The sequence below is a fragment of the Papaver somniferum genome, chromosome 1 (genome assembly GCF_003573695.1).
Source record: "Papaver somniferum cultivar HN1 chromosome 1, ASM357369v1, whole genome shotgun sequence".
Lineage (NCBI taxonomy): Eukaryota > Viridiplantae > Streptophyta > Magnoliopsida > Ranunculales > Papaveraceae > Papaver > Papaver somniferum.
The window spans coordinates 225,043,325-225,115,413 of NC_039358.1; the positions used below are offsets into that span (position 1 = coordinate 225,043,325).

The following is a 72,089-nucleotide window of genomic DNA, read 5'->3' on the forward strand; positions in this document are numbered from 1 at the left end:
CCAAAGGTGAGTTTCATGTTGTGGGATGCTTGTCACAATTCTTTGCCTACTTTTGATATGCTAGCTTACTATTGGGAATATATATTTAAAACATAAATTAAATTCCCAATAAAAATGTTTTTAATAGCAATTAAGTTTTTCATAAAAGAAAAATTAGTTTTTCAACATTAATTTTGACCGTTACAGATTTGTGGTTTTTTATGGTGTTAACTCCACCATAATAACATTTTTAGTAACTTTTAAATGTTTTGAAACTCTCGGCTATAAATCAGAATTTTGGTTGGAAAAACAAAATGAGAGATGAATGTTCTTTAATGTTTTAGTTTTTTGGTGAAAAGAATTGGGAGAGTTGTAGAAGCCTTTTTCTTATGTGAGACCTTTCTATTATGTCTCTTGAGTTTATTAAAAAATGAATTTTTGTGAGAAAGAAAAACAAGTGTCTGATCATCCTTAGTTTTTCTAAAGATTTTATGAGCAAGAATGAAGTGTAGAAGTTTCACATCCTCTCACCGTGAAAAAGTGATTGTGTAAGAGATTGATCTCGGCTGTTTTATCCTGGGACGACGCGCCATTGAAAAACTGCTTGCACAATCTTGGGCAGAGCCGCGAAACGTCTTAAAGAAAGCGACCTAGTCCGCGACTCAGCCATAACGTTATTTGTTTCGTGTTTGATTTTATTTATTGTGCAGGCGTAATTCAACAATTGTTCCAACAATTTTAAGACCTTATATTCTGCCATGGATATCAAAAAGAAAACAATTGCTTAAACGCGATAAGTATCATTGTTTTATTTCGTTTTATAGAATTATAATAAGTATAATTTTTCCTTGACAAATGATGATTCATATTTAGGTAACATGATACCTAAATTTAATTTTATGTTATGGTCTAGGATTGTAAAAAGGTTGATTTTTTAGCATAGAAAAATATTGCTGAACATATAAGAACGTTTCTTGACATGTTATAGAGTTTTATGTCCATGTCTTGAAATAAAATGAATAGGGTCTTTAAATTTTAACCGAGTATATTAGATATCATGAGGATCATCCCTGTAAAATTTCAGAATTTTTGGAATCTGAAAAGCATTTTTAAAGCATTTTAGAAAACTGCACAATGTATCTAAAAATTTCTGACGAGCAAAAATTCAGTCCTTGTTGAATTCATTTTTATGATCTTTGTTTTGATATTTGATTCTTGTATAACACGAAACTTGTAGATCAGGAACTTATCTTCAAAACCCATTTTGAAATTTCCTATTTGGATATTTAATTTGAGAGATTTGGTAATTTCAGAATCCTTGTGTATGTTTGTCCAAAATATGAGACTTGATACTTGAGATTAAAGATTAGAGATGTAAGAAATTACTTTAAAGATCATGTTTTGATTCTACTACTTCGTACTCTCTTTTTGGTAATGAAAAGGAAGTTTATTGTTAGCAATCAAACTAGTGCTCCACATATGTCTGATAAAATGCTTGATAGAGAGTTATGAATATACGATGTTATAACTATATAACTTTGAATCTTTGTTTGGGAATTAAGAGAAACTTGGAGTATTATATTAGTTGATTTTCAAGTAATTATGTAAGTGCATACCTTACTTATTTTTTGGTTTCAAATGCTCACACGTACGTGATTGTGACAGATGAAAATTCACTTACTTGAGCAAGTTTTTATTTTCCAATGAAATAAAAATTACGGGAGATTAATCGATGTGAGGAGCAATGGGGTTGCTGATTTCTTTGTTGGTGTGCAAATAATGGACAATGGTTTATAAGCAATTGAGCTTTAAAAGCAGTTGATGTATGATTGATGAACTATTTGTAGTTATTGCAGTGATCAAATAATGGTATTCTAAATTGAATAAGTTGATTGTTCAATCATAGAATAAATTTTACGGAAACAAGATATTGAGAATTATTGTGTATGACAATAAACATGTGACTCATATAAGTTTTGAACTTATGAGATGGAATTTTATACGAACCCAAAACCGAAATAATTTGAAACCTAGTCAAAACAAATGTGAATATCAACTCTCACCAAAAAATGAACATAATATTGATTATGAGATTATTTGCTATTCTTGCACGGCATTGCAAGGATATCAAATGTTATTAACAACGCTTTTCAATCTTAGTTAATGTGAACTATGGATACGGTGAGAGGCTGATATATAATTGGTGTTTTACACCATATTTATTTTGATAGGTTATGGTTCAAAAGTTGAACCAAATCGGTTTGAAAGAAAGTGGTGTTGATATATACTCACATCACTAGGACTTTTGGTATTGGTATAGCCTAAAAGTTTACTTTGGGTAGAACAATCTTGTTAAAGATGTATCTAGTTTCCAAGATGTTCATATCTTGCTATAAACAAGAGTGAGATAAGGAATTTTTTGAATTTGATCATTGCACTACTACAAATGATATGTTATGGATAAAATGTTTGAATATAATATTGCAATTTTATCATCACATGAAATGAAATTTGAATGCTTGGGACATGATACCTTGTCATGATTTAATGAAGTTGATAAGTTAGGGATGAGTATGAGCATGTTATGTTTTCCTCTAAACTTGGTGAATTTTTTAAATAACATGTTGTAATCTTACGCAACTTGCAATGATATTGAATGAAATAAAATGTTGGAGAATTTTCTAAATACCTGTTTGATGCTTCTAGTAGCTTATCTTGATAGCGAATATGATCATTTGAGTCGTGAATTAGGCGATATTGACTTTACGAAAATTGTATGAATTTTTATTCTCTATATTGTGCAAAACATTTTGGGTTTAAACCATTAGTTCATTAGTTTTTCACAATTTTTGGAGTCTTTTGATATTGTTTTGAAATTCTTGTTTGAGTTAAAAAAATAGTGGGGGTTCCATACCCTATGTTTTACTAACTTTGATTTAAATTAGAGGAACTTGAAAAATGAAGGTGACAAGTAATTCACTAAGAATGAACCTAGAAATGCATAACTACAGTGAGACTAAAAGTTAGTCATGAATATTTTGTTGCTTATAATTTGAAAGATAACTTCTCATAAAAAGTAACTTTGTTCTTCAAAAAGTTAATCTTTGGAAAAATAAATTCATGAGCCTATTGTCTTTAGACAAGCAAACATAAAATCGTTGATACTTGCATTCATGTCGCTAATTTACATGCTTGTTTTATTGATGTTGTTTCTACGATGTATGATTTGTTATAGTCATATTATAATATGTAAGTTAAAGATGAGAATCTATGTAAACCAAGAATAGAAAACTGTGTAGTTTTTACAATAAAAGAAAGCATATAAGTTAGATATAAGTTATCATTTATATTCTGAAAACAACTTTAAAACAATTTAAAAAAAATTTGTTTAATTGATTCATTCGAATGATTTCTGAATTGATGAAAGTGAAATGCACAATACTCTTTGTTTTGTATGCATAAGTGATTTGCTGAATTTTTATTCTGACTTATAGGATGAAAATGAAATGGAAAACATGAAAGATTTGAGTGAAGATGGTGTATATTTTTTGAAATGAATTTTTTCTTTCTTTGGATCAACTTTCATTTCAATGAAAATAGAATTTTTAAAAGAGACAGAAATATATATAGTCTGACTGTAAACAAGTTTTCACTCATTTGGTTTAGTGCAAATGCTTTTGAGATTGCGTGTGATTGCACTACACATGAGTATGGTAGCTCAGTATGTTTCTACGTGATTGACTATATATAAGTATTTTTTGTATAGTGGGGGTTTAACATATTACTTTCTTAGTAGGGGTTTTATATTCAGATTTACCAATCCTAGTATGTAAAATTGGTAAATTTTGAGAAGGTTATGAGGTGTTTCAAACACACCTTATACCTAAAAATACACTATCTAAGTAGTTACCGCAATCCTTTAAGGATATTGTGAAGCTGATTGGACACCTTTCAGATGAATCCTTTAAGGGATGGAGCGATTCGATCCTCTAATAGATAGAGGAGCATACATATTAATCCAATGTGATAGTACCGCGGCTATTGCATGAATTGAGAACGTAACGACAACTATAAGAGTTGATTTTATGAGAATATGGATTATATAATGTCTGAAAAGAGTATTCATTAATTCTTTGACAAAAGGATTAATAAGAAGGTGTGAATGGATGAGGTTGATGCCCATTGAGATTGAGTCACTTATAATGGATACCCAACCTAGAAATAGGTTCAAAGGGACTAGACGAAGTCATAGATGATATGGAGATGCGAGAATCATGCTTTTGAAGAATTCATCCCATGGCATGACATCCTGAAACGAGTAAAGGTTGAGTTTAATTTTTTATTTTAAAATTTTAAACTCTTAATGATGTTTATATCTCTATTTAGAGTGGGGTACTTTCAGGAGTACTCTTGATAAACTCACCTATATGAATGTGAAAGTGTGGCCGCTTTCTATGAGAATATGGGCAGTTCTCTAAATCATTCATTAAACTGGGATACAAGCGCAGGACCTTAATGTGCTGGCTTTAGACTTTACACTAGTATAGTTGTGTGTGTTGAGTAATCTTTTTATCTCCTAGAGTTCAAGACTTATGTTCACTCTATGGTCATATTTTAAGAGAGCTTATTAACACTACGTAAAGGTTCAATTCGCCAGACACCTTTGCTTATGCACAACTCTGTACGTTCTTGCTCAATGTTTTAAAAATATAAGTGGGGGATTGTTGGGAATATATATTGAAAACATAAATTAAATTCCCAATAAAAATGTTTTTAATAGCAATTAAGTTTTTTATAAAAGAAAAATTAATTTTGTCAACATTAATTTTGACCGTTACAGATTTGTAGTTTTTAATGGTGTTAACTCCACCATAATAACATTTTTAGTAACTTTTAAATGTTTGAAATTCTTGATTATAAATCAGAATTTTGGTTGGAAAAACAAAATGAGAGATGAATGTTCTTTAATGTTTTAGTTTTTTGGTGAAAAGAATTGGGAGAGTTGTAGAAGCCTTTTTCCTATGTGAGACCTTTCTATTATGTCTCTTGAGTGTCTGATCATCCTTAGTTTTTCTAAAGAGTTTCTGAGCAAGAATGAAGTGTAGAAGTTTCACATCCTCTCACCGTGCAGGAGTGATTGTGTAAGAGATTGATCTCGGCTGTTTTATCTTGAGGACGACGCGCCATTGAATAACTGCTTGCACAATCTTGGGCAAAGCCGCGAAACGTCTTAAAGAAAGCGACCTAGTTCGCGACTCAGCCATAATGTTATTTATTTCGTGTTTGATTTTAGTTATTGTTCAGGCGTAATTCAATAATTGTTCCAACACTTACAGAGGTGTTGATATTCAAGATGTTAAGTGCCCTTTTTGTAAGACTGAAGAGGAAACAATGGATCCCATCTTTGGTGATTGTTCTTATGCTTATGAAGTTTGGTCTTACTTTATTAGGTCATTTGGAGGCTCTTGGGTGTGGCAAGACTATGTGAAGAAGAATTTTGAAGCTTGGTGCTGGTTTTCAAATAGTGATTGTAGTAGTAGTGGTAAAAAGGGGTCTTTTCAGACTTGTGAAGAAAACAATTTTTTTTTAGATTTAAATTAAACACACAAATAAATAAAATAGTTCAAACCTTTAGAGAAAAACACCAAGACTTGGATTCCACCATTGACCCATTATTTGATAAATTTTAATAATTAATATTCATGCAATTTTTCTTTTAGAGTGATTCTAATATTATGCCTTTTGTAGATTTTTGAAGTAATAAATGTAAACACCAAGCATGAAACATCAAGAGTCTTAAACTAAGCATGCTCCATCAAAATGAATCACAATTATTCAATAAAAATCAATTTTTCAATTAAAATTCCATGCAAATAATCATGTAATAATATTGCAAATAAATAATAAAGTTAGAATTATACCATAAATAAGGACCAATGGCTTCCTCCGTCGCCTTGGCTAATGGGTTTAGCTCCTCATCCCAAAAACATGATCATAAGATGTATTCATGGCTTAATAATGTGTTTTTATTGATGAAAATGGTGTAAAAAGAAGTTTGCAACGCTGTATAAATGTTACAGCGTCACTGTTACAAAGTGGAAGGGTCTTAAAAACAACGATAGTAGCACTAACTGCTGTAAAACAACGACAGTTGGTTTTGAAATAAGACTGCTGAAGAACGACGGACTCTGCGAGTCTGTTCTTCGTGTTCTTCAGGTTCTTCAATGGCAGCAGCAGCAGCAGCACCAATTCTCTGTAACTTCCTCTACTCGTATCTAAACTCCTCCTAACTCTCTCCTAAGGGTTTCTAACCCTTCTATGACTTGAACCCTCTCTTATATAGTCTTTTAATCCCCAAAAATCTCTACTGAATCCGACTTTTTCTTTTCTTTTTCTTCTCGGCGCTGTTGAGAGAATAATCACCTCTTCAGTGTTTGTACGCGTCTGTTAGCTATAAAATAGGTACCAAACTCTTCTTAAGACGTGAAAAAGACTAAATACATTAATTTCCAGCGTCAAACTCTCCCAAATATCTCTCACAAATCTTTGAAACTTGAACAGAAAGTACGTGTCCTGTTTGAACTTTGATTACTTCTCCCGGCCATTCCAGCCCAATTCGATCAGCCCAATTACTTGCATAGGGTCTGTTTAGGTCTAACAGGATTATCCCAACTGATTTCCGGTGTTTAATCGCATTAAAACTCCTCCAATAATCGAACCAAAATCTGCCAGACGCTGCATGCATTTTCCCGCCAAAATTTGCTTTTAAATTTGAGAAGTTGACCTCCCCTTATCTGTGGCTGGTCTCCCTTTAGCAGATGCCTGGAAATGGGTCACCCCTTAGTAATTAGGTTACCCCTTATCCAAAATCAAGGGTCCGTATAGCAAGTGTCCTCTGGGGCATTTTCCGCACTTTTTTCGGGGTTCCTCCGGGGTTTTTCTGGGATACTTCCGGTACACTTCTGAGGCGCTTCCGGTACGTTATCAACGGAGGTCCAAATGCCACATTTTTAGCCAAATTCGCCGCAAGAGATTATTTTCCAAAAACACCTACAAATACATAAAATAACCAAATAAGTACAATATCGAGTACTAACAATATATACAAATGAGCTATATTAGACACATAAATGCGTCTATCAAATACCCCCAAACTTATTATTTGCTAGTCCCGAGCAAATCAAAACTACGAAATAAAATCCTAACTCACTGTCGCAGGCATCGTCGATTGCATTTAGCGTATGCAATAAGCCTTTAAACCCCTAGGTGGCCCTAGTGGCCGAGTTATAGTCTCGGGAGGGCTTACCAGAGATATACCCACAAAACCTGTACTCCAGACCTTAGCTATCTACGCAGAACCTTGGAAGGCACTAAAGAATCTCCTTGGTTGGCATACTTATTGACTACAGGAAGAAGTACCCTGATGCGAAATTCCAATTGCTGTACACGAGTTTGCACTCAAGCATACTAAAATTCATATAAAGTGACAGAGCTCTACTCAGATAGTTGCACTATGGACATCATATTCGGAGTCAAAACTAATCACATGGATAGATCAAGAAGATGGATATAGAAAACATAGATGGTTTTGATGTTTACTAAGTGAACGACGTTTCCCATATCTGTCTGAAGGCCTCCGCCAAAATGAACCTATCCTAATGGATTGAGATACTAGTCTGACTAATATCAACACATTGGCATATACAAGGGTACCAGTGGTCGATAACCTAACTCTAGGTCAACACAACTGGCATATACAAGGGTACCAGTGGTCGACTTTATTGAATTTATTCCTTTTGGTCAAATGGTCTGGTCTCAATTTCTTTCTTCTTTTTTTTTTTTTTTTTTTTTTTTTTTTTTTTTTTTTTTTTTGAAGGTATCTCAATCACTCTAATTCACCCTAGCATTGGTAACAACTTGAATCGTGGGCCCCACCTATTACTTAGAGAAACATAGTTTAAAAACAAATAAAAAAATAGAAGTGAAAAGGACTCAACGAGATATGGTGAAACTATCATGTTATTTCTAACACCTGAGCTCTGTGCTTTTATGAATAGACTCTTTAGATGTTTCCATCTAATCAGATTGGTTCCTCAAACTCCTACAATCAAAATGCTTCCATCCACTTAGATTAGTTAGTGCAATCCTCAATAGGCATAAATTTCTAGGCTCTGGAGTTTATTTATTGCAAAAAGGTGACAAAAAGTGTTTCTTCCCCACCCCCAAACTTAAATCTTACATTGTCCTCAATGTTCTAAAGATGAAATTAAAAGCATGAACAAGGAGAAACTATTACCACTGGAGGGAAAAGAAATAAGGAAGGATATTACCGTATCACATGAACGCGGGAGCCTCCCAGTAAATGCTAAATTTATAGTCATTAGCTAGACATCAAATACCTCAAAAAGAATTTTCACCTTCCAAAGTCGTATACCAATAGTCGAAACAATTGTGGGTCCATAAGACCAAATAGAACTGCCACGAATAGGAGACAAATGCTCAAGATTAGAAAAATGAGCAGATAGAGCACAACCTGATCTAAAGTTTCTCGCAAGACAACTGGATTTATCTCGGGTGACCACTTGGGCTTCATATGAGTGTCTCGGCAAACAGCTTCATCCGAAAAACGGGTCTCTAATATATGGATTTTTTCCTGGACATTATCAGGAGGATCGGGTTGTGGAGTCTGAATAGACTCATGGAATACCTCACTAGGCTCGAGTCCCAAGTTAGGGACTTCTAATGGGGATAATTGACGATCACAAGAATCATTACTAGCCCCAAACTTAGGGTTTTCACTACTCTCACACAAACCTCTCATTATTGCTTGAATTTCCGGATCTTCCCAGTCCTTAAAATACTCAAGAGATTCTTCTAGTTCTCTACCCCCAAACTTAGAATTTTGGGTGCCTCTACAATGACTAGTCACAATGTTCCTAATTTCTAGACCATCGGGTTCTTGAAAAAGGTCAATTGCTTTCTCTAAGTCATAATCAGGTGGTTCATCCTCAGCTTGCTTCATATCTTCTATGGTCCACTCTAAGGCTTCCTTATTTTCTTGAAGCACGGTCTCTGGCCTACTTTCCTGATCACTATCCAAATCGGAAGCTATAATCACAGGGAAAGACTCGGGTGGGCCTAAAAATGTATAATTAGACTCCAACTCAGGAGGCTCTTTTAAATAAGGTATTAAGATAGACTCAGAAGCTAGTAATGGTTCGAACCTATTTTTCCATATATCAATATCTAACATAGGAACAGAATCCAACAGAGCATTAACTTGTTCAATGTTACTATTATCGTCGAAATCCAGGCTAAAATGGGATAAACAACTCTCCAATGTATTTTCCGATACGATGTTTGGTAATGACTCCTGAACTAAGGTTCCTATCATGTTCACCTCTTCAATACATGTGCTATCTAGCTCAGAATGTAGCTTGTTTACATTAAAAATATTCAGCTCAATAGTCATATTACCAAAAGAAGATTCATGATACCATTTCGACAGTTTATGATCGCATTAGACGTAGCTAAGAATGGGCGACCTAAAATCACAGGTATTTGGTTCTCTGGGTCGGGGACAGGTTGGGTATCTAGGACCACGAAATCCACTGGATAAATAAACTTGTCGACCTCAATAAGAACATCCTCGATCACACCACGAGGGATTTTAACGGACCTATCAGCTAACTGGAGTGTTATCTGGGTAGGTTTCATCTCACCAAGTCCTAGCTTAAGGTACACATGGTATGGCAGTAAGTTCACACTGGCTCCTAAGTCAAGCAACGCTTTCTCAACACGGTACTTACCTATTGTACAAGCAATGGTAGGGGACCCTGGGTCTTTATACTTAGGAGTAGTGGTATTCTGAATAATAGAACTCACATGACTAGCTATGAAGGCTTTCTTCTGGACACTGAGCTTACGCTTTCGCGTACACAAGTCCTTAAGGAACTTGGCATAAGAGGGAATCTGCCTAATTGCATCTAATAATGGAAGGTTGATATTAACCTGCTTAAAAACCTCCAATATATCATTAAAGTTGGACTCCCTCTTAGTCGGAACTAGCAGCTGGGGAAACGGGGCTCTGGGAACAAAGTGAGGCTCAACAGGACCCTCATTGGTCTCTTTGGAGACTCTATCAGTCTCCTCATTTTCTGGCTCAGCAGGGTGAACTACAGCATGTTCACTATCAGGCATGGCGACCTTGTTGTCAACTTTCTTTCCACTTCTTAGGGTTGTGACAGCATTCACATGATTGTACGATTTCTCTCCTTTGGGTTAGGATCAGTATGACTAGGGAACCTTCCATTTTCTCTCTCACTTATAAACTTAGCTATTTGTCCTACTTGAAGTTCTAATTGGCAAGACTCTGGGAATTATTCTTCAATTTGCCTAGTTTCTTGTTGAAAGCTCATGTGGTTCTTTGATAGCATGTCATGGTTACTTACTAACATAGTGATAGCTTCCTCTAAGGTAGAGATCTTTTTCTCGGAAGTGTTCTGAAACTGGGTTTGACCTGAAGAGTTCTTAAAACCAAAACCTGGGGGAGGCTGAGAATTGCTAGACTGGCCTTGACTCTGGCCCTTAGACCAAGAGAAATTAGGATGGTTTCTCCAACCAGGGTTGTAGGTTTCTGAGTATGGGTCAAACTTCTGACGGTTCTCAAACCTAGCATTGTTATAGACAGCATGGGCTTGCTCTTCACTAACCTGACCTTCCCAAAATGAATTATCGGGCTCTATTCCACAACTAGAGACTTGAGAGGCTCTATTAGGTTCAACAAGGGACCTATTTTTAGACTGACCCATTTCCAAAGCTTCTAACCTTCTGGATAAAGCAGCAAACTTAGCATCTGACGCAAAACTCGTATCTACCATATTGGTGCTACTTCTATTGACCAAGAGTCTTTTAGGGGGTTCAACACAAGATTCCCACTGTTGGGATTTTTCAGCGATAGCTCCTAAGAAGGTAAAAGCATCATCAGCATTTTTACTAGTGAACTCACCAGCGCACATAGACTCAACCATGGCTTTGGTCGAATAGTCTAAACCATCATAAATAATCTGTACAAGTTTCATATTATCAAATCCATGGTGAGGACACTGAGATAGGAGATCATTGAATCGCTCTAAAAACCTATAAAGAGACTCTCCCTCTTGTTGCACACTAGCACTAATTTTCTGCCTAACAGCTGCAGTTTTATGCTTAGGGTAGAATTTCATATAGAAGGCAGCGATAAGTTCCTGCCATGTTTCTATGGATTCAGACGGTAGTTGTTAAGCCAGGTCTTGGCTTTGTCTCTCAAAGAAAAGGGAAACATCTTAAGTTTCAAGACTTCATCGGTAAGGTCCTTTATCCTAATTGTCCCACAGATTTCCTCAAAGTCCCTAATATGAAAATAAGGGTTCTCATCATCTTTTCCTAAGAATATAGGGATCATTGAAGAATACTAGGTTTTATCTCGAAATTAGCCGTAGTGGCTGGCAATTTAATGCATGAAGCTCGGTTGGTCCTAGTTGGGAACATGTAATCTTTCAAAGTTGCCATCGTGGCACAACAGAAGTACTAGGGGTACTTCACTCAGAGACAATTCTCAAAACTGAAGTTTCCAAAAACAGGGCTCTCAAAGAAGAGTCTTCGAGCTCCCTGCTTAAATCAGAAGAACTACTAGGTTTTTCGCTAATCAATCGACCTAGAGTATCTCTTTTCCAAGCCCTAAACAAAATCGGGCATACACTAAAAAGAATTCAAAAAGAAATAAAAATCCTAACAGGAAGGTTCTAGCAACACACAGCAGGCTGACTCGACTTTACCACAGCAAACTAAAGATTTCTAGCAAACAACAAGCATGATGGCTCCACTTAGATTGTTTCTAGACCAGCTTCTAATCCTTCGAAAGGGAATTCGTTACAATTTGAGCAAACCCCTCTGGAATCAATCCGAGTTAAAGCAAGTTGAATCGAGGCGAGGGAAGCTCAGTGGAGCTTTGATACCCAAAACCTCACCGATCCAATGCGGCGCAGTCACGCATTCAACTCGCAGTAACCGTCAAGAACTTCAGGTGTGCTTAAAAGAGTAACCAATATTTTTCGAATGATTGTCCTGTTAAGCTCGATACCCTATAGGTCTCTTTCTAGTCCAAATTTTAGGCTTAGGTTCGCTTTAGGTTTCGTTTTCCTAAGGCGGGCAAGAAGGGAGCGGTGATGAAATCCGAACCCTTATCTTATATGGTCCAGTCCTTGCCCTTTACTAGGAATTTAAAAACAGTCCATATTCAAGTCCTCAGCATATATTCACCTTAAGGAGTCCAGTAACCCGCTTGCAGGAGATTCGCGGGTGTTTAGAATTTTACCTCCCGTACCAGACGGGCGAAGAACCGCTGAAGTCGACTCGGGCCACGACTCCTATGCCGTGTGCGAACCCGAGGGGCCGAGACGATATCGTAATCGTCGTCCTTCCCTGCAAACAGTTTATTTAAGGGTACCCTTCCGTAGGGTTTAAAAATAAAAATAAAAATGTCCCAAAATTAATGTCCAAAGTCCATAAAAAAAAAATACAAAAGAAAAGAAAGTCTAAAAAAAAAATTACAAAAAAAATGTCTCTCTTTTTTTTTTCTCTTTTTACAAAATAAAAAAATCTTCTTCTTTCGCTCCTTTAGCTTTGCTTTTCGCTCCCAAACTTTAAGTAAATCACCACAAGCTTTGGCAAAATTGTCTTTCGCTCCAACTTTCAAAAATCTGCAAGGAAACAAAAAAAAACCAAAAACGTAAAGAAGAACAAAAATAATAAAAATAATAAAAATCTAAAAAAAATGCTAACTAAACACAGGTCCGCGTCGGCGGCGCCAAAAATTTGCTGGTTTTCAAATAGTGATTGTAGTAGTAGTGGTAAAAAGGGGTCTTTTCAGACTTGTGAAGAAAACAATTTTTTTTTAGATTTAAATTAAACACACAAATAAATAAAATAGTTCAAACCTTTAGAGAAAAACACCAAGACTTGGATTCCACCATTGACCCATTATTTGATAAATTTTAATAATTAATATTCATGCAATTTTTCTTTTAGAGTGATTCTAATATTATGCCTTTTGTAGATTTTTGAAGTAATAAATGTAAACACCAAGCATGAAACATCAAGAGTCTTAAACTAAGCATGCTCCATCAAAATGAATCACAATTATTCAATAAAAATCAATTTTTCAATTAAAATTCCATGCAAATAATCATGTAATAATATTGCAAATAAATAATAAAGTTAGAATTATACCATAAATAAGGACCAATGGCTTCCTCCGTCGCCTTGGCTAATGGGTTTAGCTCCTCATCCCAAAAACATGATCATAAGATGTATTCATGGCTTAATAATGTGTTTTTATTGATGAAAATGGTGTAAAAAGAAGTTTGCAACGCTGTATAAATGTTACAGCGTCACTGTTACAAAGTGGAAGGGTCTTAAAAACAACGATAGTAGCACTAACTGCTGTAAAACAACGACAGTTGGTTTTGAAATAAGACTGCTGAAGAACGACGGACTCTGCGAGTCTGTTCTTCGTGTTCTTCAGGTTCTTCAATGGCAGCAGCAGCAGCAGCACCAATTCTCTGTAACTTCCTCTACTCGTATCTAAACTCCTCCTAACTCTCTCCTAAGGGTTTCTAACCCTTCTATGACTTGAACCCTCTCTTATATAGTCTTTTAATCCCCAAAAATCTCTACTGAATCCGACTTTTTCTTTTCTTTTTCTTCTCGGCGCTGTTGAGAGAATAATCACCTCTTCAGTGTTTGTACGCGTCTGTTAGCTATAAAATAGGTACCAAACTCTTCTTAAGACGTGAAAAAGACTAAATACATTAATTTCCAGCGTCAAACTCTCCCAAATATCTCTCACAAATCTTTGAAACTTGAACAGAAAGTACGTGTCCTGTTTGAACTTTGATTACTTCTCCCGGCCATTCCAGCCCAATTCGATCAGCCCAATTACTTGCATAGGGTCTGTTTAGGTCTAACAGGATTATCCCAACTGATTTCCGGTGTTTAATCGCATTAAAACTCCTCCAATAATCGAACCAAAATCTGCCAGACGCTGCATGCATTTTCCCGCCAAAATTTGCTTTTAAATTTGAGAAGTTGACCTCCCCTTATCTGTGGCTGGTCTCCCTTTAGCAGATGCCTGGAAATGGGTCACCCCTTAGTAATTAGGTTACCCCTTATCCAAAATCAAGGGTCCGTATAGCAAGTGTCCTCTGGGGCATTTTCCGCACTTTTTTCGGGATTCCTCCGGGGTTTTTCTGGGATACTTCCGGTACACTTCTGAGGCGCTTCCGGTACGTTATCAACGGAGGTCCAAATGCCACATTTTTAGCCAAATTCGCCGCAAGAGATTATTTTCCAAAAACACCTACAAATACATAAAATAACCAAATAAGTACAATATCGAGTACTAACAATATATACAAATGAGCTATATTAGACACATAAATGCGTCTATCACTTGGCAGTTGAATAACTTAACTGACAGAAGTAGGGAGGTGTGGTGGAAAGTAATTTATGCAGTTCATTGGCATTTGTGGAAGGAAAGATGGAACAAGGTGTTTCGGGGGAGACCAATGACAGCTGAAGAGGTGATTATGCTGGTTAAACAGACCATTGTGTTGTGGTTTATTGAAAGGGATGTTTTTAAAAACTATTATGTGAATCAGGTCTTATTTCAATGGGATCCAATTCTGCAATGATGTAGTTTAATTGGTCCTAGATCATTTGTAAATATTTTTCTTTTAATATAACATTCCTTTCTAAAAAAAAGTGAAAGAAGATTAATTAAAATATCACAGTCAATTTCTTAATAATAATAGTAATAATAATAAAAAAAAAAAAATTAAACTGAGTGGAGCATTATGCGAGGACCGCATTTGTTCCCAATCTGCCAAATCTACTAGGCAAATGTAATCATGCAGATACACTATCACTCTGCCGTGTCCTTGGGTTTATAGACAAAAGAAAATTGACCCTAAAAGCTTTTTTAGTTTTGTGCAGAGCTATGTTAATATGAAGGTGATGTAAAATAAACATACCGCGTTAAAATTTTGTTCATGTATTTAACGGTGACCGAAATTCTCTTCATAAGTGATGGATAAGCATTATCATGTCCGATTCTGATTGATTAGGTTATTGAATTGTTCTTTCTCATTAGTTTAGATGGGATTCCTCGAAGACAGGTCAATTATATAATTACGTAATTTCTATCAGGATAAAATATCTTAGACACTGCGATTTTAAGTTATACAAGTCCCACAAAACAATGAAAATTTTGTTATTTTTGCCATGTTAGTATAAGGGGTAATTTGCGTTACTTCTCCCGTAAAGATTGGTAATTTGCATTATCTTCTCTACAAAATTTAAATTAGCAAAACCTTTTCTCGTCAATAATTCCGTTTATTCCAAGTTAGCTGACTCAGCACTAACTTATATGTGGTTTATTTTGTTTTAGAGTAATCTGTGTTACCTTCCCTATAAAGATTGGTAATTTGCATTATCTTCCCTGTGAAGATTAGTAATTTGCATTACCTTCCCTATAAAAAACCACGTGTAAGTTTATGTTGAGTCAGCTAACTTGAAATAGACGGAATTATTGAGGATAGGAGGTTTTGCTAATTTTATTTTTGTAGGGGAGATAATACAAATTATCAATCTTTACAAGGAAGATAACGCAAATTACCGCTTAGTATAATGACTAAAACCTAATATGTTCTTCTATCGGAGATGGTTAATGAGCCACCATCAGATAATAATCGGAAACTATTAATTAGTCACTCAGGAAGACCCCCCCATCATAGTGTAAATTACATCTAGAACAATTTCATATAGTGAAAGATCATAGAGGAAATGACCCACCACCACCCATCTTATTTCCATGCTAGTAATTATTAATGGAACACAAAATTTGACAGAAAAGAAATGGCAAAAACAAAAACCGAGAACTTCCAACTGAGTACTAAATCTATAAATACCACTCTCGAAACAAATACTCACTACTCAGTTACTTTCTTCTCCATCCATATCAAAATGGTGGTGGCCCTTGGCTATATAAACTTCTTTTCAGTAATTGCAATTCTTGCCGGATTTTTGACCCAGTCAATTGTAGTAGGTCAGAATTGCGGCTGTGCAGCAAAATTATGTTGCAGTCAGTTTGGTTATTGTGGTACTGGTACTCCCTACTGTGGTGAGGGGTGCCAATCAGGTCCATGCACTAGAACTCCGATTAACGGGGCTTCTGTTGCTAAAATTGTAAGCCCCGCATTCTTTAACGGGATAATTAGTCGAGCTAGTTCACGATGTCCGGGAAAGAGGTTCTATACACGTAATGCTTTTCTTGCAGCCGCCAAATCATACCCTAGATTCGGTAAAACTGGGAGTCTTGATGATTCTAAACGTGAAATCGCTGCATTCTTCGCTCATGTTGCACATGGAACTGGACGTAAATTTCTAACTCATAATCCTTTCATTTAATTTACGTCAGCGCGCTTGTTTTTCGTCGTTCTGTATGTTCACGTATTTAAACATCACTTCTATTCATGTTTCATAAATGTTGTATCCTAGAAGCTTGATGATCGCCATACTATGTATTTCTTTCTGGATTGCAGATTTTTGTTACAAAGAAGAACTAAATGGAGCAAGAAAAGACTATTGTGACGAGACAAACAAACAATATCCATGTGTTCCTGGCAAAAAATATCATGGTCGAGGACCCATACAAATAGCATGGAACTACAATTACGGCCCAGCTGGTAAAAGTATTGGCTTTGATGGTTTAAAAGCTCCAGAAACTGTGTCTAGTAATGCAGTCATCTCGTTTAAGACAGGATTTTGGTTTTGGATGAACAATGTACACTCCATCATAACTTCGAATAAAGGTTTTGGTGCTACGATTCGTGCAATCAATAGTTTGGAATGCAAAGGTGGAAACCCTCGTGCAGTTCAAGCCAGAATTAGATATTTCTTGGGTTACTGTAAGCAACTTGGTGTATCACCAGGGAAGAACCTTTCTTGCTAGAAACTCGTGTTTCTATTTATCATTTTTAAGTATGTAATCGTTTTACTTATCAGCTCAGTCAAGAGTTAAATAAAGAGCAGATCTGAATATCAATGGGCCAATGGCAAGTTGAGACCCTGGCTAGATTGAGGCTACCCAAATAAAGATAAAAGAGGGGTTATTTTGAAAACTCCATATCCAACTACTTTTTTTTTTTTTTTTGATGGGTTAAGTAAAAATTCATTGGAAAAGAGGCACTTAAAAGGAGTATCTCAACCCAATGATTACAACCGAATCAAAACAAGGGGAACCGAAAGGGAATACGGCTACCCAAGGAAAGAAACAGAAATATTTATTGAAGCCGAAAGGAATAATTTGCAGAGTCATCCTAGTAAAATGGTTGAGGTTTACAGTCTACCCTTAAACTCTTCGAGATTTGTTTATTTCTTTGGAAGCGCGATGTTCATCTTCCATCTACGGTCACCACTATGTCACTGTGGCCACAACCATTGGCCGTCGGTAGATTTGAAGAATGAAAAAAATATGGTATAATATTTATCCCATGTTTCGGACAATGTTAAGGATGTAAAATAAATTTCCGGTGTCTTTTTGAGGATACGACTGTTTTAAACGTATGGGGTGTCTGAGTCTGATTGATTGAGGAAAAACTGTAATTCAACTGGCCGACTAAGGAAATGGACCCAGGCATGCAGGGTAATTAGGGACCAGAACACATTCAGTCTCCCATCCACACACTAAAGACAATAAACGTAGATACACTGATTCCGGTCTGCCGTGTGCTTGGCTTCATTGACTAAAACTTCCAAGTCTTTTTTGTAGAGAAATTTCATTTAGGAATTCTTTTTTTGTTTACTTTCACAGTGATGATTTCTCATTCTCTAGTGAAGTTTGCTTTTGAATTTAATATTTCGCATAATTGAATGGGTCGTAGCTTGTAGGACTTCGGGGTTACTTTTTATAATTTTCCAAAAGTAAACTGATACTGAAAATTGGTTAAAAAGACCAGAATCAATAATTCATGAGTGAAATGGACAGTTAGATTTTGATACTGTTTAAATGGACAAAAATGTAAAAATAGGCAGGATGTAACCAGTTTCATCCTTACTATTTTTTAAATTTAAGCTAGGATGAAACCACTTTCATCCTTACTATTTTTTTTGGCCATTTCACTCAAACTATTTTTTACTCGTCCATTTGAACCGTGATTTAAAAATATTTGGATAAATGACCCATTTTCCGAAAATGATAATAACTAGAACGTATTTGCTCGACGGGTTCATTCTCTAGTGAAGATCCCAAAAGAATTTAGTTTGCATAATTGAATGGATTGTTTCCCACCTTGTTTACCTTTCACTATTTTCTCAAAGTAACAACACAAAAAATCAAGCCTGTGAGAGTAATCAACTCAAATGCATGGAAATATAAGAAACACATGCTATATGTTAATCAAAGGCAGACGGTGCCAGAAATTGCATTCAGCTAAACTTCACAGTCAAAATGAACAAAAAAGTACAGAGCGACTATTCCTCGAACAAAAAAACAGCTCATTAGGTTACCCAATCTTAATTCTCAATCTAGGACTGATGAATTCTTTTATGAATGTTGAGTCTCATAAGAAAACAATGTACAACCAGTTACCAAAGGGTGACTGACTTAATACAAATATAAAACCGGAAAGGGGTCATTTGTCAAAATATTTTTAAAACATGATTCTAATGGAGGAGTAAAAATTAATATGTGTGAAATGAACACCAAAAAAATAGCAAGAATGAAACTGGATTCATCCTGACTTAAACTTAAAAAAGAGCGAGGATGAAACTGGATGCATCCTGATGTAAATTAAAAATAAGAAAAAGTATTTGAAAATGGTTAGGATGAAACTGTTTACATCCTGGCTGTAGGGGTTAAATATCGCAAACGTAGATATCACGCGAAGCGGTACTATTGTAAGGGGACGAAAGTACTCGCACGTAGCATATTCTGGATGACGAAGCTGATGACGTCATAAGGTGACGAATAATGTGTGGAATCTGTACGAAGTTAAAGAATACGTGCGAGAAGACTCAATATTCAGGTGCGAAGACATCGCACGCCAGATCCGAAAATCGGGGCTTTATAGCTGTCCTCCACTATGTAAAATTCATATATATAGGACCAAACACCCTTGTGTACAGAGAGATCTTTTGGAGAGCTGAGATAGAGTTTTAGGAGAGTGAAAGTTGTTTGTTCCCAAGTTAAGGGTCTTACTTTACTTGTTTGTATTGATTTCTAAAACTTAATAAAATTCTTTTAAGCGTTCTTCACAATGATTTCCTACTTTGTTATATAGATTATCTAAGGAGTGTAGTAGTGAGATTTTCCATTACTACATTGGCTATTTTTACATTCTCGTTCATTTAAACAATACCAATTTTACATTTTTTTTTCTTCCAGAAATTATTAATTTTGATCCTATTAACTAATTTTGTGAAAATAAAATGGGGAGACTGACATATATTGGCCAAAAGTTTTCGAAAAAAATATGTCGATGCATACATAACCAGAGCTTGCAAGGCCTACATGGTACGAGTACTTGTTAAGATGTCATTTTGTCAACTCATCCCGTGGACCATATCCTTAATGGCCGGCCCTACGTGGCCGTATGCTAACAAAACTTCTATGTGAATGTCTGAAAGATGAGAAATTTGGACCCCACTCTATGTCGATATAATTGAGAAGAAAAACTAATTTCCTTTCTTAAAACTAAACTTTCTTGAAACTAAAATCTGCTATAAATACTAGTGAAAGGTTAGTCTAGTTTTGCTCATCTCTAAAACCCTCACTACTCCTTCAGTCCTTCTTACTTCCGGAGAGAAACATGGTGTCTCCGAACCACTTAAAGCTTATTTCAGTTATCGGAATTCTTGTTAGCTTCTTAACACAGTCCATCGTCGCACAGAATTGTGGTTGTGCATCAGGTTTATGTTGCAGCCAGTACGGCTACTGTGGTACTACTGCTGCATACTGCGGTAAGGGGTGCCAGTCAGGTCCATGCACTACAACCCCCGCATCTCCGACTAATGGCGCCTCTGTTGACGCCATTGTAACACCAGCATTCTTTAATAGGATAATTAATCAAGCTGGTTCAGGATGTGCCGGAAAGAGCTTCTATACACGTAGTGCTTTTCTTGAAGCCGCTAGATCTTATACTAGCTTTGGTAAAACTGGGAGTCTTGATGACTCTAAGCGTGAAATCGCTGCTTTCTTTGCTCATGTTACACATGAAACCGGATGTAAGTCCTCTAAACAAAATTTAATTCATCTGAACTTTGCAAGTCATTTAGAATCTTAACATGTTCTTCTTTGTTTGTAACTTTAATAAACTGCTAGCTAATCATCATGTGCTATGTTTTTTCTTTTTGGATTACAGTTTTCTGTTACAAAGAAGAAATAAGAGGAGCAAGCAGAGACTATTGTGACGAGGGAAACAGACAATATCCATGCGTTCCTGGCAAAGGGTATTATGGTCGAGGACCAATACAAATTTCATGGAATTACAATTACGGGCCAGCCGGTAAAAGCATCGGCTTTGATGGTTTAAATGCTCCAGAAACTGTAGCTAATGATCCCATTATCTCCTTTAAGACAGCATTTTGGTTTTGGATGAATAATGTCCACTCGGTCATTACTTCAAATCAAGGTTTTGGTCCGACTATTCGTAAAATCAACAGAGGTGAGTGTAACGGAGGAAACTCGGGAGCAGTTCAAGCTAGAATAAAATACTTCAGGGATTACTGTAATCAACTTGGTGTTGCACCAGGCAATAACCTTTCTTGCTAGAAACTTATGATGTAATATTTCTAATTATCTATATAATAGCTAGCTCAATTAACAAGAGCTTCTGAATAAATAAATCGATCAGCACAGCTTACTGAACTTTGTTACCCAGTCCATGGATATAAATCTACACTGTCTCGCATCCACCATAGTACAAGTAGGCTATAGTAGCCTTGTCGCATTCCACAACTATTATAGGGAGTTGTCAAATTCCATGGAGGGTTACCAAATCCATATCAAACAAAATAATCTTCGTCACTAGATCTACTTGACTGGTATAACCCCTATGGAATTTAGTGATCTCTAAAGCAGCCTTGGTTTATTTCTTCGTTCTTTTTTAACCGTTGTTCACCATTTGTTCACAGTTAATGGATGATTTCCGGTTAATATTTATGACTTACGGTATCAATTATTAAGCATGTACTATCTAATAAAAAAATATACCATTGGAGTAGGAAAGGATTTAGAGCAACTGCAGTGGACGACTAAACCCGTATTTGGTGTTTTAGACAGACGTAGTGGGACGTACTATCGATCAAATTTTGATTAACGACTAAAGCCCAGACTAAATTTGGTCCCCGACCAAGACCAAACCCAAATATATTCGAGCGTTGATATAATCTCCGTTTCACAACGGGCGTTGATATAATCTCCATTTCTCAACGCGCGTTCGTAAAGAATTCGTCCAACGAACAGGCGGGTATATAAACTTCGCCTGTATGGGACGTTGATTAAATGTACGCCTGATGGGGCGTTTGTGAAGTTAACGCCTGACTCCAGGCGGTGATAAAGTTAACGCCTTAATGGGACGTTGATAAAGTGTACACCTAATTCCAGGCTTTGATAAAGTGTACGCCCCATGAATGATTGAACTTGTACAGAATTCAAATTTGAAGTGTGAAAATATTGGGGAAGAGCAAATATTTTGCATCTTATGCTTCCACGAAACTAAATGTTTTCATTTTGGTTTCTAGGTCAAGTGCAGCATGTCATAGCTAATTTTGTTTTTGATTTCGCATATAACACCAAATGAATGTTGGAAGCATCACACAGCAAAGGTAGAAGTAACCATAGTTTGGAGGGCGAGGAGTACAAAGTACAGACAACAAGCTTTTCAAAACACATCCTATATACACTAGCCCTAAGAAGAATCAAATTTGAGCGGTGACTTTACGTACGCTTGTCACTGCTCATAAATGAAAATGAGTACAAATTTGAGCGGTGATTTTACGTACGTCTCATGGGGCGTTGATTATTCAAACGCTTGGTTTCGAACGGTGACTTTACGTACGTCCCATGGGGCGTTGATTATACAAACGTCTCTTTTCCCGGCGTAAACTATAAGAACGCCCCATATCGGACGTAATCTTTACCAACGCCCCACGTCGGGCGTCATCTTTATCAACGCCTTAATTGGACGTAATCTTTATCTACGCTCCACAATCAAACGAACATTATACGTTCGCTCGACTAAATATAATCGCCTACCACTACGCCACACGACGTCCTAAACTCAAATTTGATCTTTTTTTTAGTCTTTGGTCATACTCGCACCACTGTGGACGCTCTTAGGACCCTTACAAGGGGGATAATGCAGGACCATATTGGCTCCTGAATCTGCCAAACCCATAATTGGTGGATGTAGCATGCCAATATTTTGCCGTGTCCTCGAGTTTATTGACAAAATGAAGAAATATTATCTAAAGCAGGGATGGAACTGGGAATTTATTTTCACACAAGAAATACCATGGTTCTAGGCTTTTAGCTCATGGTTTGAGACCAATAAAAAAAAAAACTAAAAGCAAACTAACAGAAAGCTTTTCCTAAAAAATAAATGGAACTTTTCTAGCTTGAAGTTTGAAGCCACACCCTTCCGTCTTAATTACATAAAGCAGGACACATTCATAGTCAAAGATTGTAGAAGATATAAGACCCACTACCACGCATGCATAAAGCCGTTGATTGCTTAGTTTCATAGAACCTGGAGTAGATAATATTGACTATTTGGAACAAAAAACTTTTTACAGAAAAAAAGGCAGAAAGGAAACAGAAAAACATTTTTAAATACGAAACTAAGTCTATAAATACCAAAGAGTGTTGTTCTAAGTTTTCTCATACTCAAAACATTCATTACTCATTTTTACTCCATCCAGCATATCATAATGGTGCCTCTTAGCTACATAAAACTTTTTTCAGTGATTGCAATCCTGGCCGGATTTTTGACGCAATCCATTGTAGGTCAGAATTGCGGATGTGCAGCAAAACTGTGTTGCAGTCAGTTTGGTTATTGTGGTACTGGTACTTCCTACTGTGGTAAAGGTTGCCAATCAGGTCCATGTACTAAAACTCCAGATGCTCCTACTAATGGAGCTTCTGTTGCCAATATTGTAACCCCGGCATTCTTTAAGGGGATAATTAGTCAAGCTAGTTCAGGATGTGCTGGAAAGAGTTTCTATACACGTAATGCTTTTCTTGAGGCTGCTAAATCATACCCTGGATTCGGAAAAACCGGGAGTATTGATGATTCTAAACGGGAAATCGCTGCATTCTTCGCTCATGTTACACATGAAACCGGACGTAAGTTTTCTAACCAAAACCTTTTCATTTTACCTCTGTGGCACTAATCTGAACATCACAGTGTCGTATATACTCTATATATCTAAGCTTGTTAACTTGATGATATATGTAATTAGCTTTCCTTTCGAATTACAGATTTCTGTTACAAGGAAGAAATAAATGGAGCAAGCAAGGACTACTGTGACGAGACCAACATACAGTATCCATGTGTTCCTGGCAAAGGATATCATGGTCGAGGACCCATACAAATATCATGGAATTACAATTACGGCCCAGCCGGTAAAAGTATTGGTTTTGATGGTTTAAATGCTCCTGAAACCGTGTCTAGTAATGCAGTCATCGCGTTTAAGACAGGATTTTGGTTCTGGATGAATAATGTACATTCCATCATAACTTCTAACAAAGGTTTTGGTGCTACCATTCGTGCAATCAATGGTATGGAATGCAAAGGTGGAAACACGGGTGCAGTTCAAGCTAGAATTAAATACTTCAGGGAATACTGTGACAAACTCGGTGTATCACCAGGGAAGAACCTTTCATGCTAGCAAGTTGTGTTTTTATATTCTTTTCCATGTATGTAGTGGTTTTACTTATCAGCTCAACCAAGAGTTAAAATAAAGAGCAGATCTGATTCATCTGAATAAATCATTTCCAATCATAACTATACATAACTATAAGTAATTTATTTTGGAATCATGACTCATCTGAATATCATTTCCAATCATAACTATACATAACTTTCTTCTCTTTCGATAAAAAAAAAAACTATACATAACTATAAGTAATTTTTCTTGGAATCAAAATTGCAAGATGAGAGGTTAAATCATATATATTTGGAATAATTTACCTGCAAGCCACACCATAGCTAATGGGCCTGAAGAGTTAAACTAGAATGGTCCCAGACTCCCAATCAAGAGAAGGATTCAGAACCTGTAATATATACGACAGCCGGATATTCAACGCTAGTGTTGTCAAAGGCATCATCTGCGCAAAAGATGATGTTAACCTACGGGTAATTGTCATTTACCAGCTTGTAAATAGATGTCATTGTAGATAAAGACTAAAAGATTACCAAATAGTATATTTCACATACGGAGATACCGAAAATACATGAACCGTATATCTTCAATTCAAGGCTACAGGTTGTCATGAGGAAGGCTAAAGATTTCCAATATCTTAAGATATATCTCATGGAATGTAAAGAACATAACAAAGAAGATACTAAACCAATTGGTAATGTAAACTACAATTATATGCATTCATTCATAATAATTTTGTTTCTATCCTTATATAAATTCTTTCTTAAATTCATGTATTAGTAGATCTAACTAGATGTAGGAGCTAAAATATGTCACGGACAAGTGTCGAAAGATTAAGGAAGAAGTAGTATAATTAGGTGTAACCGTTTCTAGGAAATAATACCCCACCAGTGCTTATCTTATCAAGTCAGTCCTATGGGCAGTATTGTAAATTGTATAGTTCTACCCTTTATAAGGGAAAGAGAGAGAGGTTATGAGGGATCCATCTTCTTCCTCCCACACTTGAGAGCTCAACAAGAACTCCAATCTCTTTTAATGGAGTATGTATGTAACACTTCCGATTTTGTAACACTTCCGATCATAGTGAAACCCATGGATGTAGGCTTCATTAATGGCCGAACCACGTAAACAACCTTGTGTGCATGTTTACTTTGATGCACTTCTTCTCTTACTTGTTAGTAGATCTTCATCTTGAGTGTTGGAATCTGATGCAGGGCATACTACAATTCCAGAAGATTCCGCTTAGAGGTTTGGCTTCCATGGTTTCCTAGTTTCAGTCTTTCTTATTTTTAGGATTCTTTTAGATTTCCTTTTAGTTTTCTTTTTCCTAGTTTAGTTATTCTTCAAGCCTATATAAAGGCTAGATTAAGTCTTGTAAGATCTATCTATTACTCAATCAAATTATTAAACACAAAACTTATCTTTCTCTTCTTGCTTGAATTCTCTTCTCTTCTTGCTTATAGCAATCTAGTATTGCTTTCTTTTACCTTGTTCCACATTAGTTGGTATCACCCGCTTAGTTTTAGGTTTTTCATCCTATCACTTGATCCTTTACTTCGCTTCCGCAACACCTTTCATTCCTTTTAAGTACTCAAAAAAAAAAAAAAAAAATGACTCCTGAACCAGTTACTCTAGCAGCAATCGAAGCTCTCATCAAATCTCATACCGAGATTTTGGCAAAAAACATTACTGAAACTCTTGAGAAGTCCATGGAGGAAAAATTAGGGTTAAGAGATAACAAGCTTGAAGCAATGCAGAATCAGCTTTTCAAGGTTGCAAAACACATAAATATAGATTTGGATATGCCTGAGCTTGTAGACTTAGAAGAAAAAACTAAAAACGATACACTTCAGTTTTTACAGAATGATGAAGTACCTAAAGATGTATTGCGTACTTTAAACATTAAGAAACCGTACGAAGGGTTCATAGGTCATTCAAAGAAGAAGCTAGTTTCTCCTACACTTGACAGTGATTATGAAGATGAACGTGAGAACGATCTAGAGAAGAATTGGATTGAAGAACGACGTTTAAAAACTGGTCACGACCCTTACAATTCTTTACCCGAATATAAGCTAAAAGCTGATATTCCCAACTTCTCTGGAAATTTTCGTATTGAAGAACTAACTGATTGGTTCTTTAAGGTAGAAGCTTTTTTCGAATTTATGGAAGTCCCTGAAGATTCTAAGGTCAAACTTGTGACTTACAAGCTCAAAGGAGGAGCTGCAGCCTGGTGGGATAAGATCTGTGATGATCGTAGAAACGCTAACAAACCGAAAATACGTACTTGGACACGTATGAAAACTTTGATCAGGGATAAGTTCTTACCTAGAGACTTTATGCAGCAACTTTTCATCAAATTGCAGAACATTCAGCAGGGGGCACGCACTGTTGAAGAATATGTGTCAGATTTTTATAATTTGGTGGCACGAAATCAACTCAAAGAATCTGAAGAACAGTTAGTTGCAAGATTCATTGAGGGGCTGAATAGATTAATAAAAAATGGTATGACTCATTCAGTTTTTACTATGGTCGAAGTTGTGCAGCAAGCTATTAAGATAGAAAATCGCCTTCTTCGTTCTTCTAGGTTATCCATCCAGACAAGGGCGTTATCAAAATAATTCCAGGGGTACCAATTCATCTCAAAACTTTTCTCCAGATACTGTTTTGATATTCCCAGGCCTCCTTATGATGATGTTAGCCATTCACATCGACAACCTAGCCATATTGTGCCTTATACTCCACCTCTGGCTACACCTATCTTAGCCAATCCAGTTGATCTTCAGCCGGGTCAGCAGTCTCACTCTCTGCAACCAACTCCTCCTACTACAGGGAATCGGTTTCATAACAGGCAACAACAATTTCCACCGCAACAGAGAACTACTAATACTTATGCAAAATTTCGTGGAGATAAGTGCAATAAATGCCAGCAATCGGGGCACACTTCTAGTGATTGTCGGAAATTCAATGCTTTGATTGGTGAACCTCAGTTCATTAATGAAGTCACTGGTGCGCTTAATGAGTTCGAAGATGAAGACTCACCTGGTGATGACGATGAGTTTGTTGGGATGATTCGTCCATTATTTCTTACTCAACAATGCAAGTCTCAGAGACACAGTATTTTAAATCCAGATGTTATATTGGGGGTAAAATCTGCAAGATGATAATTGATAGTGGCAGTGTGGATAATTATATTGCTGATCACGTAGTTAAGAAGCTTGAACTACCAGTAACTTCTCATCCAGAACCTTACACTGTAGGATGGGTTAATGCCTCTAGCACACAGAAGATTACTCTTCAGTGTTATGTGTCATTCTCTTTTGAGGGTTATGAAGACACAGTTCTATGTGATGTCATTAATATGACGGCAACCCATCTTCTTCTTGGCAGACCTTGGCAATACGATCTTCACGCGGTTCACAATGGATTCGAGAATACTTACACTTTTGTTCATAATGGGAAAACCAAGGTTCTTAGTCCATCCAATTCCACTTCAAACTCTTGTGCGCAGACTGATGCTGTCGTAGCCACTGTTATTCGTTCTTTGCACCCACAACATTCTTTACATTCCCATGAAGATTCTAAGCCTATGATTGAGTTGCCTGCAAAGGTGAAGCCCTTATTATTTCAATATAATGTTTTATTTCCATATGAACTACCAACTGCATTACCTCCTTTACGGAACATTCAACATTGCATCGATTTTATTCCTGGAGCCTCTTTACCAAACCAAGCACACTATCGCTTGAGTCCTGCTGAGCATGAGATATTACAGGGACAGGTAAATGATTTGCTTACAAAGGGTTTGATACGACCTAGCAACAGTCCTTGTGCCAGTCCTGCCTTCTTGGTTAGTAAAAAAGACAATGGATGGAGGATGTGTATCGATTGCAGAGCATTAAATCGCATCACCATTCCTTATAGATTTCCGATCCCGCGTATTGATGATATGATTGATTTACTGTCGGGCTCTATTATTTTTACTAAGTTAGATTTACGCAGTGGTTACCACCAAATACGCATTCGAGGTGGAGATGAGTGGAAAACAACATTCAAGACACGTGAAGGTTTATATGAATGGCTGGTCATGCCATTTGGGTTATCTAATGCACCTAGTACTTTTATGCGACTTATGAATCAGGTTCTCCAACCCTTTCTCAGTAAATTTGTTATTGTCTATTTTGATGACATACTAATTTTTAGTCGCAGTGAGCCAGAACACCTCCAACATCTTTCACAAGTGTTTCAAGTTCTTGCTGACAACTCTTTATATGTTAATTTTAAGAAGTGTACCTTCATGGCTTCTTCAGTAACATTTTTGGGATATGTGATTTCTACTGATGGTATTCATGTGGATCCTTCTAAAGTTCAAGCAATTGAAGATTGGCCAGTTCCTACTTCTATTCGTGATGTTCGTAGTTTTCATGGTTTGGCTTCTTTCTATCGAAGATTTGTGAAGAACTTTAGCTTTATTATGCACCTTTGACTGACTGTCTCAAGAAGGAGAAGTTTGAGTGGACAGAAGCAATGGATAAAATCTTTATTCTTCTTAAATAAAAGCTTTGTACGGCACCAATTCTTGCACTTCCGAATTTCAACAAGCCTTTTGAAATAGATTGTGATGCATTTGTTGTTGGTATTGGTGCAGTATTATCACAGGAGGGTCATCCAATTGCATATTACAGTGAGAAGAATTCAGATGCACAAAATAAATGGTCTACATATGAATTAGAGTTATTATCTCTTGTTCAATCCATTAAGAAGTGGCATACTTATCTTATACATAGAGAATTTGTTGTCAACACTGACAACCATGCTTTGAAGTTTTTGAATACTTCTGCTAAAGTTAACAGAATGCATGATCGATGGCTTTCCACACTCAACAAATACACTTTCTCCGTGAGACATAAAAGTGGAAAATTGAATCAAGTTGTTGATGCCTTAAGTAGAAGAAGTCATCTATTAACAACAATTCGTAATGAGAGTTATGCATTTGACTATATCAAAGACATTTATCCAGAAGATGAAGATTTTGGCAAACTATGGGATCAATGCAGTTCTCAAACTCATGGGGTTGATGATTTTCTTATACAAGAAGGTTTTCTTTTTAAAGGGAATCGATTATGTATTCCTCAAGGGTCTTTACGTTTACATCTTATGCGAGAATTACATGGCAGTGGTCTTGGTGGTCATTTTGGGAGAGATAAAACCATTGCCCTGATTGAAGAAAGATATTTCTGGCCATCTTTGAAACGTGATGTACAAAAGTTCGTACAAAAATGCATGGTCTGTCAGAGAGCAAAGGGTACAATTCAAAATACCGGGTTGTATACTCCTTTACCAGTTCCTGATTCACCTTGGGTTGATATAAGTATGGATTTTATACTTGGTTAACCTCGTACTGCTAGAGGTAATGATTTTGTTATGGTCGTAGTTGATCGTTACTCTAAAATGGCTCACTTCGTATCTTGTAAGAAATACTGACGCTTCTAATGTTGCTTCTTTGTTCTTTAAAGAAGTAGTAAGATTGCATGGGGTTCCAAAGTCTATCACTTCTGACAGAGATACAAAATTTTTGAGTTATTTCTGGAAAAGTTTATGGATGCGCTTAGGCACAATTTTACAATTCAGCACAACTTCACATCTGCAAACTGATGGACAGACTGAGGTTGTTAATAGATCACTTGGGAATTTGATTAGAGCTAAGTGCCTGGATAATAGTAAGTAGTGGGATGTGTTATTGCCACATATGGAATTCGCTTTCAACACTTCTGTGAATCGTTCTACTGGGAAAACTCCATTTGATATTGTATACTCTAAAGTACCTAATCATACTCTTGATTTGGTAGCCTTACCCACCACACAGAGTACAAACACTGCATCCGACTCTTTTGTAGGCAAAGCAACTGAATTACATAATGAAGTAAAATCTAAACTGGAGAAGTCCAATTCTAAATATAAAGAGGATGCTGATAAACACAAGAGGTTTAAAACCTTCAAGGAAGGGGAGCTCGTGATGATACATCTAAGAAAAGAGAGATTTCCAGTGGGTACTTATAACAAAACCAAGATGAAGAAATATGGTCCTTTCAAGGCTTTAAAGAAGATCAATCATAATGCTTATGTTATTGATCTACCAAATGATTGGAATATCTCCAACACATTTAATGTTCAAGAGATTTTTACGTTTCATGGTGACAATGAACTTCTGGTTTGTTTGGACAACTCGAGGAAGAGCTTTACTCTAGAAGGGGGGACTGATGCAGGGCATACTACAATTCCAGAAGATTCCGCTTAGAGGTTTGGCTTCCATGGTTTCCTAGTTTCAGTCTTTCTTATTTTTAGGATTCTTTTAGATTTCCTTTTAGTTTTCTGTTTCCTAGTTTAGTTATTCTTCAAGCCTATATAAAGGCTAGATTATGTCTTGTAAGATCTATCTATTACTCAATCAAATTATTAAACACAAAACTTATCTTTCTCTTCTTGCTTGAATTCTCTTCTCTTCTTGCTTATAGCAATCTAGTATTGCTTTCTTTTACCTTGTTCCACATTAGAATCAAAGTGGGTGTAGTTGTTAGATTTTGAGAAACTACACTAGACTTGAAATTTTAGTCTTCCATTATCACCCAAAAAACAAATATCTATATATAAGCCTTTCGATTCTTTAGCTATCAATTCCAAAACCAAAATCCGGTATCACCTAGGAATATCGATCACTAAGAAACCAATGCTTTCGCCGAGAACTTCATTAGTCGTTCTTCGATTTCACTCACACCTTTCACTAATCCACTTGATCTCCATTATTCTGATAACCCAACAACAATCTTAGTCACTTCTTTGTTAAGGGATGACCACCAAGGTATATGGAGTCACTTCTTTGTTAAGGGGTGACAACCAAGGTATATGGAGTCATGGTATATTTTTTCTTTGAGACAGAAAAACAAGATTGGCTTCATTGACGGAACCTTGGAGAAATCGGCTCAAGATTGGCTTCTCCGCAAATGGGAGCGATCCAACTATATGATAAGCAGCTGCTAACTTAATATTATTGTTCCTGAAATTCGTTCGAAGGTACTCTATTGCGAAACAACCAAATAGGTTTGGACATATTTACGAGAGTTAACTCAATCCAATGCTCCGAAAATGTACTTATTAGAGCATCCAAAGGACAGGATGTATCACTCCCAACACATCATGTCCTTCTTACTTTAAAGCGATTGAATCCTTCAATTGGTAGATTTTCGGAGCGTTGGATGGATAATAACGCCCGTGTAAATCTGTCCAAATCTCTTTGGTTGTTTCGCAATAGAGTACGCTTGAACGAATTTCTAAAACAATAGAACTAAGTAACCAGCTGCTTCCCATATAGTTGGAACACTCCCATTTGCGAAAATCATCTGTGTTCATCTGTGTCAGCATCAGGTTTTTCCAAGGTTCCGTCAATGAAGTCAATCCTATTTTTTCGCTCTCAAAGCAAGAGAAATACCATGACTCCATGTACTGTAGTTGTCAGCCGTTAACAAATGAGTAACTAAGATTGTTATTAGGTTATGAGAATGGTGGAGATCAACTGAATTGGATAAAGGTGTGAGTGAAGGCGAGGAATCACCACTAGAGTTTTCAGCTGAAGCATTGGTTTCTGAGTGATCGGCATTCCTAGGTGATACCATATTGGTTTGGAATTGATAGCTAAAGAATTGAAAGGTTATATAGGTATTCGGTCTTCCTATATAATGGAAGGTACCCTCATGCAAGAGTAGAACTTCAAGTCTATCTATATTGTACTTACACATAAATGTAAGAAATAATTTACATAAGGATAGAAACAAAATTATTCAATGAATTTATATAATCCTAGTTTAGTATCTTTTTCGGTATCTTCTTTGATTCAACCTGTAGCCTTGAATCGAAGATATACGATCATGTATTTTCAATAACTCCATATGTATAATTTATTTGATAATCTTTTAGTCTTTATCTATAAAGACAACTATTTATATTTGATAATCTTTTAGTCTTCATCTACAATGACAACAATTTACAAGCTGCAAATGAAAATTACAGGCAGGTAATTTTCAATACAACCAACTCAAAATGTACATGCCCCCAACTCAAATGCGCAGGAGATGGATAGAATTGTGAAAGCTAAAGCTCTTATTGGAGTAAAGAAGCAAGGTAAAGATAATGAAGCGAAAATTCTTCTCAACTAATCAAAAACTGATTTGGAGATGGCTAGATTAAAGTTGCCGAGCGAGTGAACTCTGCAAAAACAGGAGTTCAGGGAGGGGGAGAAGGACTGCACCTAAGAAGATCATAGAGTATTTGTTTTTTTCAGTGTGATTACTGGAAATCAAGCAACACACCCAAATGGACTGCAAGATCTAAGACGTAATAACCACTAGAACTTAAACTTATGTATTAATCTCAAGAGAAATACAAGCTACACTCGTGGGTTACAAGGAAACCCTAATCCCTTCTCCCAGCCTATGAATTACAAGGAAACCCTAACTCTCTCTCTCTCTCCTATGCTAGAACTTTTCCTCTCCAAAAGATCTCTCCCTTTATATTGTCCAAAGGTCTCTATTTATAGGCCTAAGCAACCTTAGTGGCATACAACTCATATCATCTCGCCGAGGTTACTTTATGATTCGCCTGAGCATATTCCATAAAGTTTTTCCCCACCTTTCGTTGACTTCACGTGGTCTTGTCGGGACACCTGTCCCATTTCTTGCTCGATAATTCATCTACTTCGTGGGGGTAGATTTTCTTCCAAGCCAAGTTACATTATTCCGTGGTCATTTCATAATGGACATCTGATTCCTTTCGCGCTCTACGTCCCCTTTGGCGAGTTACCTCGTCCCAAACTTTACTTCGCTGCCGCGTGGATAAGGATAATTCTGACTTGATTTGACAAGTCCCTGACGACGAATCTCGGGGCCTGAAGTAATATCTTTTCACCAGATGCTCGCGCCTTCTTATGGCCACGTGTCGGCTTATACTTTGGTAACTACATTTTGCCTTTTCTTGTTCTGCTCGATCATAAAGAGAGGAGAATAAGAATCGTCTGAAGTTTAATAACCGCCTTTCCTCCCTTTCTTCGTCTTTCATGTGGTTCTCTTTTCCTTATAACCGTCGATTACCGGTTCATAGTCTTAAATCGTGGGTCGTTTTGACCATTCATCTGGTATAAATACTCCTTCTTCTCATCTATCTAAGATTTTAGTCTTCTCCTCCTTTCCCCTCGTATCTCCAGTAGGCTTTGTTCTTCTGTTTTTAATGGCTCCCAGAAAGATTCCCCCTCCAACCACATCCTGTACTTATGAAGAGTTTAAGACCGACCTTAATACAGTAGGAATCACCCTATCTCCCGCAATCGATTCCTCTGTTACTCCTCCCATCACTGCTACTGATTTCATGGAATTAAACTACCGGTGGATACAAGATGAAACCTGGACTTCATCGAGGATGATTGTCACCATTGGACAGTTAAGGGAAGGGCTTTCCTTTCCCATATATGATCCCAAGAATCCTCTATTTCTTGAGATTTTAGCTCGTCTTTGCCCTGGTGTTTATCAGCTAAGTGGGAACGCTATCCGCTTGGCTAACGAATTTGTTCGAAGATCAAATGGCCTTCCTTCTTAGATTCCCGAATTAGGGTCGGACTTTCCTTCGGCTGATTATAACGTCGAATCTTTTTTGTAAAATTACCTCGTCCAGTACTTGTCCACAAGATCGTACCAAGAGTGGGGTGTGAAGTTTACCCGTAAGATCTTGGCTGATCCATCCAACGCACTACTTTTGGATGTCGATCCTTCTGGTGAAAAGAGGAACAAATATCTTCGCTTATCCAACGACGAAAATTGGATGATGTATCCTCTGGTGATCGAAGGTCCCTTCGTGTGGGGCTTAGACGAGAATGGTGTGCCTCGTTCTGGTCCTCTTCCGAAGCATTCCCACCTTGCCGAATACGAATCGGGTCGTTTTAATTGGCCCAAGATGCCCCCTGGGGTAAGTTTGACTTTTTATTCAATTTTCCCTTTATTTATTGTATACCCCTCTAACGCCCTTGCCTTTTTCCTTAGTATTCCTTCCCACCTCCTAGCATGATAAAGGACCGATCCAAGAAGCTACCTCCAGCTCAGGTTTGTATCTCGCGAGTCATATCTTCTCAATTTCTTAATCCGACTCCTAATATTTCACTTCACAGAGGGAGGAATCTCAAGCTGCAGCGGGCCCTGCTGCAAATACAAGAAAGCGTTCTCGCTCAAAGGTTTCCTCCTCCTACGCTCAGGTTCGTCCCTATTTCGCGTCTTGGATTTTCCCCTTTGGTTCATCTACTAACTTTGTGGTTTTTAGGATGACTCTTCAACCTCTCCTCGTGCTCGGGAGTCTTCTCAACATCATTCTCGTACATTGGACGTAGACAGGCTATCTCAAGTTCATCCTTCGGGACTATCCCGTCCTCCTCCTAGCTCATATCGCCCTCATGTTGATGATTCTAAAGACCCAACATATCTTCCTGATATGAAATTCCTTCGGGATATCTTCGTGGAAACTCGTTCGAACTCCTCCTTGAGATCCGAAGCTGCTGAATCCTTGACCTTCTTGAGCTCTGATTCCTTTCTAGATGTCGATCAAGGATTTATCCAGAATGCTTCTTTGAATCTCTCCATCCAACAACATGCTGCCCTGCTGTTTTTGGTAAGTGTGACAGCCGATTCATTTCTTATTTGCCTTAACAGCATCACCTTACTCATTTCTTTCTTATTCGCCTCCTTAGGGACATAATCACAACATGTCCCATCTCGTGGAACTTCACGAAAGTCAGGACCTTATTGGTCGCCAGAGTGCTCGTATCGCTCAATTAGAATCGCAACTTGCTGAGGAGAAAAACATCTCGTCTGCTCTTCGTCGTAAGTTTTCCTTTCTTAGCCATTTGATTTTGCCTTAGATTTCCAGATAGCCTACTTACTTATCTTTCTTCATCTTAGGTTATGAGCAAAAGCTTAAAGATCAAGTCTCTTATCTTCAAGAAGATGTCCGCGTCTTAAACGAGGATCTTGACAAGATGGTGAAGGACGCATTTTTACTTGCAAAGAAGCTTCTCCACAATGCCCAAGATGAAAAGGTCAGGCTCTTTACTGAATTCTGCGACTCAGAGAATATTCCTCGCGTTCCCCTTGAGCTTGAGGTATTTTCAGAAGATGAACCCGAACCAGAGCCTACCATCCACGAACCAATCCTTTCTTCCAACGAAGGCACAGAGTCTGATGAAGATGATGAGGCTGATGGAGATGATGATTAGAGAATACGATCTTTTACCCTTGTATTATTCGCTTATGTATATAAACTTCAATCCTATATGTATATTATGATCTTGTTATTTTCAATTAGAACTGATGTTTTCGCCTTTAAGCTTTTCACCCCAAGTATATTCTTGTGTTATAATTGTAAAAATATGCCTTCGACTTCGCTCTTTTCCTTCGTGCTCCTTTTTCTGATGTCTTGTCTCTTAGCTTTTAAATTATGCCTTAAGCACTTCGTAGTCTTGAGAGGAGAATGCTAAAAAAGGACAAAAAATATAAAAAGTATATACTTTCCTCTTGTTCTTATTGAGCTTTGTCCGATCAAGACGAGAGTATTCTGGTTACGCTCTTCATACGTACGCCATTCCGGTGTGTACGTCTATTTTTTGTTTACCTTTTATGAGGTATTAATGCGCCTCCTGGTTAAGTTCTTATTGCGCCTCACCCTATTATGAAGGTTATTTCTTCGGCGAAGTTTCAGGCGCTTGCTATTTTTGCGAATAACAATCCATCAACCTCGCCTTAACATCTTTGCTAAGTTTTCTTTTCGCGACAATATGACAGGCCTATCTATTCCCATGAATAGCAGTCCCATGATATTGTCGTCTTTTTTGGTCACACAGCTCCCTAATCTGAAGGGTGCCATCCCTTTATATTCCCCCTGAGTGCCCCTTCAAGGAGGTTAACCCTAACATACATGTTGGTCTCCTCCCATCCAGTTATTACGACATTCAGTTGTTTTGGCGACTTCTTATCCTCTTCGCCGATAAGGCTTGGAGTTACGAAGTCACACCCTATGTAGGGTTTCTTTGGGATCGAGTGCATCGTAGCCAAGACTTGCCAGACGGACATGGCCGGTAACGCTTCAGACGTCACAATCACCCACAACTCAACCGAATACGTCGGCGCCTTGGTCATATTTATGCACTCCTTACCGAAGGCCATCATAAAAGGGACCCTCAGCGGATAGGTCTTATCATTGCCCCTAGCTTTCTGTCTGAGAATTGTCCACGACATGCGTTAGGTATTTTCCTCTTGCATTTTTATGCGAACTAGGGTGCATATCGCGGGTTCCCAGCCTTCCTAGGAGAAGGTTTTAAGTTTCCCTAGAAACCGCTTATTGCGTCGCCCTTATTTTCCTCCTAATGTGAGGTCTTATCTGCTCGTGTAAATGGATTCATTTGTTTAAAATTGTAGAAATATTTTATTGATAAGTTTTGTTCGCTTCTTACATTTAGGGATAATATTTCTTAATGTAAACTAGGTTCCAAGGATGATCTAGCCTTCTATCTTGTCGTTCTACTTCACCGTAAATTATCTTCCCTTCTTCGTCAGTATCCTTCCCTTCGTAGTTTTCTAATTGATATGCCCATTTCCAACCACCCTATTTACGATGTATGGACCCTCCCAAGTGGTTTATAGCTTTCCTCCTGGTCCTTGCTGATAAGGTGGTATTTATCGTAGCGCCAGCTTTCCCGGGACGAAGCTTCTCGGTTTTACCCTTTTATTATATTTTCTCGACAGCCTCCGGTGGTAGTTCGTCATATGCTGTAACGTAATTTCTCTATTTTCCTCGAGATCGTCCAATTTTGCAAGAATTAAGTCCGTGTTTAACCCTTTTTCCCATGCCTCTCTCCTTGTTGTGGGAAGGATGGATTCTGCCGGTAGCACTGCCTATGCTCCGTACGTTAAACAAAACGGTGATACTCCTGTTGCTTCTCGCCTTGTGGGTCCATATGACCATATTACGTTCGGGATCTGCTCACACCATCCGTTATGATGCCCTTCCAGCTTCTTTTTCAACGTGGAGGCCACCGTTTTATTTGTAGCCTCTGCCTACCCATTACTCTGGGATATAATAGAGTAGATTTCCCGGATAGAATCTTAAAGGCGTTGAACAACATCTCCACATTCTCCCCTTCGAACTGCTTTCCATTGTCTGAAACAATCAAGACTGGTATACCAAATCTTCAAATAATGTGTTCAAGGATAAAATGGTATATATCCCCGTCTTTTGTATGTTGCACATCCTTTGCCTCTACCCACTTTGTGAAGTAGTCTGTTGCTACAATCAAATACCTTCTTTGCTTCGTCCCAGTGACAAAGGGCCCCACGATATCTATTCCCCACATGGAGAATGGACACACGCTCAATACTGAGTTCAATCTTGTGGCTGGTGCATGTATCCTTTTGTAGAACCTTTGACACGCCGCACACCTCGTAGAAATGTCTTTCGTTTCTTTATGGGTCTAGGGCCAAAAGTAACCCTGTGTTCGGGTCTTGTAAGATAGTGATCTGGTTCTGCTGTGGTTTCCAGCGTCCCCATAATGAATTGATTTCATAATTTTAATCCCTTCCTCTTACGACAAGCACCTCATCAGTGGACCCAAGAATGATTGCCTATAAAGGATCCCTTCTCGCACCTCGTAATTCGTGGATTTGCTTTTGATTTTGTTTGACTCTTGTCTCCTTTCATCAAGTAGTTGTAGATGGGTGTTCTCCAATCCTATTTGCTCATTACTGAGTTATCCCCTTCTACCGTCATTACCTGAAGTTCTCTTTCTTCTCTGCTTACTGACGACTGCATCAACTGCTGAATCAGAATATGCCCGATTTTTGGATTCTCAATCATGGAAGCTATGAAGGATAATGCATCTGTATGTCGATTGTTATCTTTATTTATGTTTCTCCATATGATACTTCGTATTTTCGCCCAATAGTCTTGCACGAGCTGTTGATATTTCTTCATCACTGGATCGACTGTATTATACACTGCTTCAATCTGACGAACTACTAGTTGTGAGTCACTAGTAATTCATACTTCGTCCAATTCCATTTATATTGCAATTCTCAGAGCCTGTATTAATGCCTCATACTCGATTTCATTATTCGTGGCTTTGTATTCCATAGGAAAACAAAATACTATTTGTTCTCCTGCAGGCGAGGTGAATACTATTCCTACACCCCCTCCACAGCTATCAGACGCCCCATCAACGAAGATTTCCCATCTCCTGGGATGACTTTGCTTTAACAGATCCCTTGGGTCCGGTCGGCTTTCGTCCGTCTCCATCATGTCTTCCGCATTCCCATCTTCTTCCAAAGGAAATTCAGATAAACTATGTTATTATATGCGACTTCGTCGAAGTCTGTACTTCGTACTTCAGCCCGAAATGGTTGATGTGAGTCTTCCACCTCTCTACTCTCCCAACTCTTTGGGAATGCTTCAAGACTGACTCTATGGGTATCCTTGTGAGGACTTTGATTTTGTGGGTTTGAAAATAAGTCCGCAATTTTCGTGATCCATAGAATAACGCCAATATCAATTTTTCGATCTTAAGGTAATTTCTTTCTGCGGAATTCAAGGTTTTACTTACGTAGAATATGGGTTTTTCTACTCTTCCATCATTCCTGAGTAGGACTGCACTAATAGCATTGGGTGTGGATGCGAGACAGAGTAACATCTCCTCTCCTGGTTCCCGTTTTTGCAGGATTGATAACTTGATTAGGTGTTCTTTTATTCCCTTCAGAGCTTCTTCACATTCTTGTGTCCACGCGAATTTTGCTCCCTTCTTTAAAATGTCAAATAAGTGTTTACATTTATCAGATGACCGCGAGATGAACCTTCCCAATGCCGCGAGCTGCCCATTTAACTTTTGCACATCTTATACAGTAGCTGGTGATGGCATTTCTAGTATCGCTTGTACCTTTGTAGGGTCCACCTCTATGCCCTTTCGAGAAACTATATGGCCTAATAACTTTGCTGATTCTACCCCGAAAATGCACTTCAACGGATTGACTTTCATCTTGTATCTCCTCATCTGATCGAAGATCTCTTTCAAGTCTTCCACGTGATCTCCGGAGTCTTTGGTTTTGACCAACATGTCTTCTGCATAGACTTACAACGTTGTGTGTACCCATTTTGTGAATACCTTCTCCACCATTCGCTGGTATGTAGCCCCTGCATTTTTCAATCTAAATGGCATTCTCGTGTAGCAGTACAGCCCCCTAGGAGCGAAGAAAGCCGTGTGCTCCTGGTCTTCCTTGGCCAAAGGTATTTGATTGTATACACAATACCCATCCAAGGATGATAACCTTTTGTACTCGGATGTTGCTTCCACCATCTGAGGGATATTTGGTAAAGGGAAACTATCCTTGGGACAAGCGGTATTTAGATCACTGAAATCAATACAAATTCTTATGTCATTGTTCTTCTTCGGTACAATTACACAATTCGCAATCCAATCTGGATATTTCTATGGCTTTATGATACCTGCCTTCATCATCTTCTGAAGTTCCTTGTCAATTTTATCATGATAGGTCGTCGTTATCTTCCTTATCCGTTGTCTTACTGGCTTGATTGTTGGGTCTAGTTTCAATCGATGACACGCAACACATGGATCAATGCCTGGCATTTCCTCCATGCTCCACGCAAATATGTCTCCATATTTTGTTAATAGTTCCATCAACCTTCTTTCTTCTTCCTCCTCCATTTTCGTCCCAATTTTTATGATTTTTGGTTCGTCTTCCGTTCTTAGATTTACATATTTCGTCGGTTCGACTGCGGAGAAATTCAAGGTTGGCTCTCCCAACGGGGTTGGTTCTTTAATGGGCTTCGCGGGTTCTCCCTCCTTTTCTGATACCTCGCTAGGTATTGCCCACCCTTCTTTAGCCTTTGTCAGGTATACCCGTAATTCGTCATCCTTCTTCAGCTCCAGTACCTTCCTCTTCCGTTCCTTCTTCTTTTTTACTTTACTCTCGTAAATATCAACATCTTTCTTGTTGCAGCTCTCGTCTTCTTCGCTGCTTCCTCGTATTTCGCCGATTCCACTTGGCATTTGGTACCGTATCATTTGGTGATAAGTGGACGCAACTCATTTTATTCCATGCACCCATGGTCTACCTATAAGAGCGTTATATGGCGACTCCACATCTACCACACATAGAGTAACCTTTGTTTCCAACTCTCCCGCCAATATTTTCAAGCATATATCTCGCTTTTTGTCCTTGTCGCCACTCCATTGAATCCGTACAGCGTATACGCAGAAGGTAACAAGTCAGAATCCTCATACCCCAGAGGTCTAAAGGTATGGTAAAATAGGACGTCTACTGAGCTTCCTATGGCTATCAAGACTTTGTCCACCGCCCAAGTCATCTCCTTATTTTGCTGACCCTTTTCCTGGGATGTAATCCGGGCCACAACTAGGCTAACGACTAGTGAATTCATATGCTGGATTTCTCCTTCTGGCACGTCCTTCGCCGAAAAGGATATTTCTCTCTTTTGCCATCCTTCTAATGGTTCTTCCTTCGGGGAGTTCATTATATCATTACCTTTGCGATCCACCTTGTACACTCTTGAGAGTACATTATCTTCAAAATCTTGGAAACTTCCCCTGGAATGCGCTATGAAATTACAGCCTAATCGTCTCCTTTCTCGGCTTTCCTTTGCTTGCTTGTTGTGACAAGTAATCATCGATGTCTCCTTTCGATCAATGTAGTGCGCGAGTTTCCCTTGTTTGATAAGCCGGTGTATGATCTTCCTTACACTCCTGCAGTTGTTGGTATGGTGTCGGTGGAAACGATGATACCTACAAAATTCATGACTCTTGCTTCCCGGGACTGGTTCTCTCCCTATATTTGGTGGTGCTGATATCTCTTCGGTCAATATCACCTCCTCCCATACCTTCTCCAAAATTGTGTTAAGTTCTGGAAGTTTTAACTCCATACGGGCCGTCGATTCTTGTCCGATCTGCCCTTTGTTTTTCAGCTTATGCCTCCCTCCTCCATCTCCTCGTGGATCTTTTAGTTTGGATCTTTGCCTTTCCTCGTCGCTTTTTTGTGAACTTCCAACCTGCACCTTTAAGCTTCGTAGCTCGCATAAGATCTCGTGATCTATGGTTCTCCTTCTTATTTGATCAATGTTTACTTCTGTTTTGACGTGTTTGCGTTCCTCCTAACGTTTCCTCGCTTCCTCATACCTTAACTCGGGATTTTCCCGTCTCGCCTCTTCTAACAACCTCCTTAAGCCTATTTCTCTATGATACCCTTTTAGCAACTCCATCACCCCTTGTTCATATATCTCCTGATTTCTTTCGTTCCGGATATTCTTTTGAGATAACGTTGTGGTTTCCTCCGCTTCATTGTTTCCTTCCCATATGGCCTCATCAGTCGTTTCTCGTTCACGTTCCTCATGCATCATCTGGTCATCTTCCTCACTACAAGAAAAACCATATATTGCAACACCAATCTGCCACATCCTGGCAATATATGCGGCAAAAAGTAGTTTTTTGCCACACCGCCGCTGAAGTGCAGCTAATAGTAATGTTTTTTTGCCGCACCCAAAATCTGGTGAGGCAAAAGAAATCTTGTTGCCACACCTAATATTTTAGTGCTGCAAAAGGGGAACTTTTGCCACATTGGTGTAGCAAAAAATTCATTTATTTCCTTCTATATATTAAATGGACAAAAAAATGAAAAATAGATTGTTTCACGGAAAATGCAGGCGCCAATTTTTTTCGCAAAAATCAAAATCCAATTTTTTTCAACTAGAAGAATCCACAACCAACCCTTTTTCTCTTAAGCAACCACCGAAACAAGCGGATCCTCATCTCCAAAAGAACTAAAACCCAAAACTTCCGAAAGAACTTCGCCATCATCCCCCTATTCACCTCTATCTACACCTCATTAGAAAGCTAGGGTTTCAGTTCGATCTCTTCTAATCTATCCAAAAGAAAACAGAAAAATATATTGGCCGCCCATACAAATATCTTGATAAAGACTTCGATTCTATCGATCGCTGCAAATAACGAATCTGGAATACAAACATTTGTTTCCACGATTTATTGGTGTTGAAATATTAGATTTCCATTTTGTTTTTTAGTTATGATTTTGAAATTAGGGTTTTTTCAGATTTTACTTTTGGTTTTTGCTTTGGTTTCTAATTGTTTAGGTGGTATACATGGAAGATCATGTTGGTTTGTTTATCTAATCGATTTCTTGTTTGTTTGATTAGTAGGTACAAAAATTAGTGCCAGGAGGTATTTGGCGAATGGACACATTGTTAACAAGGTCTCAACCTGTTATCTTTGATATATGCTTATATTATTATGATTGTTCGTTTCTGATATGGATTTTGTGTTTATTATTTTAAGAATTGCACAGATTTCTTATGAAGCCTAGAAATCAATTGGAGGTCTTTTGATCTGGAGAAATTATATCAATCCAGTTTGCTTATATGAATAGATGAGAGATCTATTTGGTATAATGTCTCTTTTCTTCCATATAAAACTTTAATTTAGGATTTGGTCATTTCAGGTATAATTTTAGTTATTTGCATATAATTTCATTTTTATTTTGCATTTGGATGGAGGGATCTTATAGAAAAAAGTTTGGTGGATCTGCTGGTTAGCGGGGGTGGAATGCTCTTGTGGGCACGTAGTCGTTGCTTTCTTCATCTTCATTGAACTTTTTAAAGTCAGACATTTGATTTAAGCATGTATACCCAAATGAATCTAGCTACACCTTCATATATATTGTTCTTTTCTTCATAGGTGAACCATGTCCACTGGTTTGTGTGTAACGATTAATGTTAGACATGCTTATGTCATGATTCTAAATTTTTTTCATATGCTTAATTGTAGGTACTGCAATTGTTTACAAAAAGATCCCTCTTACGGATGTGCTACTTGGTGATTGGCAATGTGTCTATTGTGTTAAGGAGAAGATAAAGTAAGTGATTCTTTTTCTGGCAGAGTGGAGTCCAATTTGGTTGGCAGATTATGAAGGTATAAGTTCCATCACTAAGAATAATAAATTAATTTTGCAATAAGAATGTAACATAAATCGGACTCCTCTGAGTTTGTTCAATACTGGCATACTGAGTTCTTCTCAACCTTCCCAGTGTGCAACATGAGCAGTATTGTGCTACCCTACTTGGTTATTACGCATTAATTCGTTCAAATTTAAAAGTGAAACTGGTGAAGTCCTCCACAATCTTGTTGGCAAGATGATCAATGTAGTTGTACTGATATATTTTTTTTTCTCATTAGGAAATAAAGAAAATGCTCTCCACGCTAAATGATCATTTACCTACTTTATGGAGCAAGAGTTAAGGGTATGAGTCTCTTTCTTGTTTTTCTTAATACACCCTTGCTGCAGGCTAAAGCATGAGTAATTCATAAGCAGTTTATTGGTTTTTCTTAAAATATGTTTATTGTCTTGAAGGCAGTCTGGAACTCAAGGTACTCTTACCCGGAGCACCAGCTGACATATACGTCAGAGATTATGTCCGAAAACATCGGTCTGCTCACAGGAGAGAGAAGTTCTCATTTCTAGACTATATGATGTTGCTGCTACGGGAGAAGGAATATCTTAGATTTGTTAAATTATTCTAAAAACTTTCAACCGAAAAGCTTCAAGTGACTACTGGTTGTTTACAAATTAGTTTGTAGGGCTTGAAACCTCTCTAGCCAATAGTGAATTTGGTTCATAAGTAATGAGTTCTAAGTGAAGCTTCGTCCCTTTTGCAGGAGATGCCACATAAGTAATTGAAATTATACATAGTAACAATGTCAATACCGTGTCGGAAACGACTGAAACTCACAGTTCAATAATTTATTGGACTTGATATATTTATCATTTCTTTAGTTTTTTCTTTATAACTTATTGGACTTGATATATTTATCATTTCTTTATCATTATTTGGTCACCTAATGATGTTTTACTGTTTAGTAAGACACTAAAGTCTCATAATGGAGTATTGGAGAAGATTCAGTATACATGCATCTATCTGAAGCGTGAAGTTTTTTACTATCGGCCGATCGCACAAAGATTTGTAAGGGAACCTGGATGTGAATTCGAGAGTGAATCTGAGAACCTATAAAATTATTTGTTTATGTTCTTATTTCTCTCATTAAGGTTGTGTACTTTGGAAAACACTGGGCTTTATCAATAAAATCCGATTTCTGGCTTTTTAGTCAATTTTGTATATTTGTTTACAAATGCTACAAGTACAATGATAATCCATATAGTTTATGTCCCGTAATAGTTGTGTAATAAAATTTATGGCAACAACCATGATGTTGCAAAAAGAAGTCTTTTGCAACAGCTAATCTGTGTGGCAAAATATTTTTTAAAATAATAATAATTAATTAAATTAAATTAAGTGAAAAAGAAAAACATTTTGCCTCACATTATTTCCACACAAGCTAATGTGGCAAAATCCCATGTTCTGCCAAATTATCCAATAGGTGTGGCAATAACTTTTTGTCACACAGTTTGTTTCCACACGGTGTGGCATAAGATTTTGGTGAGGCAAAAACATTTTGCTACATCAAAATGGGGTTCTTGCCACACAATGGCCTCCTGATTAGGGGTTTCACCCAATTCTTCCGATACCTCATCCTCCTCGTTATCGTTTGCCTCCGTCTTTTCTTGGTTCATTTCCTTTTCCGCGGTAGTCCCAGCTTTCACAATCCGACCAGGTTTCTTCGCTGTCCCGGCTTTCACTTTCGATCTGCTTTTCCCTTGTATCATGGTCCTCCGTTTTTCGTCCTTTATCAATATATCGTTCTTCACCTCCTGATCCCAAGCCTCCAATTGTTTACTCCTTCTCAACACCGTTTGTGATTTCGTTTGCCTCACCTTTCTCTTCATCGTTTACCTCGTTCCGAAATTCGTCCTTGTACCCACCTCTTTGCTAGTCTTTCCGCTTAATCCTCATATCTCTGGTTTCCGCCTCTTTGGTGCAACCTCAGCTTCTCTCCCTACTCTTTAGACGAGGATAGATCCCCAATCTTCTATCCATGTTTCTTGCGCCAAAATGTGATTACTGGAAATCCAACAACACCCAAATGGAGAATATGCAAGATCTAAGACATAATAAACACTAGAACTTCAACTTATTTATTAATCTCAAGCGAAATACAAGCTACACTCGTGGGTTACAAGGAAACTCTAATTCCTTCTCCCAGCCTATGAATTACAAGGAAACCCTAACTCTCTCTCTCTCTCCTATGCTAGACCTTTTCCTCTCCAAAAGATCTCTCCCTTTACACTGTATAAAGGTCTCTATTTATAGGCATAAGCAACCTTAGTGGCATACAGCTCATATCATCTCGCCGAGGTTACTTTATGCTTCGCCTGGAGCATATTCTATAAAGTTTTTCCCCACCTTTCGCTGACTTCACGTGGTCTTATCGGGACACTTGTCCCATTTCTTGCTCGATAATTCCTCTACTTCGTGGGGGTAGCTTTTCTTCCAAGCCAAGTCACAATGTTTCGTGGTCATTTCGTAATGGACATCTGATTCCTTTCGCGCTCTACGTCCCCTTTGGCGAGTTACCTCATCCCAAACTTTACTTCGCTGCCGCGTGGATAAGGATAATTCTGACTTGATTTGACAAGTATCTGACGACGAATCTCGGGGCCTGAAGTAAGATCTTTTCACCAGATTCCCGCGCCCTCCTATGGCCACGTGTCGGCTTATACTTTGGTAACTACATTCAGCTTAGGGGTCGGTGTCGCCTGTATTCGTTTTCCTCTGTCAAGCCTGTATGGGCTTTGTTTTATTCTCTTTGTTCTCGCTTTTAGTTTCTGCTCAGGCGTTCATAGCCTTCCTTTGTCCTCTTGGTGCACTCTTTAGTGCTATTTTTTTTCCTTCGATAACAATAAACCGTTTCTTTTCAAAATAAAATTAAATAAACAGAAATCTAGTATGTCACGAGTTGTGTTTAACACCCCAGCAGTCCAGAGTCTGTTACATAATTGCAGGTAAAGAAATCGAACGCTACAGAAAAATCCACATGAAAGTACCCCCAAAACTGAGAAATGTCTTGACAATGACCTGGTTGAGTCATGCCGTGCAAATGGGGCTTAACCATCTTTTACTTCCGCTGAAACTATCTTTTATGAGAACTCAAACTTGAGATGGTTAAGATACATTACGGTGTAAAAATCGAAGTGATTTAACATACAGTGTCAAAGTGGTGCGTGTTTGTTAGCGGTGGTGTATGCACATTTCATGACTATGATCTAGTTGAGTCATGTCATCCAAATGAAACTCGTCATGAAAAATATTAGCCTTCAAAATTTTCCTTTGCACAGATGATTTTTGCAAATGAATGGTTCTTAAATACAAGATCAAAGAAACATATGCACATATGTGGTGAGATGCAACGATTATCTTGATAGTCAAGATTCGAATATTCGAGTCTCAAAAGTCAAGAAGTTGGGATAACTCAACTCTGATTATTGTCCTAAGCTTTCTTCATCCACTTTTACCTGGTAAAAATGGTGTACCTTAACTACTTCAAATTTATTTCTGTTATTGGAATCTTGCTAGGATACTTTGCACAGTTCATTGCTGGTCAAAATTGTGGCTGTTCGGGGAACTTATGTTGCAGCCAATACGGCTACTGCGGTACAGGAGATGCCTACTGTGGTAAAGGCTGTCAATCCGGTCCTTGTAGCACTAGCAGTAGTGTCTCCCTTGAGAGTATTGCAACACCAGAATTCTTTAGTGGGATAGTTGGTCAAGCTGATTCTGGATGTGCTGGAAAGAACTTCTACTCGTATGATGCTTTTCTTGAAGCTGCTAAATCATACCCTAGTTTTGGTAGAACCGGGAGTATGGATGATTCTAAACGTGAAATTGCTGCATTCTTTGCTCATGTTACACACCTTACTGGGCGTAAGTTTTTGAATCCAGTTAATGTTCTCTTTGTTTGGTGTTTCTGTTCCCCTAAATCATACTGCTTGATGAAGTTTTCTTCATTTTTCTTTCTTCAGATTTCTGTTACAAAGAAGAGATAAATGGATCAAGCAAGGACTATTGCGACAAGGGAAACAAACAATTTCCATGCGCTTATGGAAAGGGATATTACGGTCGAGGGCCAATACAACTAACTTGGAATTACAACTACGGTCCAGCCGGTAAAAGCATTGGATTTGATGGTATAAATGATCCAGATACAGTTACTAATGATGCTGTAATCTCATTTAAGACAGCATTTTGGTTTTGGATGAATAATATTCATTCGATTATCACTTCTAACCAAGGGTTTGGTCCATCGGTCCGTGCAATCAATGGTATGGAGTGCAACGGTGGAAACTCGGAAGCGGTGCAAGCTAGGGTCCGTTACTACAATACTTATTGTACTCAACTTAGTGTGGAACCAGGGAACAACCTTTCTTGTTAGGAAACATAGCTTTTTCTTTTTCAATTTCAGTATGTTTTAGTTTTACTTGGATGCACAATCGAGAGTTGAATAAAGAGTACCAAAATATTAGCATTAAGATCGTACACTTGTTTCAAATTCTTGGTCACACTCTAAATTAAAAAACATGAACATAATCCATAAAAACCTTAAAAGGAAAACGAAGACAAGAACCCAAATAGAAAAAATCTTCATAAACTTTTTGTTGCATCATCTTTGCCGATCCCCAACACTAGAAAGCACGCGCTGCTGCTGTCTGCTTCTGTAAGAGTCATCTAACCCCAAACACTCCTTAACTGATCTTCACTTGTAATATTGCCTACAGGTTAGAAAGCGCCAAATAAAAGTTTTGCACCAGGGCAAATATGAGTAAGATATAATCTCTGCTCTAACTTTGCACTTGTCATCGGTTCTGGTAATTCACATAAACTGGGCGCAAAGTAAGGATGCTGCAGAGCCTCCATAGCTGTTGGTCTCTTTTTTGGATCCCAAGAGCAAAGGGATTTAATCAGATCTATAGCCTCAGGACTAGCAGATGGTATCATTGAAGCAAGACCATGAAAAACAGGTACATGAGGAAACTTGTAACCGCACGAATTCGCAAGTTGAATTCCATCGGCCCAGGACTCGTGAGTTGGACTTCCAATTACATTGCAAATCTGATCGAGCTGATCTTGTCGATTCTTACCAGGAAAAAGAGCACTAAAGGAATATAATTCAGCCATTATTGCACCCACCGCCCACATATCAACAGCAGAGTTGTATGTAACCGAATTCAACAACATTTCAGGTGCGCGGTACCAACGCGTAGTAACATAGTCGGAACAAGGTGCTTGACATCCGACTTCCAGAGCTTGACCAAAATCTGCAATCTTTATGATCTCTCCACCTTTAGTAACCAGCAAGTTAGCTGGTTTTAGATCTCGATGGATATATCCACCAGGCCGGTGCATCTGAGCAAGAGCTAAAAAGATTTGACGAGACCAGCCTCGTATTTCAGGTTCTGAACAAAGGCCTACCCTGACCCTTAATAATTCATCTCGTAACTCAGGCTCCGTACAAAGATGGATCCTATCTTCTATAAGGTGATGCAGAGTGGACTCTACGTAATCAAAGACCAAATATAACACTTGATTCACTAAGACGACGTCTCTGAATCTGACGATATTTGGCTCGCCCCAGAGTTTAATCAATGCCTTGACTTCTGTAAGTTCAAGACATTCGTCCAACGATGTACATGATTCCTTCATCTGCTTCATTGCTACAATTTCCTTACGTCGATTATCTTTAGCTTTCCAAACGTATCCGAAAGACCCTTCACCAACTTTCTCAAGCAGAGTATAATCATCCATTCTTGATCGAATACTTGAAAAAACTTATTACAAACTTCAATTTTTCTTCTTTTGTTTTCCTGAAACGGCTTCAATGAACTTACTTCTTCTTTTGTTTTCCTGAAACGGCTTCAATGAACGTACTTATCTGATGAAACATGAAAGCGAAGGAAAAAAACTGATAAATCTCTTTATTTCAAGAACAGGATCAAGAAACAAAGAGTTGATGAAAACTGCGATGCAAGAAATTATAAGATGCGCCCATGTATATATAGGGTAAACGAAACCTATACAGCTACTAGCTAGGAAACTGTGTTCAAATAGAACTGCATAATATTTTCAAGCGGTACGTGGTTTGTTTCAAAATTTGGTCCATTTAGGAAAAGAAAAAACTGAAACTTGACCAGGAAAAAGATAGGAGGTTCAAAATCTTTGACCGTCCGTTTGACCGTGTGCTGAATGGAATAATAGTATTTTCTAAATCAAAACTAGTCATAAAACACCAAGGTGACCAAATTAGTGATACAAAAACTCCATCCATATGTTGAGAGTTATAAGAACTCCATTTCCCCCAAAAGTGATACAAAAACTCCAAATCCAAAATAATAATCTAAATTAGATCTTTTCCTTTTTCAGAAATACCAGGCTTACCCTTTTTTATGCTTTTCTTTGTACGAGATATTAATTCTCCAATATCTCTTAAACTCTCAAACCACCACTGAAACCAGTACCGCGTCTATATCTTTCATTAACACCATCGCCGCCTCCTTCACCAGCAGCAACACCTCAACCTCCTATTCTTGCACCACCACTAAACCCACTGCAATATCCTGATCCTCCACCAAAATCACCTCCACAACTCCTCTTCCTACCATTACACCTCAATCAAACCCATTTCCATGACCTTATCTACAAGCAAATTCGAAATACAGATCTCGATTCAACGAAGATTGGGTATTAATTTTTTGAGTTAAATCGATTTGTATCAATGATGATGACGGTGGTGGTATTCCAAATCATATAATTTTACTGAACCTCCTACTCCTCCTCTTCCGATCCAACCTTCAATTTCTGACCATCTCCGAGAATCACTAAACAAAAAGTTGAATCACAATGATGATATATCATTATCATCATCATCTATTGTTTGATTTGAAGAAATTTCACCTCAACCTCAACTATTACAAGAGGTGCGTATTTCATTTTAGGGTTTTTTTGTATCTAATTTCCAATCAGAATCTGATTTCTAAAGAATTTGGTTTTAATTTTATGAATATCAGCTTTCAAAAGATTAACATCGGTATGAATACCTGATGGTGCTGGAATTCGGCCTCTTGTATGGAAGGTAATCAGTTTTCTTTTGATTTTTTAGGTTAAAAATTGAATGAATTTTGAGTTGGGTTTTTACAACAATTAAGGTAAATAAAAATGAATTTTATCTATTTATACGAGAAGAAATGTTTTGTTGTAAATGTTGTTGGAGATGTGTTGAGATCATATGAAACAACAACTGCATCACTAGTGTGGTCTGATGAGGTTTACAAGCGAAGCGAAGTGAAGATTTAGTCATGTATGGGTAGACCTTATATTCATATGGAGATGTATTTTGCCTATTTGATTGTTCTGAATGAGATTTTTGTATCTAACTCTTCTGCTGTTTAGATTTATGATGTAGTTAAATTGTATTTTGTTTATATTTGCTCCAAACTTATACAACGCTATATAGAATGTGGAACATACTTCCACCTAATGTTGCTAGCAACTAGTAACCATAGGTAGGGAGAACATGGATGCACTAATCCACTGGATACGTGTTATTGTTGAGGTGAATGGTATTGTAAAATGGTGAATAGGATGTGGAACGGGCTGGAGCCTAGTAACTATGAGTGTTTTCTAGCAGGTTCAAATGTGTAGAAACTTTTTATTCTCATCGTGGAAATCCAAAATTGGTTTTTGCGCAGTTTTTTTCTTCCTGATTAGTGTTTGTTTTTGGTGCAACATATGCTTAGTTGCAGTCCTCAATGTGTGGCTGCTTGTTAGTTATGTGTTTACCAAGTTGAGTGATCCATTAATAGATACTTGTGAAATGATTTGTTTGTTTCAATAGTTGAGACCTCTGTGTGTGTTCATGCCTTACAATATTTGTGCGAGTTTCAAGTTATTTTTTTGTAAACCAACACAGGTTATTGGTATTGGTGTGGTCAAACAGAATGAATCATGGTTTGTAATTTTTCTTGCAGTTGAATTCTGACGAAACAAATTACGGTTTCATCTTATTTATGATGAAACCGAAAATTGGTTCCATCGTATTTATGATGAAACCATAATTGGTTCCATCTAATCTTATCCTTACTTAAATTGAATTTTTTTTATGAGTTTGAATTGTTGTTGTGCTTGATAATGGATTAGATGTATGCTAGGATTTGTTACATGAAATTGAAGAAAAGGCCTGAAAATGGTTAGTTTTTGTATGTGCATATAGGCTCAGGAGTGGGATACTTGCTCTGTTGGATGTCATTTTGGACATAAAATTGGAGATGATAAGACCTGGTAATGGAGTGCCTGGGATTCTTCGGACAATGGAGTCATCGCATTATTATTCAGAGATAACGTTGCTCCGGCACGAGAGTGGGTAAGCACAATCCAAAATGTCTTTTTAGAAATAAGATTGATGCACTAGATAGTCTTGTTACTTTGATAGTTCAGACTGTAGACGATGAATTTGCAAGATTGTGGATATATGTGAGGCGCTGAATTAGAATTAATCCCCTTTGTGACTTGATAACCGTTCCAGTAAGCATTAAATGAACACTTCTAAATTGAAAATATATATTTAGCGTTCACAGGCATCCCTAAAAGTCTGAATTTTAGGCTACAAAAGTTAACCTTAGCACATCAGAATGAAACTACTGGCGAGTAACCATCTTTGACATCAGCTGTGTCTTATTGTTGTTACTACTCCAGAACTATCAAGAGTTGCTAAAGAGTAAAGTTTGCTACAATTTCTTTTGTATTAGGAAATGGTTTAAAGTTGTAATGACAACTAGTCTCTCATCAGATGTTCCTGTTGGTTATTTTTCGTGGGCTGAGTATGACATTATGGCACCCTTACAACCACAGACAGAAAAAGCCCTTGCGGATGCCTTCATTTCCGACTGTGGTTCCGGAAACTTCCTTTTGCAGGCCCTTGAGATGCTTGAGGAGTCAAATATTCCAATAGATTCCTATGGTGGTTGCCATCAGAACCGTAATGGAGGTAGAAATCATACATATTACTCTATATATCGTACCCCATTTTGGTGCCTTATTTTGAAACTTTCTCCAGCTCCTAGATGGGGTTTATAAAACCATGCTAGAATTATATGCTTAGTGTTGTCTGGTTGGCTTGTGAAGATATTTTTAATTCTATTAGAGACATAGACCACAAAAGTTTAATTTAGCAACTCCGTAAGTGCATGCTATAGTTACAACATTTATATTATTATCCGACAGCCTAGCATGTATCTTCTGTTGCCTGCTGTTGCTAATAGATAATAGTTTGTTGAGGTTCTTGACGACTAAAATAGGATACCTGTTTTTAGCAATAAACTTTGCACCTGCAATGTCAAATCTCCTTTTCATGAAGAATGGTACTGGTGTTGGCTTTGAGTTGGTTCTCTATGAAGAATGGTTTGAGCTGATGCTTGAGAATGGTTTTTAAGTACAGTTGCAGGTTGAGAGTGTAGAGAAGAACTGAGATGCCTATGTTGGTGGTGATTATGAACTGCAGCTGGTGATAATCAGAATCCATGGAGGAACTGGTGTTTCTCTGGTTGAATTAATATGGATATTGCAGGTCCAGTTGAAGATCAAACTGAGCCTGAGATGGAGCATTTGTGGTGTTCAGGTATGAGCTTGAACTGAAATGGAAGGCAGTAATGCAGTGGGTATGGGATTTGAAGTGAATTTGTAGTTGCAGGTGCAATGAAATGCTGCAATACAATGAGGAATTGCCTGTAAACCTAGATGGAAAGATATACCAGGTGAAGCTGAGTAATGGGTCTTGAGACATAACTGGTGGTATTGCTGTTGAAGCGCAAAAACCAATTATAGTTTCATCTTATTTATGATGAAACCAAAATCGGTTTCATCGTATTTCAACAATGTATTTCTATCCATGAAGATGTATAATACCTCTTAAAAAATTTGTTGCAGGTGATTTCTCACGAAACCAAGATGAAACCAAAATCGATTTCATCTTATTTATGATGAAACCAAAATAGGTTTCATCGTATTTATGATGAAACCAAAATTGGTTTCATCATATTTTTGGGAGGTGGTGGTGGTGGGCGGTCGTGGTGCTGGTTTTGGTCGGCTGTGGTCGACAGTGGTGGTGCTGGATGGTAGGGTGGCTGGTATTGGTGGTGCAATTACGTAGTATCGGTGGTGGTGGTGGTGGTGGTCGGAGGTGGTGGCGGTGGTGGTCGACAATGGTGGTGCTGGATGGTAGGGTGGCTGGCAGTGGTGGTGCAATTGTGCAGTATCGGTGGCGGCGGCGGGGGCGGAGCGGTGGTGGTCGGTGGCGGAGCGGTGGTGGTCGTTGGCGGCGGAGCGGTGGTGGTCGGTGGCGACGGCGGAGGTGGTGGTCGGAGGTGGCGGCGGTGGTCGGTGGCGGTGGTCGGTGGCGGCGGTGGCGGAAGGTGGCGTTGGCGGTGGTCGGAGGTGGTGGCAGTGGCGGCGGTGGTCGGAAGTGGTGGCGGTGGTTATCGGTGGCGGCGGTGCTTATTGGTGGTTGTTTATTTCTTGTTGGGGGTGACAATATAATAAGAATTAAAGTGTGGTTGATTTTTGTTTTTGTTGGGGTGATTTAAACTAGAAGGGTAATATGGACAGTTTATATTAAATGGGGTTTTTGTGAACAATTTGTTTTGTTGGAGTTTTTGTATATGGATAGTGACACCTTTGGGGTTATAACTCGCGGACCGTTTCTAAATAGATAAAATTTAAAACACACTACGTACTGCATAGAAATGGAAATATTATCAAAAGTTGTTCTCTCTCCAAAACTTTTCTCTCAGCGTACCAACCAACAACATTAGAGCATCTCCAATGAGACATCCGCGTCTTTCATATGCGGATGAGTGAATTTGTGCAATTCAACTAAAACTTTCGTCACGTTTTAGGAAGTTTAAGATAATTATCTCCAATCATGTAACAATGTGAAGAAGCAATATTACAGTTATCATATATTGATAGACACAAATTTTCTTTTTCCTAAATACTAGAGAATTAAATACTTTTTGGACTGTTTATATCCTCTAAGAGATCCTCTAAAACCGGAGAATGGGTTAGAGGATGTGAATCCAACCGTCTGCCACATAAGCTTCATCTCCTTTCTTTAAATTCCCGTTGGAGATGGTTTTTTAAGAAAAGTAACTTAATCCGTGAAAAAAGGAACATCACATCCTCTCATTGGAGATGTTCTTATTTGCTCAGAGCGGCTCTTTAGGAGCTAATATGAGCATATCAACGTCACTATTCACTATAATTTTTCTTGATCTCGTTATTATGCTTTGTTAATATAGTTTTAGTTTCCATTTATTTTGTATCTTCGACCTTGGGTTCATTGTTTGTTTTCATGATTTTTTTACCTGGATTTATGCTCGATGGAGCAATTATAGTAAACTATCACAAGAAATAACTCACAACATATCGCCTTCTTCTTCAGTGCGAATTTGCGAGAAAAATGAAGCGACAACAGCGTCGGTGTTACCTTCGACATCTTCTCTTTCTAAGATCCGTAGCTTGGGTTTTTTACTCCTCAAGTCTGTCTTTATTAAGATTATGATTTAATTAATTTAGGAAGAGGTTTAGTTGTTTATTATATGTTAGGTAATAATATCACGGGGTTGTTGTTTGTTGTGGTTTTTCATATTTGGTTCTAGATTTGAACGATGTTTGCTTTGAGATTAGTGAAAATTATTACCCTCAGTTATACAACCTTTTCAAAGAAGAAGAAATTATTCGACCTGCTCTTAAAGGTATTGAGTTTGACACTATTAATTCTATTGAGTATGGTATTGTTGATGCTAATATTACTGAAGCTGAAGTGTTGCAGGCTATCAATCAGTTGGGACAAGATACGGCCCCTTGGCCTGATGGTTTTCCTATACTATTTTTCAAGAATTGTTGGGGTTTCTTAAAGAGTGACATCATGAATTTCATTGCTGAATTTTGTGAAAAAGGTTGTATTGATGTGTAACACAACTCTACCTTTATAACTTTAGTTCCCAAAAAAGATCACATAGAACTATTAAGGATTGTAGACCCATATGTTTGCTCACAAGTGTTTACAAAATTCTTGCAAAGGTGTTAGCTTCTAGATTGAAGTTGGTTATGTCAAAACTTACATCTCTAGTGCAATGTTCTCATATAGAAGGAAGACAAATCATCGATGGTACTCTCATTCCCAATGAGTTGGTGGACTCAAGATTAAAATCTGGTAAGTCGGGTGTGATTTGCAAGATTGACCTTCAAAAAGATTTTGATAGAGTTAATTGGAGCTATCTGGAATTCATATTACGTAAAATGGGATTTAGTGATAATTAATGTAGGTGGATGAGGTTATGTTACTCTACTGCATCTTTCTCTGTATTAATTAGCGGCCCTGCTTTTGGTTACTTCAACAGTTCAAGGGGTGTAAGACAGGGATGCCCACTATCTGCACTCTTATTCAACATTGCTATGGAAGGTTTTTCTCGTTTTGTTGGCAAAGCTACAAATTCTCGTCTTTTCAATGGGTTTCCGATGACTGAAAATGGTTTAGTAGTAAATCATCTTTATTATGCTGATGACACCATATTTTTTTTGGATAACGAGAAAGAATAGCTCATTGATTTATTTTCAATTCGAAAGTGTTTTGAGTATATTGCAGGCCTTAAGGTGAACACATCTAAAACAAGTGTTAGAGCATAGCTCGGTTGAACCCACCAAGCGTTAGTATGTCAAGTTTGGTTGTCATATTTTAGTGTGCCAAAACTCATTTAAAGAGTCGCTTGATTATGTACTAGAGTCAACTTCGTATAGGTTATCTTGAGAGTATTAGGATATGAGACATTACAAGTATTACAAGATGACTTGAAAAAGTGAAGAAGTAAGTTGCTCAAACGACAACATCATCCTTTCACTTGAGGTTAGTGATATTTGACTTGAACTGTTTCATTCCTTAAGGTATCTTTCAAGTCGTGCATATTAAAAACATAACTGCGAAGCATGAATCATTATACTCTAGTTAGACGTAGTATTAAGGAATACAATACGAAGTATAATGCTTATCTTTTGAACTACGTATATAAGGCATCGACATAATTGTTTGAATGTTATTGTGATTGTGTATGGGTATGAGTTGAATATTTCATCCTAGGAAATAATGTTTTACATTCGTTTAAAGGAAGTAAATTCATAAACTTGTTTCGTAAATCGAAAGGAAAATCGCTAGGCTTATTGGTATTGTTATTCATTGCATATGTTTTGACCTACCAATATGTGTGATTAGTATAACAGCTCATGACTTGCTTATGTTCTTGGTAAAACTATTCACAAGGCCTGACTTTTGTATTGGTATGACTTGTATTAGTGAAATCGATCTTAAGTAATCACTTGATATGGTATGATCGATTTGTTGTAATTGGTATGACCAACTCTAGGCAAAGGGGAACTGATCATAGTAAGAGGTGAAACCGATCACAAGAGGGAATCGATCCTTGTACGAGGTGCAGCAAGTTTCTAGTTATTGGGAACCGATCCTATGAACATGTGCAACACGTTTTTAGATATTGTGAACCAATCCTATGGACATGTGCAACAAATACAAGTTAGATACCATATATATGTGGGAACAGATCCTAGTGCCTAGTCAACCGAATTTTGGAAAGCTCGTGTGACTAATTCCAGTACCCACATGGAGGTAGAAATGAAACTTGTTTTGGTAGAACCGTGAAACCCATGCTTGGTGATTGAGTGTTTTTAATCAATCACATAGTTCTTAAAAGTCAGATGAACCAATTCTAAACTTGTTTGGAAGTGTGGAAAATCGGTTTCAACATTGTAAGTATAAAAGAGACTTACAAAGTAAAGATGTCGACATACTTTGAACATGTGCAGTAACGCTTATCTTTTATTGTTCAAAGATATTCCTTAATAGATAAAGAAAAATCCCGGATCGAAAAAATAAATTGAGAATCTTTTAATTAAGGTTTTTAATTTTGTTTTTGGAAAATGAAAAAGTAGTAATGTGCATTTACTAGTTGGAGATTTTCTAAGAGATTTTCGGTCAATGTTTGGATAAAGCATTTCCAAGAATTATGGAAACCGAATTCGGAAATATATTGCATATCTTGAGAATATTTTCGGTTTTGGAAAATTCCTCGGTGTCCAAACTTCATTGGTCTATAAATATCAAAGTTTGCATTTCGAGCAAACTAATCCTCAGAGCCAGCAAAACTACCTAGTTGTGTTGTTACTGGTGAAGCCGCCTATTCGGAGAGGAAAGTAACCTAATTAGGCAAAATCTCTTACGTCCGCTCAGTTTAAAGACTTATTTTGGATTGAGAAGCTCTATTAGTACCGTTGGTGGGAAACTAGATAATTGCGGTTTATTATTAGTTTTTGATTGATTTGATTGGCTAACGGTTGTTGAACTTTGATTGCACCTAGTTTATTTATGCTTGAGAATCTTCTCTTCTGATATAAGATTCACTCAACCTAGATCGAAGTTTCGACGGGGATCTTTAGACTGTTTGTAGATCTAAAGACGTCTTGTGATAATCCATTGTTAACAAACTCCGTTATGTGTGTGATTGATCACAAGATATTCAAGTTGATTGTGTGCAGGCGTTTATTGAAGATCTAAGAAGATTTGAAGACGAAGAAGATTTATGATTTGGGTTCATAATATTTGGTGTGCACAATACTTGTTTCGGTTAAGGAGGATCCAACTATAATTGGTTTATCCTTGTGGTATATTGGATTGATTAGTTGAGTATATCGGCATCAATACAATTCTTTGTGATTCAAAGTATTGATTGCAAAATCTTGACATTTAATTTGGTAGTTGTTATTAGATAGATCTTAGGACCTGACAAAGGAGTTTATTAGGATAAACGGAACAACCTTTTGTCGAACTCACATCACTTGGTTGAAAAGAGTTGTTACCAAACAGATTTGTTGTTCCTTTACTGTTTGGAATACAAACCAAAGGAATTGTTCAAAGTACGTGACTTATTACAATTTGGAGTCGTGGAAATACAGACGTAACTAGGTGAACTATAGGTTCAGTTGCTTGGTCTCAACTATACGAAGTTGGTTTGATTTTGTATAACGGCTTAATCCTGAGAGTATTTTCTTGCTGTGTCTTTTACTTTTCTATTTCCGCAATTATAATTTTTTGTATTATAATTAAAATACACAAACGTTAATTCCTCTTTACTTGAAAGTAATCCTATTGTGTTTGCTTAAGTTCGAACCTTTTATCAAGTAAACATACTTCATTGTTGTATTGTCTCGATGTTGTATCCATAGTCAATCACACAAGTTATATTGTTGTTGTATTGTCTCGATTTCGTATCCATAGAAGATCACACTAAGTGTGAACCGATTAGTTGTATTGTCTCGAATCGGTCTATCGACAATCACTTTCGTAGAAAGGACTTATAGATGTAAAAGTTTTAGATTGAGGTATATTTGGGTACCCTCGTCTTTTCAATTGGTATTAGAGCAGGAAAACACGAAAAGATCTAACAATCTGTGTTTGGTGCGATCCAACCTATAAGAATTTGAATCTAATGGTCGATTCAGTTAACGTAACGGCAGGATTTGACAACTTCAAAAATTCTTGGTGGAAGACACGGATGAAGTATGTAATACTCTTGTTCCTAAATGCTTTAAGGATTGGAATTATGTTCATGTATGTCTTGATTGGCTTACATAATCAGTGGGATATCATAAAATTGTATATCATTGTCCTGGATACTAATATGCTTAATAACAATGGTACAATATATACTCTTTGAGACATGTTGTATATATCTCGAAAATGCATAAGATTCCTATCAGAAATTTTCATTATATGAACCATGGATATTGCGTTCTAGAAAATCTGGAATCTTAAATATATTTTGGATAAACGACCAAAGTATATATATATGTACATTTTTAGAGCAAAGACTGTAAATGTATCGCCGTCTAGGATGCGATTTTGCAAAATATGTAATCCTACAAGGAATGAGTTTTCAGTTAATAATTCTATTAACAATGGATTGCTTCATACGCCTCACAACTGTTTTAATGAAGCAAGTGATATTTTGAAATACTACAGGGTTTATGATTTTGATGGTATTTTTAACAAATATCATATTTTGTTCAAACTTATCTTTGTATACTCTAGTATATTATCGAATTCTGGTAATAAAAGAGTAAACATACTTTTGAACAAAAACATGGAATCAATCCGACATAAAGATCCAGTCCATGGAAAACCGATTTTCCAAAAGCAAGACCTAGATATAAAATCGGAATTGTTTCCCCACAAGTCTCGGTTTCCTATTTTGATAAGATTTCCTAAAACTAGTTTTTTCCGATTTTCAATATCAATTATTCCTGTAAAAGATAATCTCTTGCCATGTGTTCAAACATATTGGGGAAGATTGGTCAAAATCGTAACTAGGGTTTTTCATATTTTCACAAGTATGGGAAAAAGGAAATCAAGAGAAGAAAACTCTGAAACAGACAAGTTTGTCTTAAATCCATTTATTCCTCCGGGAGATATTGAAAAAATCAAGTATTCCCACTTGATCAAAGGGAAGCATGATATTACAAATTTTGTAGATAATACGTGTTTTGAAAGATATCAAGCTTTCAAGGGAGTAAGTTTCACTGAAGAAAGCAGATTCGATCCAGATGTTTCAGAAATCAGTTATGTGAAGTTTGTTCAAGACCGAATCTGGGGAAATATGTTCGGATTTGAAAAATATTCACCTGATATAGTAAGAATATTTTATGGTAATATTCAAAATATTAATCATGAAAAGCTTACTTTTAGCACTTTGGTTGGAAGTACTTTTCTTCATGTCAACAGAAAGATGATATCAGAAATCATAAATTACAGTGTGAAAGGGCATATCATTACAGGTTCTGAAATTCAACACAATAACATTTCAAAACTCATCACTGGTAAAACTGTTGAATGGAAAAAGGGAAAGATGCTAACCAAAGACGTACCCTTTCACTTAAGGATTTTCGGTAAACTTTCCGTAGCAACACTTTTTGCTTGTACGAGAGATTATTCTCTATGGAATAGAGAATTTTATGAACTTATATACTACCTTCTTGAAGGCAAAAAACTAATTGATATTTGTGTAATAATTATCAATCAAATGATTAAAATTATTGAATCTCTCAATGCCACGGGATTTCATAGAAATCTTGGATATCTCTGTCTCATCACCAAGCTGTGTGAAAAAGCAATGAGGAACGTCTTTGGAGATGAGAAAGATACTAAAACTGTCTCACACGAACTCAAAAGGGATCTAGTATCTCATATGATCCAATATTAGCAATGGATATCTCATGTTCCATATTTTAGGTCTTGGGAGACAATTGGACTGTATTCAGAAAAGTTAGCATTTGCCTATAGAAAAGATCCGGAAACCCTTGAAGGAATCATAACAATCAATAATGAGTTTATAAAAGGAGAACAGGAAGAAGACTCTGAAGAAGATTCTGATGAGCAAACAATTAAAGATTGATTTGTCTTCAAGCATTTAAAATAGACATTAGTCTTTGATTTCAATGAAGTCTACTTGGAATAAAACTATTTATTTGTGAATAAAATTATTTGGTTTATAATTTTCCTTGTGATAGTTTATGTATGATGTGCTTGAATGCTTTATCTTATTGTTATGTATGTCTATGTGATGTTTGATTTCGTTTTTCATGACCTTAATATTCGATCTCATATGTTGTGAACCCTTATGGTTTGGGTGACTTTTTGGTTTAGCAGGATTAAGTTTTAGCCCATGTTGGTAGGATTTATCAAAGGATCATGAGGGGTTCTGATTGAAACAATATGTGAAAAAGTCACAATATGTTGAATCGTTTGGTTTAGCATAAAAGCATATGTATTTCAGGGTTTTCAACTTTTGCTTGCAATAGTTAAAAAACCGGTTTTCAACCTTTCTATGGTAAAGGTTGGTTGTTGTTGTTCTTTTGTCTTGCATGAGGATGACAACATAATGATATTTTGGTACCAATTCTCCCTGGAAAGAAAATGCAAACATTATTGGAGAAGGGGGTGCGAAATTTGAGGTAACGACTTTGTTAGTTAATCATTTCCTGTTTAACAAAAGCCTGAGTTTATTGCATATATTTATTGCTTTTGCTTAACAAAATTGCGGTACAATTGATGTTTCATTCCATTATTTTTTATGGATGTGTGTGTGATTCAATTGTTTCCGGTTAAGAAAAACTATGGTTATCTTGCTTTATTGTTTGATATCAATCGATTAGGCTTACAAAATTTCGGTGCTTTAATGTCTATGTTATTTCAATTACTTCTGGTTGAGGTAAATAATTATAAAAGTTGATTTATTTGGTTTGTATGAATTTTTTATGGCTTAACAAAAGAAAAGGTTTTCGGGATGAATAGTTTAGTCCAATTCGATTCTGGATAAGAGAAACTAAGTTAATTATGATCTTAGTTAGACTTATCAAAGTGAAGGTTTCGGTTATTCAAATCTATTCGAATTCCTTAACAAGAAATGCTAGTTAACTAACCTAATCTTGTCTTGTTTAAAAATAAAAGGTCTAAGTTATATGGATAATTAGAACCTGATGAGAAAAATAGAGTTATCTTTACTTTGGTCTTATCGAAAAAGAGATTGTACTTGTACAGTTGGTTTAGCAAAGGAACTAAGGTGCTTAGTCGATTTTTGGTTTGCTAAATTATTAAGGAAAATTGCTTCGGGAAATTGTTTCCTTGGTACCATATCAAAACAAAATTAATTATTAGTTTTGATTTTGGTGTGTGGAACCCTCGTGCTTAACTCTATAGGTTGCAAGTCTTGTGAGATTTGTGAGATCCTTTCGGGTTGTCCTTTATTTGCTCGTATCTTTGTCATTTTGTAACAAAAAGCGGTAGAAATATACAGAGTAAACAAGTGATACTTGTATTGATTTATATTGATTGGTATCACTAAGGGAAAGGACATGCGTGCTTAAACGTTATATCTAGCGAAAGAGTAAAGCGTAGACTAAGGGGGAGTAGCATATCATACGATACTTGTAGTTATATGGACTACAAAGGAAAAACAAAGATGTGCGGATTGAAAATCTACCTATCTTACCTTTAGGGGGAGTATTAGCTTTGTTATCATAATGTCAACAACGACATTTATGGATTGAATGTAAACAGTTTATTGTGTTGTTGAATTCGGGAATCAAGCATATGTGTAATGAATTCTTGTAATTTTTTTATCCATATGATGTAATAGTTTTGTCACTAAAATTGACAAAGGGGGAGATTGTTAGATCATAGCTCGGTTGAACCCACGATGCATTGGTATGTCAAGTTTGGTTGTCATATTTTAGTGAGGCAAAACTCATTTAAAGAGTCGCTTGATTATATAATATAGTCAACTTCGTATAGGTTAAATTGAAAGTATTAGGATATGAGACATTACAAGTATTACGTGAAGACTTGAAGAAATGAAGAAGTAAGTAGCTCAAACGACAACATCATCTTTCCAGTTGAGGTTAGTGATATTTGAGTTGAACTGTTTCATTCCCTAACGTATCTTTCAAGTCGTGCATATTGAAAACATAACTGCGAAGCATGAATGATTATACTCTAGTTAGATGTAGTATTAAGGAATACAATACGAAGTATAATGCTTATCTTTGAACTTTGTATATAAGACATCGACATAATCGTTTGAATGATACTGTGATTATGTATGGGTATGAAGTGAAGATCTCATCCTAGGAAACAATGTTTTCCATTCGTTTAAAGGAAGTAAATTCAGGAACTTGTTGCGTGAATCGAAAGGGAAATCGCTAGGATTATTGGTATTGTTATTCATTGAATATCTTTTGAACTACTAATATATGTGATTAGTATAACCGCTCATGCCTTGCTTATGTTCTTGGTAAAACTATTCGCAAGGCCTGACTTTTGTATTGATATGACTTTTATTAGTGAAACCGATCTTAAGTAATCACCTGAGATGGTATGATCGATTTGTTGTAATTGGTATCGCCAACTCTAGGCAAAGGGGAACCGATCCTAGTAATAGGTACAACCGATCACAAGAGGGGAATCGATTCTTGTACGAGGTGCAACAAGTTTCTAGTTATTGGGAACCGATCCGATGAACATGTGCAACACGTTTTTAGATATTGGGAACCGATCCTATGGACATGCGCAACAAATACAAGTTAGATACCATATATATGTGGGAACCAATCCTAGTACCTAGTCAACCTAATTTTGGAAAGCTAGTGTGACTAATTCCAGTACCCACATGGAGGTAGAACCGAAACTTGTTTTGGTAGAACCGTGAAACCCATGTTTGGTGATTGAGTGTTCTTAATCAATCAGATAGTTCTTGAAAGTCAGATGAACCAATTCTAAACTTGTTCGGAAGTGTGGAAAATCGGTTTCAACATTGTAAGTATGAAGACTTACAAAGTAAAGATGTCGACATACTTTGAACATGTGCAGTAACGCTTATCTTTTATTGTTCAAAGATATTCCTTAATAGCTAAAGAAAAATCCCGGATCGAAAAAATAAATTGAAATTTTTAATTAAGGTTTTTAATTTTATTTTTGGAAAATGAAAATTAGTAATGTGCATTTACTAGTTGGAGATTTTCTTAGAGATTTTCGGTCAATGTTTGGACAAAGCATTTCCAGGAATTATGGAAACCGAATTTGGAAATATGTTGCATATCTTGAGTATATTTTCGGTTTTGGAAATTTCTCGGTGTACAAACTTCCTTGGTCTATAAATATCAAAGTTTGCATTTTGAGCAAATTAATCCTCAGAACCATCAAAACTACCTAATTGTGTTGTTACTGGTGGAGCCGCCTATTCGGAGAGGAAAGTAACCTAATTAGACGAAATATCTTACGGCCGCTGATCTGTTTAAAGACTTCTTTGGGATTGAGAAGCTCTATTAGTACCGTTTCTAGATAATTGCGGTTTATTATTATTTTTCGATTGATTTTATTGACTAACGGTTGTTGAACTTTGATTGCACCTAGTTTCTAGATCTAAAGACGTCTTGTGATAATCCATTGTTAACAGACTCTGTTCTGCTTGTGACTAATCACAAGAGATTCAAGTTGATTGTGTGCATGTGCTTATTGAAGATCTAAGAAGATTTGAAGACGAAGAAGATTTCTGATTTGGGTTCATAATATTTGGTGTGCACAATACTTGTTTCGGTTAAAGAGGATCCAACTATAATCGGTTTATCCTTGTGGTAGATTGGATTGATTAGTTGAGTAGATCGGCATCAATAAAATTCTTTGTGATTCAAAGTATTGATTCCAAAATCTTTACAATTACTTTGGTAGTTGTTATTAGATAGATCTAAGGACCTGACAAATAAGTTTATTGGGATAAACGGAAGATCCTTTTGTCGAACTCACATCACTTGGTTGAAAAGAGTTGTTACCAAACAGATTTGTCGTTCCTTTACTGTTTGGAATACGAACTAAAGGAATTATTCCAAGTACGTGACTTATTACAAGTTGGAGGCGTGGGAATACAGACGGAACTAGGTGAACTATAGGTTTATTTGTTGATGCAGTTTTCACAAATGGTAAGAAATGGATTCGATTCTTTGGACCTTTGAAAAGTGGTTTAAGACAAATAAAAGAAAATACTAACTAAATGTGATTTTTGTTACTAAGGAGATGGAGAACTAGGGTTGGGATTCCACTATTTTGATGGTGTAAATTCACTAATTATAACTTTTACACAATACTCCAAATTACTCAAGGAAATTTTGAACTCAATCTCATGCCTTGGAGGATAAAACGTTACAAGCTCTATTTTTATGACTATGTCATTAATCTTAGCCCTAATTCTCCTTTGCCTATAAAAAGTCAATAGTCTAAAACTATTGAAAACAATTTAAATGAGGCATGCAAGAAGAGAGAATTTTTAAGGAATTGTTAGCACAAAATAGGAGTAAATATGATAAAGAAAATAATTATTTAAATAAACTCATCAGAAAATAGCTTCATCCCAACCCAAGAAATGAAACTTAGCTACTCATGAATCGAAAAATGGAGAAATATTGATTCTTCATTGTATTAAAAAAGTAATTAAAATAGCTTACAATGATTTCCAATCGCTAAAGATGTTCAGCCACTACACAGTTGCAATTGTTCAGCAGCAAAAGATTTAATGCAACTAAAGTGTAAACGATACAACACTTGTGTGGTTATAAAATGATACGCTTCTGCGACTGTCTTTAACAGGTGTATGTATCGTTTTCTTCAGTTTGAAGCATCATGTAACTTTCTGGACTCTCAATTTCTCGATTCTAAGCACTATTCTCTTCCCCAGACTCTCCGTCCTCCCTCTGAAGACCCCAACAGTTCTTTTTATACTCCACAGGGCCCAAATCTTCTTGTAATAACTTCTGAATATCTTTTTTATCTTCCATGCAATATCACGGGAAAATTTTCCCTAATTGATCCCTGCACGCTTCTGCCGGTGTCAAATCTTCCTTTTTTTATCTTTTTCACACTCCTGACAGTATCCCAATTCCTCAAAACACGTACATGGGACATCCAAAACGCACATCGACTCGTGATATCCCATTGAAAAATTCTTGTTCCCTGTTTTAACCAAATTCATGTTGCAGCCATATCTAATCGATTCCAGCACATGTACCATCCCTATTAAGTCTTAACAGGCCTAAATAACTCTAAATACGCGATTGGATCTCACGGAAATTCTTCCAAATCCAAATAGAACTTTTCGGAGAAAAATAAACCCGAGAATGCCATTTTCTTCACATACATAGGGATGGTCATGGGGCGGGGATCTTGTATCCCAGTCACTGCCCCGTTCAAAAAAAAACCCACACCCTCCCCATTACCCGCTTGATCTGGGACGGGGCGGGTATGGAAAATACTCGTACGGGGCGGGTTTTTTACGGGTTACCCATAACATTAAGCTCAAATATGATGAGTTAATTTAATAATCAATACCTAAGTTCAACCAATAATAATAATAATAATAATAATTTAAAATTTCAAACTCATAAATTCATCTTAAAACAAGCAAAAAAAACAAATTGGTCTATAAACGAGCATCACTCATTTTAGTTCTTAATTATTTCTTATCAAGTATCTTCCTCCATGTTGATCACCTCATCGTCTGCTTCAGTTTCTTCCCAAAATGTTTCACCATCGAATTTTGATCCACCTAGCCAAAATAAGAAAGTGTATCATATAACCATAATGATGTATTAAATGTAAAAAAAAAACATTTCAATAAAAAGAGAATTCCATTACCATTTAGCATATCCCATAGCCAGTCTTGAGCGCACATCAAAGCTTCCAACGTTTTTGGATGAAGTCTATTACGTTGGACACTCACAAATCTACCTCCGGTACTAAAAGCTGATTCGGAAGCTACCGTTGAAACTGGAATCGCTAAAATATCTCTATCCATACACTGCAAGACTGGATATTTAATCCCATTTGTCTTCCACCATGCTAGTATGTCAAAATTACCAATCCTAGGTAAAAGATCTTCTTCTAAGTAATTGGTTAATTCTGACTTAACAGTACTAGTAGGAGAAATATTAGAGACAAACATATCAAACTTTTCCAAAGGATCTACGTCATCGTTAAAACCATGCATAATTAATGATATCTTATACTTTTACCTTTTCTTTTATAATATAATATAATATAATATCTTAGTTTAAATAAAATATAAATAATTAATAAAAATATAAAATCCTAAAATCGGAACGTACGGGGCGGGTATGGGGCGGGGACCTAGAATCCCATCCCCGCTTCACTAATTTCGGGTATTACCCATACCCAACCCCAACCCCGTTTGTACGGGTAAAACCCTACCCAATAGGGGCGGGTACCCACGGGGATGGGTTTGGGTGGGGCAAATGGCCATCCCTACACATACATTATTCCAGCCGAATTTAACCGAAACAAAGAGCCATAAAATTCTTGTTTAGGTCCTATGAACAAACCCATTTAGTATCAGCGATTGAATCTTAGTGGAACACCTCCGTTTCTTCAACCCTAATTCCGGCCGGTGACAGCAACAATTGTTCCCGATTATCCAGACAACTTTAAGCGAATCTAACACCCATATCATCCCTGTTTAGTCCAAATTAATCACCCCAATCAGTTTCATCCCTTTAATCTCAGTAGAACTTGACCAAATATCGAACCCTAATCTGCTTCCATTGAAATCCAGTTTTCCAGCCAATTTTGAAAATTCAAAAGGTGGAAGATGGACACCCCGTAACCAACTGATGTGGCTGGCGCTAGTAAATGGGGTATCCCTTAGTAATTAGGGGTGTCTGTAGCAAATTTCTTGGGTGTTTTCAACACTTCTCCTGGGGCGTCTTTAGCACATTTCGTGGTGCCCTTATCCGAAGTTCGGGTGCCTTTAGCAACTTTTCGAGTCAATTTATCCAAAAATACTGCACAAACATAAAATACTATAATAAGTACAAAATTAAGCACTAACAATATACAAAATTGAGACAAATTAGACACATAAATGCGTCTATCAGTTGCTTGGTCTCAACTATACGAAATTGGTTTGATTTTGTATAGCGGCTTAATCCTGAGAGTATTCAATTCTGGACAAGGTCCCGAGATTTTTATGCATTTGCGGTTTCCTCGTTAACAAAATCTTTCCGTGTCTTTTACTTTTCAATTTTCGCAATTATAATTGTTTTTATTATAATTAGAAGTAAAATACACAAACCTTAATTCCTCTTTACTTGATAGTAATCCAATTGTGTTTGGTTAAGTCCGAACCTTTTATCATATAAACATACTTCGTTGTTGTATTGTTTCGATCTTGAATCCGTAGTCAATCACACAAGTTATCTTGTTGTTGTATTGTCTCGACCTCGTATCCATAAACGATCACACGAAGTGTGAACCGATTAGTTGTACTGTCTCGACTCGGTCTATAGACAATCATTTTTGGAAAAAGGACTTATAGGTGGAACAGTTGTTGATTGAGATATATTTGGGTACCCTCGTCTTTTCAACAAGAATTATTTCCATTGGTGATATTCAAGAAATCGATACTTGGGCCGTGGATTTGGGTTGTAGAACTGACACTCTACCTTTCATGTACCTGGGTATGACTCTCGGTGCTAAAGTTTCTTCTAAAATAATATGGGATTTAATACTGGAAAGGTTTGATGCTCAACTCCTCATGGTGTGTCATGTTGGAGAACTAAAACAGAAACTAGTTCTTTAATTGCTGAAAACTTTACTCTTACTTTACACTCTGGTACGTCTATTTCGTTTTGGCATGTTACTTGGATCGGTTCCTGCAGTTTGGAAACTTCTTTTACTTCTCTGTATAAACTGGATAAGTTGCAATTTGGAAGTGTTGACGATCATATTACTGTGGATGGATCTTGGAAGTTCGATTTTAAAAGAACTCTTTCTAACTTGGAGGCTACCTCTGTTGCTACTTTGCTGAGTATTATTGGATCGTCACCTCCATCAAGAGACAATATTTCTGACAGTAGAAGATGGGCTATTGATTCCTCAGGAATCTTTTCGGTTAGATCTCTTTACGCCAAACTTATCACAGAGGAAGGTACTCCCGATTTTCCCTAAAAGTTTTGTTGGAAGACTGGTGTTCCTCCAAAAATAAACTTCCTCTTATGGTGTGCGGTGCATGGTAAAGTGAACTCTTTGGATATGCTCCAACACAAAGGTATGAATTTATACAGATCATGCATACTCTGTGGAGATAGTCCGGAATCGCAAGATCATATTCTTATTCACTCTAAGGTTTCTTTTAAGATCTGGTCACCTATTACACCAAACTCAAACTGGGCATGGGTTTTTCCAGAAACTATGAATTTGTTGGCGTATACATGGTCTAATTCTTGTATTCCTGGTCATGGATAATTGATTTAGGACCTTATCCCTGCAGCGGTCACTTAGATTTTATGAAGGGAAAAAAACTGCAGAATTTTCGAAACCAAATATAGCTTCAAAACGGACATGGAATTCTTCACTGAAGTTAAAACTCTTATTATTGCGTGGGCTACTGCAATGGGAAACAGAATTCACGTCAATTTTTTGTTGGAATATTTTCAACATTACTAACCAAAGGGGGGTCCTGGGGGGCATCGCCATTGATGCCTGTTCGAATATTTTGAACTGAAGGTTTTATTTGGCCGATAAAAGCCTGTTCGAAAATTTCGAATCCAAAAGACACCATTGATGTCTGTTGATGAAGGAACCTGACGGTTCGTGAATAGAAACACCTATTCCCAACAGGTGCAAAACCCTTTATAAATAGCTTCTCCCAGTTTCGTTTAAGATATAAGAAAAATCAATCTGTTTTCTCTGTTTCAAAAAGCATCATCAGAAATCAGAAATCTCTTTGTGTGTTCTTGATTGAATCAAGGGGTACAAACCTTGAATTCAGTTTTCGTTGCAGGGCTTTCATTGTATCCTGAAGGCAATATTTCGCATACCTGTTGTAATCGCCAATTGTTATTGGGAGGGTAGAAATATTTGTCTAAAAGAAATTTATACAAGCCTTGAAAGCTTTGGAGTGCAACAATTTCTTCTCTGTGTCATTCATCCTTTGTGAAACCCAATTTTTTCCAACAGTTTTCATACACTGTAAAGAAATGGGACTTGGTCTTTAGCTAACGTTTCAGGTCTTCCCGGTTTTGTCTTTGCTTTTGTCTTTATTTTTCTTTTAGTCTATACTATGAAGACTCTGTAAATTCTTCCCTCTTTTAATATATTTCTCCATTCCTATAAAAAAGAAAAGAGCTCTGGTCCGACATTTATCCGGACGAATTTTTTGTTTACCAGCTGATGAATTTAATCGCTTCTGGTATTTTAGCATTTCCTTAAAGCATGTTTATCTTTGGAAAAAAATCACCCAAACCAGCAACAAGAGTTCCAACATCAACAATCCAAGCCGCGGAAACAAAGTTAGTTACAAGAGCACTAATCCATGAAATTGAAACAAATACATACACAATTTGACTAAGATCACCTTCTACAATTGTTGTCATAGTTTTAAAGCCGAGATAGCCCGATTCGTTCTGCTTTAGACACTTAAAGACTGATTGAGATTACCACTGCTATTTGAGACACCAAGGATACTAATGATAATTTACACACTTTGGATACTATTTGGCTATTGTAATCCCAGACATAAGTACTACTTGTAAACTCAATAATGAAAGACAAGAATATTTAATACATCTTTTTTTTCAATGCTAGTATGTTGTTTATTCTTAATGGAACAACTACTTTTTATGATTGGCTAACTAATTGCTTTGAGAACGGAAATTAAGGGATAAAATGGAATGTACGCTTTGTAGCATAATAATATGGTATATCTGGAAAGCAAGCTGTAACGTAGTGTTTCAAATGAAAAGTTAGAATAGTGCAGTCACACCATACAACATTTTCAAATTTGTCAATAACTATAGCAATGTTAACTAAACATGTTATAACATGACGCAAAAACGATAATATAATCTCTATATTGATGAGACTCTTCATATTACTTCTCAATTATTGGAAAGACCAACACTAAATATTGCAATGAAATAAAATATTGCTTTTAGTTTGATGAACTCTACAACAAACGCTGGAATTGGTTTAACTTTGTGTTATTTTACGAGAACAATTTGAGAAGCTAGAGTTTTGCATGCAGAACTGCACCACCAGAGAAGAATTAGAAAAAGATGGAACAGATACATCTTTCCAATGGGCGACATAATTGAGTGGCCATCTTTCAGGAACGACTCTGAACTCACTTTGCTGGTGGTGTTAGGAATTATGCTGCGTCTAGACAACAAAGACATCATATTAGTGAAGATTTTTGAAACAACACAATTTTATATAGATTTTTTAGCTCAAGAATTTAACTTAATTAGGAGATTCCAAATAATTTGGGCAGCAAAACTTTCTGACTTTAACAATTATGCAATCACTCATAATTGGTTAGACAATGGTTTAAGATTTGTTAATTGTCCTAAGAGCATCCACAGTGGGCGATCAAACCCATTTATTTGGTCGAGGAACGAGACACAGTGGTACGGACTAAAGACTAAAATCTGGACCAAAACCCAAATTTCAGACTATATTTGGTCTGGGACCAAGACCAAAACCAAATTTGGTCGAGCGGAGATTAAAAGTTCGTCGGGAGCGTAAGTATAAAATGCGCCTGACGAAAATTTTTGAATTAAAAAAAGAAAAAAAAATGAGGCGGACATTATATGTCCACTCTTTGAATTTTTTTTTTTTTATTAAAATAGAGAAAATGGGGCGGACATACTAGAGTCCGCCCCTTGAAAAGTTGTTTTCAAAATTTTTTTAAAAAAAATGAGGCGGACATACTTAGTTCGTCCCATGAAAAAAAAATTTATAAAAAAAAGAGGGACGAACATATAGTGTTCGCCTGATGAAAGTTATGTGGGACGGATATTTGAGTTACGCTCGATCAAATTTTAGTCGGGTACCGTTGCTTGTTGCCACGGACTAAACCTAAAATTTGATCTTTTTTTTTGTATTTGGTCTTTGGTTTTAATCGCACCATTGCAGTTGCCCTAAATATCCAAACTTAGAACGAAGGGTACTTTTCTACCTATAGTATGATAGAAACCCATTTCTCTTAAAATAAAAGAATAAGGTCGAATTCGACTATCAAGGTGTGGGACTTGATATCCTCCAATGGTACCGATGTTATCATAGGAAGATTGTTGGTCTAGCGACAAGCGTGGAAACTAGAGATCTTACATGGGAAGGGCTTGACCAACATAAGATGTATTGTCCGAATCAGCTGAGTCACTCTCGAGTAATTTTGGATCACCCTTTCAGACTATAGGTTCCTAAAGTATTCGTCAGAGACGAGCATTTAGTCATGACCGACTCGGTCCGTGTCCGATCCCGAATAACTCGGTTGAAATATCAAAAATGGTAAGCACGTTGCCAAAAAATTTTACTCCAACGAAAACAACCC

At 37.0% G+C, this 72,089-nt stretch overlaps 5 protein-coding genes across 5 annotated transcripts; 4 read left to right on the top strand and 1 right to left on the bottom strand.

The window, feature by feature from the left end:
* The first annotated feature begins 15,996 nt into the window (after positions 1 to 15,996).
* On the top strand, positions 15,997 to 17,198 carry LOC113317394 (endochitinase EP3-like). Its single transcript, XM_026565502.1, has 2 exons — positions 15,997 to 16,453; positions 16,620 to 17,198. Exons 1-2 carry the CDS (start codon positions 16,042 to 16,044, stop codon positions 17,027 to 17,029), a joined length of 822 nt encoding a protein of 273 aa, XP_026421287.1. The 5' UTR covers positions 15,997 to 16,041; the 3' UTR covers positions 17,030 to 17,198.
* A 2,646-nt stretch (positions 17,199 to 19,844) lies between these two features.
* LOC113317373 (endochitinase EP3-like) lies at positions 19,845 to 20,944 on the top strand. Its single transcript, XM_026565492.1, has 2 exons — positions 19,845 to 20,301; positions 20,439 to 20,944. The coding sequence occupies exons 1-2, from the start codon at positions 19,887 to 19,889 to the stop codon at positions 20,846 to 20,848; spliced, it is 825 nt and encodes a 274-aa protein (XP_026421277.1). The 5' UTR covers positions 19,845 to 19,886; the 3' UTR covers positions 20,849 to 20,944.
* A 2,040-nt stretch (positions 20,945 to 22,984) lies between these two features.
* Positions 22,985 to 24,088, top strand: LOC113317384 (endochitinase EP3-like). Its single transcript, XM_026565499.1, has 2 exons — positions 22,985 to 23,422; positions 23,558 to 24,088. Exons 1-2 carry the CDS (start codon positions 23,008 to 23,010, stop codon positions 23,965 to 23,967), a joined length of 825 nt encoding a protein of 274 aa, XP_026421284.1. The 5' UTR covers positions 22,985 to 23,007; the 3' UTR covers positions 23,968 to 24,088.
* Positions 24,089 to 46,550: 22,462 nt separating this feature from the next.
* LOC113361757 (endochitinase EP3-like) lies at positions 46,551 to 47,458 on the top strand. The gene is made up of 2 exons (XM_026604895.1): positions 46,551 to 46,950; positions 47,049 to 47,458. Exons 1-2 carry the CDS (start codon positions 46,551 to 46,553, stop codon positions 47,456 to 47,458), a joined length of 810 nt encoding a protein of 269 aa, XP_026460680.1.
* Positions 47,459 to 47,802: 344 nt separating this feature from the next.
* LOC113361767 (cyclin-dependent kinase F-4-like) lies at positions 47,803 to 48,828 on the bottom strand. The gene has a single exon (XM_026604904.1). The coding sequence runs from the start codon at positions 48,826 to 48,828 to the stop codon at positions 47,803 to 47,805; it is 1,026 nt and encodes a 341-aa protein (XP_026460689.1).
* Positions 48,829 to 72,089: the final 23,261 nt, after the last annotated feature.

Coding starts and splice junctions, on each gene's coding strand:
- LOC113317394 (XM_026565502.1), top strand. CDS start 16,042: ATGGTGGTGGCCCTTGGCTATATAAACTTCTTTTCAGTAATTGCAATT. Junction 16,454..16,619: donor TGTTGCACATGGAACTGGAC/GTAAATTTCTAA, acceptor TCTGGATTGCAG/ATTTTTGTTACAAAGAAGAA.
- LOC113317373 (XM_026565492.1), top strand. CDS start 19,887: ATGGTGTCTCCGAACCACTTAAAGCTTATTTCAGTTATCGGAATTCTT. Junction 20,302..20,438: donor TGTTACACATGAAACCGGAT/GTAAGTCCTCTA, acceptor TTTGGATTACAG/TTTTCTGTTACAAAGAAGAA.
- LOC113317384 (XM_026565499.1), top strand. CDS start 23,008: ATGGTGCCTCTTAGCTACATAAAACTTTTTTCAGTGATTGCAATCCTG. Junction 23,423..23,557: donor TGTTACACATGAAACCGGAC/GTAAGTTTTCTA, acceptor TTCGAATTACAG/ATTTCTGTTACAAGGAAGAA.
- LOC113361757 (XM_026604895.1), top strand. CDS start 46,551: ATGGTGTACCTTAACTACTTCAAATTTATTTCTGTTATTGGAATCTTG. Junction 46,951..47,048: donor TGTTACACACCTTACTGGGC/GTAAGTTTTTGA, acceptor TTCTTTCTTCAG/ATTTCTGTTACAAAGAAGAG.
- LOC113361767 (XM_026604904.1), bottom strand. CDS start 48,828: ATGGATGATTATACTCTGCTTGAGAAAGTTGGTGAAGGGTCTTTCGGA.